This window comes from Marmota flaviventris, chromosome 16, assembly GCF_047511675.1.
Source record: "Marmota flaviventris isolate mMarFla1 chromosome 16, mMarFla1.hap1, whole genome shotgun sequence".
In the NCBI taxonomy this organism is placed as follows: domain Eukaryota; kingdom Metazoa; phylum Chordata; class Mammalia; order Rodentia; family Sciuridae; genus Marmota; species Marmota flaviventris.
The window spans coordinates 74720045-74791829 of NC_092513.1; the positions used below are offsets into that span (position 1 = coordinate 74720045).

The window sequence follows — 71785 nt, forward strand, 5'->3', positions numbered from 1 at the left end:
AGAAAAGGCACAGGAGGTGGCAAAAGTATTCCAAAAGGAAATTATCCACAGTTTGGCTTCCAAAGATCTCTAAAAAGTGACAATGGTCAAGATTTCAGGGCACAAATTATCCATCTAGTAGCAAAAGCACTGGGGGTATAGTATTATCTACATTCCATTAAGCACCATTTTCTTCCAGCAATATAAAAAGGGCCAACCATTCTCTTAAAGAGTTCTTCTGCTAAGTTGTCAGGCAACATCCAAAACTGAATAAATTTATAACCCATTGGCCTTAAGAGAGTTAGAAATACTCTGAAAGTTAATCTGATGTTACATCCATATGAGAAATCAGCAAATATAGTCCTAGACCCAGAAGTGAATCAGATTCTGCAGTACCTGATTGATCTGGGATGAGATCAGGCCACAGTCCAAGAATGAGGAAATGCCTGTTGGCCATGCCCAGTAAATCCCATAGAGATCCACAAGAAAGGAAAGCCAGGAGGCCAAGTTCTTGGTGAGACCTGGAAGGAGGTGGAGCCATCAAAACAGCTACAACCTAGATGGAAGGTACCTTACACCATCATTTTAGCTCCCTCTGTGGCCATAAAGGTACTTGGCATAACAAGTTGGATCAATCTCTCCTGGGAAAAACCCTCCCTCAGGATCCTAAAGATATTCCAGGCTCACACACAGCTTCACAGAATTCATCCTATGCCCTGTGAACTTCTTGAAGACCTCTGCTCACTACTCTGGCATTGTAACTCCTCAAAATCAGATATGTAGTTCATAATTATTAAGTGAAGGGGCTGGGGATGTGGCTCAAGCGGTAGCACGCTCGCCTGGCATGCGTGCGGCCCGGGTTCGAGCCTCAGCACCACATACAAACCAAGATGAGTCTGCCGAGAATTAAAAAATAAATATTTAAAAAAAAATTATTAAGTGAAGTTTGCTTGTTCTCTCTGCTACTTCAGTTCTGCCTTAGGACAACTTCTCCAAGTATGAGCAGTGACTAAAGCCTTTAATCTCTCCTCTTCTTGGCTGTGCCCTTCTGAAACCAGACCAAAAATAGTTTTTACTGTCTCTGGAAACAATGAGTTGAGAAACAAACTCTTCAACCTCCTCCCAAGTTACTAAAATTTCCCAAATGAAACTACAAAAAAAAATTTTTTCTAACAACATTCTTTGCTCTTATGGAACAATATTCCATATCCCATCACTAACTTTAGCACCCCAGATCTGGTGTGTTCTATTTCTCACAGCCAGCTTCCCAGCTCCTTCTTTGCCTAGGGCCTCCCATTCTCCTGGATGAGCCCACTGGCCCTTTCTAAGGCAGTGTACTCTCACTTCAGTAACTCCCCATGCTCCGTCTACGGGGTGTCTCCTCCAATTCTCTGTTCTTAACTACAAACCATTTTGTTGCATCCATCTGGCAAGAACACCTTTTCATGACTAGAAGTCCAAAACAACTATAAATAGAAGGAAGAAAAATAGCTGGATGTGCTGGAGCATACCGGTAATCTCAAGCTATTCAACAACTGAGGCAGAAAAATTACAAGTTCTAGTCCACCCTGGATCCCTTAACCAGACCCTGTCTCAAAATAAAATTTACAAAAGGGCCAGGATATAGTTCTGTGGTTGGTATAATTATGTCTAGCATGTGGAAGGCCATGGGAGCAATCCTTCATACTGAAAAAGAAAAAAAAAGAATAAAAACAACAAAATAAAGACCACAAATTAGAAAACACACAGCTACTGTATTGAATCATCAGAGATTAAAATCCCCCCCCCAAAAAAAAAAACAGATAAGGGTACATGTTTTCACTAGTTCTTTTTAACATACTGGAAGTCCTAGCCAGATCAATCAGCAATAAGTAGAGACAAAGGGCATACTAAAAGGAAAAGAAGAAGTATAATTACCTTTGTCTATAGCTGATATAAATTCATATCTCAAGAACCTTAAGATCCCAAGAAAATAATCAGCAGAATGAATAAATGCAGTAAAGTTGCCAATACATAACACACCCACACATAAGCTGTGTTTGTATATACTAAATTAAAAATATGGAAAGAAAATCAAGAAAACAACTCAATCTACCACATCAAATAAAATATAATACTAGACCCTATGTAACCAAGGAGACAAAGGATTTATAAGCTGAAAACTACATAAAAATGAAGAAGACATAGAATGACACCAAAAGTGAATGACATCAAATATCATGGGCCATCACACTTAAATTTGTTAAAGCAAATTTGTTAAATTTGTTTTTGTAGTGTCTGCACCACCCAAAGCAATATATAGTTTCAGTGCCATCCCTAACAAAATCCTAACTTCTTTTTTATGAATACCATATTCATATTATAGTTTCATATTATGGTTTCATATTATATTTATTTATTCTAAAGTTCTACATGACAGTAAAGTATATTTTGACATATTTATACCACCACAGACTACATCTTATTCTAATTAGGATCCCAGTTTTGTGGTTATACATGAAGTGGAGATTCTTGGCTGCAAAAATTTTAAAATCCATCCTAAAATTAATGTGAAATACAAAAACTATCAACTACCAAAACAATTCTGAACAAGAACAACATTGGAGGTCTGACACATCATAATTTCAATATTCCCTGCTGAAAAGCTACAGTCATAAAAAATGATGTAAAAATGGTGAAAGACAGAAATGTAGGTTAATAAAACAGAGTAGGAAATCCAGAAAAAAAAGACCCCTCTGGGCTAGGGCTGTAGCTCAGTGGCAAAGCACTTGCCTAGCATGTGTGAAGCACTGGGTTTAATCCTTAGCACCACATAAAAATAAATAAAATAAAGGCATGTTGTCCATTACAACTACAAAAAAATGTTTTTTAAAAAACATCATAAGTTCTCAAGTGATTTCTCACAACACCATTGCATGGAAATGGACAGTCTTCTCAACAAATGCTCTTAAGAAAACTGGTTAGACAGCCACACACTAAACAAGAAGTTGAACCCTTATCTGGCACCATAGAAAAAAAATTAACTCAACATGGATAGAAGACCTAAATGTAAGACTTGCAACTATAAAACTCATAACACATAACAGAGACAATATATTACAATGGATTTGACAGTGATTTTTTGAACAGAACACCAAAAGCAAAGGCACCAAAAGAAAGAATGAATAACATCAAGCTTAAAAACTTGATTCATATCAAGGGACACAAACATTAGTGAAAAGGCAACGCCCTGAATGCAAGAAAACACTTGAAAATCACATTTCTGATAAGAAGTTAAGATCTATGATATAAAGAACCTTTATACCTCAACAATAAGAAAACAACAACCCAGTATTAAAACAGGCAAAGGACTTCCACAGATGTTTCTCCAAAGAAGATATGCAAATGAATCAGAAGCACATGGGAAAATGTTCAACATCAATAATCAGTGGAGAAATCAAAATCACAATGAGATCCAGCTTCACACACATCATGAGGTCTACCATCAAAGAAACAGAAAACACCAGTGCTCCTGAGAACGGGAAGGAACCGGAACTCTCATGCACTATGGTTTAGAATGCAAGTGGCGCAGGCTCTATGGAAAACTGATTGGCGGTTCCTCAAATTATCAAAAGTAGATTTACATGATCCGTCAATTCTACTTCTCAGCAAACACCAGTAAAACATTACAAGAAATGGCTTGAAGAGATACACATACAATCACTCCAGGATTGTTTATTATATTCAAGGGTTCATTGAGGAAAAATATTTTAGCTATGCATTATAGTTATACATATGCATGGAATATAGTTTGTTCCAGTTCAGTCTCCAGAACTTACCCATTCCCTCCCATCCTACCTGGCTCTGTTTCCTTTCTTCCTGGTCTTCCTTCCATGCATGTATAGTTTTCTTAACTAGTGCTTTACAGGCATACATAAAGAAGAAAGAAAACACTTTCTACGGTCTCTTCATATATGTGCAAAGGATAGTTTGGTCAAATTCATTCCACTATTTCAGCCTTTTTTAACCCAAGGAAGAATATTTTACATGTAGCATGTGATGGAATATTATTTGGTCTGAAAACTGAAGGAAATTCTGGTCTATGCTAGAACAGGGATGGACCTTGAGAATGCTAACTGAAGGGATATATACTGTATGATACTACTTATATGAGGTACAGCACATAGAAAGATTGAAACAATACAGAGAGGAGAACAGTGGTTTCATAGGGCATAAGAAAAATTGACAATTATTGTCTAATAAATAAGCTTCAGTTTGGCAAGATGAAAAAAGTTCTGTGGCTTCATGCTGGTATCAGAAGAATGGCAAAATAAGTGAAATGAATTCCACTGACGTGCCTTCTCAAGTAGTTAACTTGGTAAAATTTTGCTGTATTTGATCACATATTAAAAATTAAAATCCTTTTATTTATTTCCACATAAATAAAAACCAAAGAAGTTATCCACTAGTAGAACTGATCAGTAAGAAATGTGAAAGGATCATTCAGGGTGAAAGGATAGATTACGCACTCAGTCCTGCCAAAAAATGAACAATAACAATGAGGATAGCTCCTCAGAAAAAGCCAGTATCGTTGTAAATTTAGCTTTAAACTCCTCTCCTAAGGTGACTGAGGTACAACTGTGTAATAATTATAGAGCTCATAGGTTGGCCAGTGCATGTACCCCAAGAGCTCAGGCATGTGCACACATGGGCCACCAGTAGACCCAGGCTGGGAGGGGCCTGTGGGGACTTATACTTAGGGTCTTGGCCTTTGTCTTGGCAGAAGGAAAAACCCAAGGGAGGAAACAACAGGTGCACACACATAAACAACTCTCCCAGCAATAGTCCCTGGATCTATGCATCTCCAAGAAACTTTTGGAGCTCCAGATCAACAGGAACAAGGGTCAGTGCACATGGAAAAGGCTTGCCATCACCAATGTGCTCCTGCCACCCTTATAGCCACAGACACACACATGCCACCCAGCCACAGAGATCACCCAGGTACTGACAGACATGCAGCTATAATCTACACTTTTCCAAATGTAGGCTTATACATTCCTGTATACTCTATACTCCCTAAGACATGTGCACATGACATCACCAAACACTGAGTATGCACACACAGACAGACACACACACACACACACAAAACCGACTTGTTACCAAAAGTCACACAAAAAAAATACTAAATCCTCTGGAAAAATCATACAGACTTGATTCTCTCAACAGAAATACACACTCCACAAACATAATAATGCTTCATCCCCAACATACACAAAACACTCAAAATCTTCCCACGGTTGAATGCAACTAGATACACCCTGATTATAAAAATGTAACATCCATAACCCTAAAGGACACAACACAGGCACAACTACCAACATACACACATAAAAATGACTCTATATCCTCAAAATCATTTGATCTGCAAACACCAACTCCCAAACACACACAAAGTCTCCCAACCTTCTCCAAGTACACACATCAATGATGTCAACGATAATCTAGCTATCACCATTTCCCAAATAAACACATAACACATGGGTGGCCCAAATACTTATATTTTACCACTGCATTCTCTAATCTCACATCTTCCCAAACAAACAAACAAATACACACATTCACAAAAACACTCCATTCAAACACTCCTCTTAATAACTAACCACAAGTCCCACCATGCAATAATTACCATATATACTGTCAGTACCCAAGCCTCCTCACTTGTATTCTCATATAAACATAACTCCTATATTCCCACGCACACAACACTGTGGAACTCTGAAAATCCTCAATTGCTTAAACTTCCTATCTGCCAGAATGTTTGACTGTACACCCAGAGTACCTCATGCCCAAATCTAAAACAAATACACACCAAAACCCAATTAATTCACAATCAATGACCTTTCTTACAAAGTCTCATATTCCAGTCACCACCAAGAAACTCTTAAAATAGATATGAAGTAGGACAGAAGAGGATGGACACCAGAGGAATTTTCAGGAAGTAGGTTTATTGGCTGCAGTCGACCAATCCAGAGTATGGTTCATGCCTAAAACACTCTCTGGAAAGATATTTTGGAAGTTTTGAACTTTACATCCCACGGTGGGTGGGGGCTTGCAGGTTCACTTGACAAGTGCTTTTCATTCCGTCCTCTAGGCCAGACACAGGTTTCACAAGTTTTTACCAAGAAAACAGAGACAATATCTTTTGTACAACAAGTTTACAGATTTTAACAAAAGGTGTGGACCTTTTGTGTATAAACTTGGCATTTACAAGAAAGAGGGCACTACCAACCACAATAACCTCTGCAGATATGCTGCTGATCTGACAAGAGGAGAAGCTTAATTAGGCAAGCATCTTTTGGATGAGGGTATTTGGTGTGCTTCAGATACACATATCCTCACACCCCAGAAAAACACACACCAGTCACTATCACCCAATTGTAATCACACAAACCCTCCCTCAATAATTGAATAGACTCGAGCCAAACAAATATAATTATTGACATATGACAGCAATTTCTATTCTCAGTGAAAACATATACAATCACCTGTAGGTTGAAAACATGCACATACACAGAATGCCTCAGAATATGAAGTTCAACAACAAATCTCAGATACACACTGCTAACTCCTCCTATATACTCACAAAGGATATCCCTCCATTCCCAAGAACAACAGAATCACCTCAAAGCCCTAAATAGGGCATTCACAGCAGTCCCTCTTAAGACATTATCAATAGAATCTGTACACATCCATGGACCACATATACATAACTCCTAACACCCCAACACCCTTGATCCCATTGTCTCCAAATCTCTGTACACCAAAGACTGTGTCCCTAAATTCTCAACTAGACACCATGAACATACATATACATTCTAAGATCTGAAAATGCACAGATCCAACCCTGAGTGGTAAGGCAACATCCTAGCTCCTCTCAAATGCATGCACACATGTTCACAATAGTCCATAATGCCAACAACACCTACAGAACCAGCAACAACACCCCAAACACACATTCTGCCAGAAAGGCACTGACCCAAGAAATCACTTAGACACAATCTTTACACATGACAATCAACATTCATACATAAGATAATTCATGGTGTCTGTTTCATGTCCTTTCCATACCTCTGCACATGAAATGAAACACATGAGAACACAAAGTCCTGGTGCTACAGGCACAAGTTCACACACACACACACACACACACACACACACACAAACATGCAGGATACCACATACACAGTCTGAACACTGACACATCCAATTAGCAATTTGTTCAATGCTATTGATGTTCTAGGCACTGCGGATAGAAGTGGAGGGATGAAAATGCAGATTCCAGGCACACACCTTGGTGTTGAAAATATAAGAGAATACAAAAGTGCAAAACAGAAAGCACATTCCCTCCTATAAAACAAAAAGTACTTGCCACTCACTCAACGAGTGTTCAATATGAAGAAAACATTTCAAGTAGAAAGAGAGCCTCCTCAGGTAAATCTTCTGGAGATGAAGCTACTCTGGGACACTGAAGGGATACCTAAAGGAAAGGATCATCCCAAATAGACCCTTTTGAGTATCCACTGTCAGCCCAAATGGATGTCTCCTAGCTGGGAGGCCACACCATTGTGCAATGTGTGTTCCCAAGCCAGGGCCAGGCTTGTTCACCTGGGGTCTCTTCAGCCACATCTGCTCTATTTCTGAATGGGGTCTAGAGTGCTCTCACACAAGAGGTCATGGGCATCCTTACATGCCCCAATTCTAAGCAGGGGACATTACTGTCATGTTTGTTCCTCAAAAGTACCAGCTGTTCTCTGCTACTTAGAGACAGAGGAGGTAGGATTGGTTAGAAGATTTGGACAGAAGCTGTCCTAATCACTTTCCAACACTGTGACAATATATCTGAGATCAACACCTTCAAAGAAGCAGAGATTTATTTTGGCTCATGATTTCAGAGGTTACATTCTATGATTGCTTGGGTCTCTTCCCTCTGGACCTGTGGCAAGGCAGAACATCTGGCAGAGACTATGTTCTGCTCACCTCATGAGAGCTGGGAAACAAAGAGAAACAGAATAGAGACAGAAATGCACAGAGGTACCAGTACCCCGTTAGGCGCACATCTTCAATGAACTAATTTCATCAACTGAGCCCCACTTTCTAAAAGCTTCCCACACCTCCCAATAGTGCCATCAGGAGAGAAAAACAGGTATAATAGGTGAGTCTTTGGGGAAAACTAAAGATAAATACCAGAATATCTACCTCTTGTCCCCAAAAGCTCATGTCTGTCTCACAGCAAAAAAAAAAAAAAAAAAAAAAAAGCATTCAGTCCATCTAAAAGAGTCCACCAATATCAACAGGGCCTGCCTTTCTCAAAAGTCCTCATCCCAATCTCCTCTGAGACTCAAGGGAACACAGTGATGCTGAACCCTAAATTAAAAGTTTTTTCGCTCCACTCTCTTCTTTTTGATTAGCTTTTTGATTAGCTTTCTTTTTCCCCACACCCTCACCTTATATTATTGAGTAACCATAGAGTTAGTTTAAAGTACTAAGCCTTGCACTGGGCACTTCTCCTTGATAGGTCACAGGAAAGGTTCAAATGAAAAGATATGGGCAGAAGTGTATAGCAGAGACTGACTAGAAAGGAAACCAGATGCTCACACCTTCAGAATGCAAGAATCTACACAATCACATTACCTTAGATTCACAGATCCAGATGGCTCAATGTCCCCTGGACCCAGATAAGACCCACACAACCCCAGCTCCTCTAAAGGACATCTGTCAACACTAGTGAACTGCCCTTGTGCCCACCTGCCCAAGGCTGAGAGAACAATCCCACGTAACACATTGTATACACTTTCACTCAGAAGCAAGATGAAACCAGGAGCTAGCCATTCATCTCTGACAAGCTGGATTGTTGCAAAATGAAGCCTTTCTTCTCTCACCTCTCTGCCTCTTCATTATTGGCTGTCTAAAGCAGAAACAAAGCAGCACAAACATTTTATAGTTGTAATAGCTGCAATCCTCTCTAATCATCAAAAAGAAACTTAACATATTTCCAAGATACAACGGCACAAGGGGGAATGCAACTGGCCCACAAGAACAGGAAACCAGCAAGCAAGAAACCAAAAAAGCACAGCAGTGCAAACGTTAAGTCTAGTGCTCCAGGTGTGGAATTAGGACACATGATGGTGTGACATGGGCTCCTGAGAGCTTGGGCATCCTCACCCCTGTGGGGCCACTTCCTGGAGCTAGGTGTGCTCACTGTCTGTGACTTTCCTTGGCAGGCATTTCATAGGCCTGTCATCGATGAGTTCCTGAGGTCTCCAGCACAACACTCACTCTACTCTCACAGTCTGACAAATCACTGTTTCTGGGCCTACTGGCTTGGACTCTGACTGGGTCATGCACTTCCTGGCCTGAAGCCTTTACTCCAAAGTATCAGTGCAAACCTTCACAAACCCATGACTCTTGCATTCTGAATCCTGATAATCAGCATCACACAGACAATGTCAGCTGTAACAAGAACATTAGCCAGACCAGCCTGGGCCATGGCCTCTATGGGTCCATATGGTGTTAGTTACACAACAAAATAAATCTTGAGGTAAGGAATCCCATGACACTCTCCTCTCCAACAAGTCCTTGAGCCTACTACAAGTGGGGGTCCTTCCCATTCCTGAGATGCCTCAAGGTGCCTTCTCTAATGTTCTGGTGCCAACTACTCAGCTTTTTTGTAATACAACTAATCCCTTTACCAGCCACAGCAGCCTTGGCCCCAACATTATGAAGCTTTCCTTTCTGGAAAACCTTCAATAATTTTAAACCTTTCTATTCTGTATTTTTATAGTGAGCCCCACTGTAAATCAGGCTAACAGCAGCTAGAAATACCCAGGCCATATCTCAAATGCTATACTGCCTTGAAATATTCTCTACTGGATTCATTAATCTGTGTTTTACTTGCCTTTCATCACTGTGACCAAAAGACCTAACAACAACAATTAGAGGAGACAAGTTTATGTAGCTCATGGTTTCAGAGGTCTCACTCCACTGACCCCCAACTCCATAGCTCTGGGGCCAAGGTGAGGCAGAACACAGTGGGGGAAGTGTACGGTGTGGGAAAGCAGCTCAGGATATGGCAATGAGGATGCAGAGAGAGACCTCTGCGCACCAGGGACAAACTGTGTACCCCAAAGACATGCCCCCTTTGATTGACTACAGTTACCATCCGGTTAATCCACACCAGTGGGTTAATGCACTCATTAGGAAGAGGATTAAGCTCTCAACACCCAATCATTTCCCCTCTAAACTTTCATGCATGATGGTGTGACATGGGTATAACACATGAGCTTTCCAGGGACGCCTCACATCTAAAGTATAACCTTCTCTTACCTTTAAATAAGCCTCCCATGAATTCTAAGGACATGCAGAATGTAGGCCAATTCTTGCCAGAGGTAACATGAGTGGCCTCTACTCCAATTCCCACTAAGGTGCTTACTTCAGTCTCAAAACCTCATGGACACAGCCTCTACTGTCTGCATCTCTCCACACATTCTGGTCTGACCTCACATCAGCATAACCCACAAAGCTCTCTTCTAGCACTCTAGGCTTTCTCTAGCCTGTTTCTCCAAGCTTTTTCAACGTCTCCTGAAAACCAGTTCCAAAATCCTCTAAATTATATGACCAGGTATACTCAAAAACACGGGCACATTCCCAGCACTATTTTTCTGGGTTAATCACTTTTCTGGGTTAATCAGTCATGTGCCACAGTACTAAAATATCTGAGATCAATACCATGAAAGGAGAAAAGATTAATTTGGGCTCATGGTATGGAGGTTACAACCCATGATTGCTTGGCCCTGTTGCCTTTGGACCTGAGGCTGGGCAGTATAGTATGCTGGAGGAAAACTGCTCACTTCAATGTGGCCAGGAAGCAAAGAGAAAAAGAAAGGGGGTAGTGATAGGGAAAGACCTATGTCCCAATATCCCATCTGTAAAACAACCCCAATGACATGATTAACTTCCACTGCATCCCACCTCCTAAAACCTCCCCCTACCTCCCAATAGCACCATTTACTGCAGACCAAGCTTTTGACTCATGAGCCTTTCCCAGACAATGATTTCCCAACCCTTGGTGGGGACTGGATCCCCTCACTTATTCCTTCCACCACTTCACATACAAAGGGTAACCCTGCTCAGAAACTATCCCTGGGTCACAGCCAGAAGGAGAGTCAGCCTAAGGAGGCAGGAACATGAAACCTCGGGTGAGTCCCAGGAAGGAAGGGCCTGTTGTGGGGTGCCCTGGTGGCCACCTCGAGCACGCAGCTCACTGATATGTCAACCACTCAATGCGCAGAGGTTCTGCAGGCTTTCAGCAGCCTCACATTGTGGAACACAGTATTTTCATCCACCAACTTAGCCTCAGAGCAGCCACCAGAAAGAATCTATTACTGCCCAGATGAAGTTCAGGGTGTTGACATGGATAAGGACTTTCCCATCTTTCCAGAAAACCCCATGATTTTATGCCTGCTTCCCATCACAAACATTATGCCTATTTTAAAGTTTCTGTTCTCCACTGCCATCTTATAACTGAGACACCTGGACCACACGCATGCTGAAGAGGAACCTGCCTGCCTAAAGAGCATACACTGCGGAACCCACCTGCATGAGGAAGAGCCAGAAATCAACAGTCATGTGGGCTCTTTGGCCCCAAAGAATGCACTAACCCTGTTTGGAGCAATGTGGTGGATCAGAATGACCAGGGTCAATGCCTTGCCCAAAGAGTCCCTGATGCCCCATTCACAATGCATGCACAATCTGTAAGATATGAACACATTGTTGCCTGAATATATTTACTTCACACAGATGCCTGTTCACAAAAATGGTGCATACACACGCACACGCACGCACACACACACACACATACACACACACAATAAACTATGCTAGTGTACAAAGTATATCTATCTCAAGACTAACTTCATCCTAACAACCCGATGCTGCTGAACTGAAAGGAATGAGCAGCATCAGCTACCATATTGGTTCCTGGCAGCTCCAGCGCACAAAGAATATGTGCACAAAATTCACCTGCCCAGGGTACTAACTTGAATTCCAACCCCAAATACACAAACAAAACCGCATTTACACCTCCAGACAAAAATAAACCTCATGGCTTCTGACAAGATGAACACGTGATATCTCTACCCTAAACACACAGAAACACCACCTGTTACTACATGAATTTTTGAAGAAAAATACCCTATTCATCCTAAATGTTCAAGCATATTCCTATTAGTATTCATACAGGTACAACATCGGTTGGATACATACGTGTACAACAAATACACTGCTCCTGTATACCCAATGGATATCTTACAGGCATAGACTCTGGAAAACCAAAAAAGCATACAACCAGTCATATCTTGCACTACACAAAGCAGATCCACATAAAATCCCACAGTTCTAAAATAGACACATTCCATAACATCCAAAGACACAATCTATTTCCAAGCACAAATGAACCTCTCACATCTGCCAGAGTACACATCACAAGATCCCTATGAATTCAAAACACACTCAGCCACTAACAACTTATACTTCTCAAATGCATGAGACTAAACATAATTATACATTAGGACTACACATTCTACTAACATCACCAAAATCATCAAGAATTACATGCTACAATAAACACAAAACACAATTACTAAGCATCCTGTATACACAGATTCTAAATACACACATCCACAAATCCATGAACATACACCTAATCACTTGGGTGCCTACATACAAAACACAAAAATGCTAGTCTTGAATGCAATGAGTCAGAGAATTCAATACCAGCACACATGAAAAATCATGCACACATTAATCTCTATCTATGGATAAATATATACATAATTTCCAAACAGGAAAGGAGGGACAGACACATAAATATACCCAAATCATGAATATAGAGAGTCTTTAAAACACTACAAAAGTATTCCATATCTTCAGAACACAACCTGCCAACCTCACCAGTCGAACGTTCCTGTCCACACCTAGAAATGGTTCTCCAAAGAAATACACTTTGAATAATCCTAGCAACCTCATTCCCAGTGAAGAAATTTATAGAATTCAACCATCCATCTACAAATCCACAAACCAATTTGCATGCCCAAGACACAAAAAAATCTCAAGAATATTATCTAAAATACACATAAGCTCACTTACAAACCCCAAATTATCACAGGCGAATAGAACACATTTTATTTTTACTCAAATGCTAACAAATAACTGTATCATGTATCCCTAAAACATATAAACACAATTCCCACAGCACAATGTCACCTCTTCATCACATACATAGATCCTCACCTCCCAGTTACAAATAACTTTCTACTTCATATATATATATATATATATATATATATATATATATATATATAGCCCCAGAAAGCAGATATCAACTGTCATGTCCCTTAAATAAACATACTAATTGACACATAAATATTCTCCTTCTCACAACTATTATGAACACATGCAACACAAACACACGTACTCCTGAGGTGTGGTAGTTAATACAAACTCAATACACAAGTAACTCTCCATAGGCATCTCATTTCTACACAGTCACCCATTACATAAAATATGCAAATATACCCAATTATACACAAAACATTATACTATCTTCATATACAAGCTCACACACTCCCAACTATGAATAACTCCTTGTCTTCAAAAATGCAGAACCCTATCAACTCCACACCACACTTGAACATATTCATCCTACTACTCCACAAAATTAGCCTTCAAGCACACAAATACATATACGTGAATAAAGAAAAGAAATTTTTTATAAAACCCCACATAACCAAGTACCAAATATACAAGTACCCCTCTTCCATTTCCCAACTACATCAATCACATGGCAAACCCAGAGATTTAGACCCAAACACATTCATTAACATAGCCCATACGCAAACACACACATTACACCCAAACATCCCAAGGTGCATTCATGAGCCTAAACAAATAAGTAACAGCCCTCCGAATACACCAAACACTGCACAGTCTCACAAAACACATCATGACTTTCCCTTGGTCTCAAATAGCCACCCAGACACCACCACCCACACCGGTGAACACATATCAGATTCTCATGGGTAAGTTGAAAACAAAACAAACCCTAAACTTTGAATGCATATCAACACATTAGGGACACCAGCATCTCACCAAAAAAAAAAAAAAAAAAGAGTAAAAAACACTCAAGCCCTCTGAATTCTTACCATCCCTCCAGGAAAAGTGCAGCATCTCATTTTCTCATACAAATAACCACTCCATGATCTTCATGCCCATCAAAATGAAAGGAAAACTTTCTGGCATCCAGAAATACATACAAGGACCCCCTAACAGCCCACCAACACCACGTGAGAGCATATCATCAGTTTCACTGCTCAACACATGAGTACCACAAAATTAATAATAAAATAGGGATCTTTTTATTACAAAATGTCTTTTGGTCAAATGGCCCTCTTATAATAAATATAATCAAAGAAACATCATGAAAGAACAAAAAAGCCCTTCACCCAATCAAAATCCAATTCTCTTAGCTTATACCTGCCCTGTCTCTCACAGATTAGCTGCACACTATAAACCCAGCTAGAAATGCACAAGACCCTCCGTTCTTGGAAACTCCCCAGTCCGAAGTTATGGGAGAAGGTCACACCTGAAAACATGCTTGCCAGAAATGTTGATCATGCCAGGCACGGTGGTGCACACCTGTAATCCCAGCACCTTGGGAGGCTGAGGCAGGAGGATCGAGAGTTCAAAGCCAGCCTCAGCAACAGTGAAGTGCTAAGCAACTCAGTGAGACCCTGTCTCTAAATAAAATACAAACTAGAGCTGGGGATGTGGCTTAGTGGTCAAGTGCCCCTGAGTTCAATCCCCAGTAACCACTACCCCCTCGAATAACAGAAAGAGAAATGTTGACTAAACAAAACCCACAAACCACTCTAATCAAGAATTTTAACACAGAAACTTTGATCACTTAAGTCTTGATTAGATCTACTGGACTGAAACTCTTGGTGACATATACATGAATAAGACATACACAGCCCACACTCCAGAAGAGGCTACTTTCCTGAAACACTAGACAACTGAGGCACCCACCTAGGACCATCATATATGTTCCTTGGAGCCTACAATCTCCCATTCCAGCAGGACAGCTTGTTGCTAATAAAGCTCATTCTCACTACTTCTCAAGTCATTGACTCTACTAGGTTACAGTGAAAAAACATACACACACGATGTAAAATGCTCAACAGAACACTAACAAATTTTCTCCTGAAATTCTTCCATATCAAAAATGTATGTTAGAGGCTGGGCTTGAGTTCTCACAGCCCCAAAATTCACACATGAAAACCTAAACATATAAACATAAATTACTCTGAACATATGCAAACAACTCCCACAATCCTGAACACAAACACACATTTGGTTTTTTCCTTCCTCAGAATGGAAATGAAAGTAATGAATTTGAGCTCATCAGAAGTAGACTATGTTGGACACGGACATCTGCAACCTGGATCTATTCTCAATGAAGGGACTCTTTTACCAGTTTCTGAGAATGCTGCTGGAAACAGCCTTGGCTGTCAGCTCCTTTGACCTCTGCATCAGCTATAGAGAGCACCCTCAAGAGCTCTTACAACTTTCTAGGGAGGTTTCATGGATAAATGCGTAATAAAAAGCTGAGCACAGCCCTAATGACAATATTAATTCTTCCCTGACACATGAGGCTAGCTGAGACTGTCTGGGGGCCTGGGTCGTATTTCAGCTTCTCCTCAGCCTGATTATGGTCTTTTTGAACTTTTCTTCAAAAAAAAAAAAATACAATGCTGGCAAAACGGTCTCAGGACTGAACTGCAAGGAACTCAACATAAGACAGCATTCTTTGATTCCTTCAATGATTACTCATTAAGCACCAAGAGACACTGAAAGACTATCTCTCTTATGGATATTTCACCCCACAGAAGGAAATAGACAATAAACAAATATATGTATTATGGATTCACACATGGAGTTTTTGGAGAGAATCAGTCAGCAATTAAATTAAAGGACAGGGTCTCTACAGAAAGAAGGGAAGGGCTACAAATACAGGCTTGAGGAAGAGTGCAAATGGAAGAATACATTACCTTGTACTGAACAGTTTCAACTTCTGTGGTTTTCTCTTCACTGGATACAATCTTATCTTAAGGTGTACATTCATTTTCGGGTGCACTAGATACCTAGTGAACCCATATTGTAGACTAACAAACACTGGAAAACTCAGCCATTCAAAATGACAGATATTTATCCTCTCAGGCATGAGGGTCAGGATTAGGGATGGCTCTGCCAGACAGCTCTCCTCCCCCAGTCTGGCCTCACTCAAGTGACAGGGACATGCACCTCTCCCAGGGCCATATCCTCCAGCAGTCAGCCTCATGATGTCCTCCTGTCTATGACAGAAAAGAAAGAGGAGGACTCCAAGCAAGGCAGAAAGCTCAGAGCCAGGACACAAGGGAGGCTGTGTTGAGTCACATGGCTCAGGGCAGAGATGCACTGAGGTAAGGAACCAGGTCATTTCTGCTACTCCCTCAACTAGGTGTAGACTCTGAGGAACAAATATTACCCAAGAGAAAGTTATCATACTTGACTTTTGGAAAGTCAAAAACACACCCTCCTATATCTTTTTCATTTTTCATTGCTTAATTAATGCAGCCGCTGAAGGATGCTCTGGAGGATTTCAAGTCAAAGGGTCTGCTTGCTGTCCCTGAGGTATCAATCCTACATGAGACAGATGCTAAACTCAATGTTCTTATGAGGGAGAGGTGGAAGTTAGGGCTTAGGAGCAAGAGTAGGGAGCCCATGTTCCCCATGGGCCACGGAATACACGCTGATGCACTGATATGGATGGAAACAGGGGATATATTAAGGAGATGGACAGTTATATTCTGGAAGGACCAATAAACAGGATACCAAACATTTTTGGCAGCTACTAAAAACACACCATTCACTGCTCCAAGCACTTTACACCTTAACTCTAGTCTTCACAATCTTGTAGAGTTAGCTTTATTATTCCAGTTTTATAGAGAAGTAAGCTGAGGCTCAGAGAGGTTAAGACCCTTGAGCAAAGTCACTTGCCCAAGGATCAGTGCATCACTGAACACTGTGATACACTGTGTTTAGTGGCTCCAGTTTGGTAGTGGGATTTAACCATGGTGGGACACTTACACCCCTGTAAACTAGAAGTCAAGGCTCTTCTGCCTACCCCTAAAGGACATCTTACTAGAACACCTCTAGTGTGTGTGTGTGTGTGTGTGTATGAGGTTTGAGGAGGCACATGGTAGCTGAGGCACAGATTTTGGCTTTCAACAGCTCAAACCATGAAACAAGGTGTCTCTGCCCACCAGCTATGGCCCAGAGAAGCCAACAGCCCCTGTAGCTGCCCAGCTGGTTATCAGAGCATTCTGCATAGAGAGAACAACTACCATCTCACCTCATGCCCAAGAAGTCATACAACTTTATGACTTCTGCACATCATGCAGCCAATGCTCTGAACAACAGAAGCCACCAACCATCTGACAGGGAGGCTACTTGGCCTCTAAGTATGGCCACTTTTGCTTTGCAATCAAGCTCTTTCTCTTTCCCTAAAATCTGGGCCTTAAATTCTTCTCTGCCAAGAAACCTGAAGGTTTGAGTAGAGGAGCCTACATTTCTGAAGACCTTTTCAAACCCTTCACTGGTGACACCTGCACCATCAACACATAGACAAATTACCAATTTTTACCTAAAATAGAAATCCATAATACCCTGAATGTTCACGCCATTCCTATAACTATGCGCACACATACACATGCGCTAGATACAAACATACAACAGACACACTGTCCATATGCACACTGTGAAAATTCTATGGGCACAGACTCCAGAAAACCACCTAGCATACACAAGTTGTCTCAGACACCACCCCCCAGCCAAGACTGAAGCAAAAGCCTAAAACTCTCAAATTCCTGTAATCTGCTATTCCCAAATGCACAGCCTGTCTACATGGCTTCTCTATTTCTAAACAAACACAACGAACCTCCCAAACCCCAGAATACTCATCAAAACAACCAGGAGTTAAAATACTCACATGACCACCATAACCTACAGGTTTCAACTGCATAAGACAAAACACAAAGTCAGGACCACTCCCTCAAGCAACATCACCAATCTCTCTAAACATTACATTCCAGAATAAACAGAAACAGGACCCTTGAGCCCAAACACTCATATGCTGCATACAAAAACACTCATTACACAAGTATGAGGCCCTGGGTTCATATCACAGTACCAAACAATACACAAAGAAGAGCAAACACATGTACAAAGGTACAGTGACTAAATCACACACAACTCCCACACACTAACACATATACGCAAACATTCCCAATACTGAATATACAACCCCTCTCAAACACTGCCACATTCCACATCTTCAGAACACAACATAAACCTAATCCCCAAACATTTTCACACACTTGTAGACACCCCAGCATTCTTCAAACAAATAAACTTTGATATAACAACCACATTTATGAAAATAAACTTACATGATTCATCCACCCACAGCTCAATATACACAAAGTAGTACACATGCCAAACACACACAATATTCTCTAGCACACCACTTAAAAATACTCATCAACCCACTCATAAATTTTATAAATTTTTAATTTTTTTAAATGGAAACCAGATCCAACATCCCCCAAATACTAAGAAATAATTGTAGCATATTACACACCTATAATACATACAAATATAATTCATACTTTTTGGCATAAATGCACAAGCCCAGCATTCCATCAGATACAGACAGCCTTACTTCCCAGTTACATACTAGTAAATCCCCACTTAAAACACGTTGCCAACGAAGATATTCATCAAAACTGCCATACCCCTGCAATACCTGTCCCCTTAACATTCTTTCTTCACACAACTCTGATTATAAAACACCCCATACAAACCCAAAGAATGCTAGTAACTACAGTCAATACACATGTAACTCTCCACAAGCATCAAATAGCTACATATAAATATGCAAAGTCCTATTATCTCACATTACCTGCATATACAAAGTCACACACTTCCAAATATTCACAAAGAAATAAATCATCCATTTCCCCAAATGGAGAATAATATACACTTCACATCACAATCACACATATTCATTCTGCCACGCCTCAAGATTAGCCATAGACGTGACTTCACACAAGGAAATACAAAAATCCATAAAACAACAACAAACAAACCCACAAATACACATAATATCCTAAATACACAAACATTCCCACTACATTTCCCAAAACAGATTGTATACCCATCAAAAAATACACCCAAAGGTGTTACTTAACATTGCTCATATACACATGCACATATCTCTTCCAAATAACCCATGATATAAACAAAAATTGCAGCATTTGGGGTGGGGGGTGGTGCGGAGAACCACAGGTGAAATATTCCAAAGCCAAAATACAAACACCTACACCAAACTCCCTGAGTTGATATGTATTATTTCTCACACCCTCCAAATGCAACTTTCCTACTCTCCCATTAGAGATACAACTTTCTCTCAATAATCCATCCAGACACATACAAATCTCAGATTCTCACCAGCCAACTGAAAACATAACAAACCCAAAACTATGAATGCAAATACACACTTTGGAACACCATCTTCAAAATGGACATGCAACCAAAAATTCATGGCCTCTGAATTTACATAATTCCCAAGAAGGAAAAAAGCTTGCAACATAGTCAGATGCAACCATGCACCGCAGGCAAAAGCAGAATCAAAACGTATTAGCATCCCCAAAACCAAGCTCTGACACCGCAGTGGCCAATGAACATTTACAAAGAGAGAACACATAACTTTCCTAATGTAAAAGATGAGCACCACAAAATGTAATAATACAACACGAGTCTCTTTATTGCACACGACTTGGGGCCACATGGTTCTCCCATCACATTTAGGTGCTCTGTCCAGCCGGGCCCACCAACAGCCCACCTAGGAGGGCTCGTCAACCACGGTGTGACCACAGCGGACTCAGCACACTCGGCTCAGTGTGTTCCCTTCTGCAAAGTCGCTAACGTCACGAGAAATGCGCTTCCTTCGGCCTAACAACCCAGATGCCGGCTGACAGTTGTCCCCAACATTCACAGCTTTCACCAGGAACAAGGAGATGACCGTCACCACTTCGTCTGACACCGACAGGAGCCGCGGACCTGCTGACCTGGACCCCACTTCTCAATCACTGCACAGGTGCCCTGGAGCCACACAGGCTGTAAGGGACACGGATGGACAATGGCCATCGCACAGGCCGACGCGCCCCTCACTTCCGGGCCTCGTGCGGGCGGCCCACGTCCCACCGGAGCCAAGGCCAGCGCCCGGGCTGCCCGGCGAGGCGCAGGGGCCAGAGGACCAGGCAGGGACACACTGGGGACCAGAGAGGTTCGCGGGTCCAGTACCTCGGAGCCTATGGGACTGAGTCTGGATGCCGCCATGGGAACCTGGCCGGCCGTTGGGAACCCGTCGTCCGTGCTCGCGCCTGTGCCTTGCCCCGCTGCAGCCCCAACGGACGCCCGAGCCCCAACCGACTCTGGAGCCCTTGGATGGTGGCCCGCGAGCGCCAGAGCGCCTCCAGCCAAGGGCGTGCGCATGCGCGAGGGGTGCGGAGCAGACTGGAAGCCAGGAGCGCCCCGCTGCAAGAGGACCAAGTGGGGCTGAAGGCTTCTGGGTGTCTCAGGAAAGGCGGCTCCTCGTCCCACAGCCTCTGGGCTGGCCCTGCGTTCAGCGAGTCCATCTACAAACCTGCCATCCCTGCATTAGAGACCACCCTGCTGCACTGCTTGGCTTCTCTCGACCCTGAAACACAGACTCATCTTGGGCCGGGTGATTTTACCCCTTTTGCACTCAGTCCTTTTGATTCCTGTTCACTCATCCAAACATCAGTGTGTGCTTTCCTCCCAGTCCATCTGTAGGTTCCAGTAAGAAACAGTTCTGCAGAGAATTATAGGTCTGGGCAACCTCTGAAAACCCCATTCCTTGATTTTACCTACTGCTGCATTTACTGTCCTCGGCATCTTACTACATACGGAGAGCTCTCCCAATAGATACGGATGCTCAAATGTTCTCTCTAAAAGTTTTTCTTCTACGTTTAATGAAGACTTGGCAATGTTGACCAATTTCAGCAGACAGCAAATTGATCCTCTTCTTTGTCTCCTACAAGGCATACTTTCAGCTGGAAGTTTTTCGAATGTGTACCATGGATTCGCATGACCTTAGAACACACTGAAAAAGAAAATCCACTCCCTTGATGCTCTCTCTGGGGATTTGGGTAATTAGTATCACTCTAAAGGATAATGGAGAAGATATGTCACAGGTGACACTGCCAAGGGCCTCCCCCTGCACAGAACTAAAGGCTCTACAGGAGGCAGACAGGACCTTTAGCCATTCCGCCAATGTTCCTGATTAAGTGGACATCCATGTGCAGAAACCTTTTTGTTTCACGGTAGGGCAGAAGGACAATTCACGGCTAGTTCCCATGGCCTCTTTGCACGAATTGGTTTTGAGCTACTTGGCTTATATGCATCTGAAACAGTGCAAAACTGATTGCATGGGGTACAGGGTGAAGCTAAGTAGCAAAGCACTGATTAGAGAGTTTCCAAGGGCCCTGAAATCTATCTCAGTCTAGCAAATAAACCTTGCTTCAAAAATATACTCTCCATCATTAGTTACACTAAACCATTATTTTAAAAAAATACTGATTGTGGAATGAGGAGAAGACACTTTTTCCATACTGCCCCTATTGTTTCACTTATTTCACTGACTCAGAAAAAAAAAAAAAAAATCAACCTGCCAGATATAATATCAATGACATGAATGTGGGAAGTTATTAGAAGACTTGACAAGTGAAGAATGAAAGAAGCATGTTTTCAGTTCCTGAGTGTCAAGGATTGCCTCTGGGTTCCTTTGAAAAGGCTTGTTTATGAATATTTCATAAACACCAAAGTGTGCATTTTACAGACATGATGAGATGAAAAACCATTATATCCTATAGAATGCAAGCCACACCCTACAGCTTAGAGTATTGGCTGTTTATACCCATGCTCTTATGGCTGATGAGAGCCCTGTTGACTGGCCCTGCCCAATAGGGGAAGAAAACAAAAATGACAGGGGAGGCATTGGAATAGAGGGGCACCTGTCATGCCACTCTCCTGTGCATTTGAGAAACTATTGCAAAATGGCCTGGAGGCACACACCTCTTGTGTCACTACTAAACTACTTGATGTGAACTTGAGGTTCTTCCATACCTGCCAGAGCTCTTCATGGAATGTCTGCCCAGCCCCCACCCAGGTCTGCTGCCCTCAGCCCCTCCCCCCCTGCAGAATGTCTGGATCCAACATTCCACTGGGGTTTACATTCAAACTTTGCCCAGCTTTGCTCAGTTGGACCCTGAGCATCTGCTATAGCCAGGTCACTCTCTGGGTCCTGTGTTGACGTTTCCCACTCTGGAGACTCGAGACTCTGTGTCCAGTGTCCTAGCCTTTAGGAGGAGGTGAGCCTGGAGGGTTTGGTTTTTGACTGCTGGTCACTCCTTAAATCCTTGGGAATTTGAATGGAGCACTTTCTCCATGTGAGAAGAAATAGAGGAAGGAAAGTCCACTAGAGGACACACTTGACGTGGCTGGGAAAGCCCAGGGAAGACTGATACTGCTCATGGGGAGGAGAGCTCCTAAGACATAGATCCAGACAACTCACGGGAAGTACATGGGGCCAACGGAAAGGAGAAAGGCCAAGGGATTGCATCGTTGTAGAATGGACACAGGTCACTTCGTGGCTTTTTAGGCAGTCAGAGACGGTATCACAGTGTTGGGCAGTTTGGGCTCCCTGAAGGGCGAGGGGAGAGGATGAGTGAGACCTGGGTCCATTCTTCAGACACATGGAAGCTGCCTGGGATATCATTGTGAGGGGTTCAACTGAAGGGTCTCAGATCATAAGTGGGCAGTGGTGAGAAGTGTTCTTAGCTAGAAAACTGCCCAGTGGGGCTCACAAATGACCACAGACGCAGTGTGATATACTCTCTGTGGGTGAGGCTGCAGGGCACTCCAACTGCCACAGCCCAGGGCACCTCGCCAACTTCCTGCCCAGGAAAACTTCTCCTTCCATTCAGACAGTTGGTTGTTCTCTATTCCTAAAGGTCAGGGAACCCAGGAAAACTTAACCGACATACATCTGGGCTCCTGTGAGGTCGTCTGAATCGTTATCACTTTCATGGAAAGAGGAGTTCTTTCAGAGCTTCTTGGTGTTGGCCCCTCTCTGTGGGGTAGCCCAATCCTTTCATTTCATGTGGGCAGGAAGACTTCTCTCATCTTCCTTGTTTGGTACTCCATGAACACTTGTGGGTTGTCCTTCTTTTTTCGAGGATCAGGTTTGAAGATGACTGGGTTCTTTACAAGAGAGGAAGGAGAATAGCACCCAGTTAGGAAGGGGCCCAACTCATGTTGTCACTTGAAGTTAGGCAGGGGTCCTGATCAACATGTGCAAGCGTGGAAGTGGGGAGGACCTCGCATTCCCTGATTACACTCTGCATGACGTCCTGGTGAACAGGGATGTGCTCTAGACAACCTGGCCACGCCTGGCAGCTGGTGCAGACCTGGTTCTCTGTGACATTTTCCTTCCTTTGTTTGGGAGCTCAAAGGAAAAGGACTGCATAATGGCTCCAATTCCCAGGCCCAGTACCAACATGACCAGTGGCTGTGAAAATCTCTGAAATGCCCCAATCCTCACGATGCCATCACCTTCCATGATCCTCAGAAGCCATTGCTGGTCAGGGCAGGAGAGGGTTTCAGCGAAATCAGTGTCTATCACACAGACCTCTTCCCTGGGAACAGAGCTTGTGTATCATGGCAGGGACCAATGAACACTGGGGACATGGCAGGCCAGAATCTGTCCCCCATTTAGTGTTTACTGTGGGAAATTCTGGGAGAAGCACCCACATTCTGAGCAGGAAGTGCTTCTGGCTGACCTTCAGGGTTCCTCAGCCCCTAGCTAGGGACAGATTTTATTCAGGGGATTTTTGTTTGTTTGTGCAAGTCTAGGAAAGAAGGGGAGGGGTAGACACGGAGTATAAGCAATAAGAAGGCTGAGCAGGTGATGGGGCAATAATCTTGAGAACCTGTCACCTTCACAAATGACCTTGGAGTGCCTAGAACTGCCCAGGGGAAGGTCCCTTACCCTGTTGGCGAGCATGGGGAGGGGCACGGTGCCACTGAGCAGAGTCACATTGATCCATTTCTAGGGAGTCACCTAGGAGGCCAAGGGATTGTCTGCCAAGGATGCACAAGGGACCTCTCAGAGGCAGGGAAAGCTGAGGTGCCACAGTCCACTGACAGCTTTCAGGGAGTCCTGGTGTCCTGGGAACTAGTTTTCTCTGGGTAGAACTATGACAAAGGGAACACACCATGAAATTCACTCAGGGAAGTTTGCAAACTGCACAATTTGCCTGCCCACAGGGCCCTGAGCTGTGAGCATTTGTCCTCAGATTCCCACAGACTAAGGAACTGGGGGGCCTCAATCCTGCTGCCATTTCCCCTCCTCCATTCTCCCGTTTGCTTTGCCTCCACAGCATCTGCATCCCAGAGACCAGGCATGAACGTCAATCCTGGTGCCCACATGTCTGCGTTCCAGGGCCTGCCCTTTCTTCCAGCTGCCCCTGTGCCAACACACCAGCCATTCTGGGAGCTTCCCTTGGTACCACGGGTGACTGCACCCATCTCCCAGGGTAACCCTCTGGTGCTGTCCACTTACCCTGGACAACCATATGTGCCTGGGCTGTCCACCTTTGGACAACATGGGCCACAACTGAGGCCAGCAGGGCCTCCTCATATTCAGAACATTGCCCACACTCAGGCACCCCTCAACTTCAGGGCCCCAGGGGCTTTCTGTGGGGGTGTGGAGCATCCTGCTCCATTCCTCACGGCACCTTCTGCCCCGAGGACCACTGTGCCTGCCTCAGCCAGTGGGGGGATCCAGAACTATGGGATCCACTGGCACCTGGGCCTTCGCCCTCCAGCACCACGGCCATTTGCCCAGCTGGCCCCCATCATGTTCCCAATGGATGCGTGCCAGTGGCCAGGTACAGTGTATGGGGCAGGTGCACCACCCATCTTCCCATCTGCGGTGCCACCAGATGACTCCGGCGGACCTCCCAGCGTCTATGAGAACTTCAGACGCTGGCAGCGCTTCAAGACCCTGGTCCGCAGGCACCTTCCTCAGACTCCTGATGTGGAAGCACTTTCCTGCTTCCTCATGTGAGTGTTCTCCTCAGGCTCCTCCTTGAGCTCTGTGAGGACGAAAAGCATGGGTTGGAAAGAGGGGGCTGGGATGTAGGGGAACTGGAAGAAAGGTCCTGAGGGTGAGGGGACAAGCTGAGAGCCTTACATTCCCAGATGTATCCCCTCACACCAGGGAATGAAACGTGCCTTGTGTCCGGTGCCCATCACAGCCCTGTGAGTGCAGGCAATCTTTGTTTCCAATGATCATCTCCATCACATGGAGGACTCAAGGTCAGAGGAGGTTCCTGGGGGTAATGTGGGCCAGGAACTGGAGTGGGCTGTCTGACTCCACATAATGGTCCCTCCCCCAGTCATTTCACCTTCCACCATAGAGCTGATTGTTCCTGGCACAGAGGACATCACAACCACAAGTGGGGTCAGGGGTGCTGGCCCCAAGACAGAACTCTAAGGATACCCACACACATTGTCATGAACTCCTGATTGGGACCCTCTGGTGATGTCACACTCATGGGGAAGCTGTCTTTGGATACTGCATGGGCATGTTCATCTTTGCCCCAGTTTGTAACTGTGCTCCCAGGCCATTCTGTGCACTGTCTTAGTCAGCCTGGGCCACCATACAGGACACTATGGAACACGTGGACACAAACACAGGCAGGTATTCCTTTCTCACAGTTCTGGAATCAGGATTCCCAGGTAAAGGGTACCTGACCTAAAGTCCCATGAACGCTCTCTTCTCCTTGCTGGGAAGACAGCTGGCTCACCTGCGTCCTCACATGACTGACATCTCTTCAGTGTCTCCTCCTTCTCCAGGAAGACCACTAATGCCCCCATGAAGCACCACCCTCAGGGTCTCATCTAACCCTCTAAGCACTAAAGCCAGTCTCCAGATACCATCACACTGGGGGTTAGGGCTTCAACAGGTGAATGCGGGAGGATAAAAACATTCAGCACCTAGTACACCACATCATTGAGGAATCCAAGCACAATCATGCTGCTCAATGCAGCCCTTGGTGTTCAGGTTTGGTATAAGTGTCCTGGAGTCCCAATGTCAATACTTTGAGGTGAAAATGATGGGTCAAATGTAACAAAGTTAGGAAGGTATGTTGGTCTGCTGATGAAGGAGGGTGACCTTGTGGACACTGATCCTGATGAATTCCAGCCCAGTGCTTCGGTCTCTGTCCCGACGGGAGCCCACCATGACCATGGAAGAGGGCCTGCGGAAGGGTTTGCAGGAATGGCAGCGCACCAGCAACTTTGACCGGATGGTCTTCTATGAGACCTCACAAAAGTGAGCTAGATTCCAGGGCCCAGAACCTAGTGGTGGGAATTCAGGGTTTGCACAGCAGGGTCGGGTAGGGCATGTCACCTACCTATGTGTTGGCTCTGAGGCGTCTAGCTCTCCAAGTTGCAGTTCCTTCTAGCTGAAGCGCTGGACATTCTCTCTGCAACAATCCCAGAATCTCCAGCCTCAGTGTTCGTGATTCCAACTGTGCCTTGAGGTTCAGGGTCACAATGAGTACAAGAAACCAGTCCAGCCACACTGACTCCTTCTCCTTTGTTGTCTGGGCAGAAGTAAAGAGTTCCACTAGCCTCACACACACCACCTGCCCGGGAACTGGCACCTCTTTACAGAGTGGGGACTACTGGATCTCATGAAAGTGGTCACCCCTTTAACCCAATGTACCAGAAGAGGGTGGCAGTGAAGAGTGCAGGGTCAGGGGCATCCAGAACCTCAGATGCCCTAGGACAGGTCTGCCATCTTTACTGCCTTTGCTCTATGAAATCCCTGGCATTCCAACAAGAGAAAGGAAGAAAAAGAACCAGCCCTCTGGGGAAGCAACCCAATGTTCTCAGTTTAGCTTCCACCTCCACATGACCCCTCCTATGCCTTTCATTCCCAGGTGATCCTCAAGGTCCCAGCCTCAGCATCCCTTAATTGGGCCAGGACCCTCATATACATCACTTCCCTGACCAGTTTCTGGAACTTGCCTGATCCATGTGGTTCCTGGCAGGGACAGGGGAAACAAGGGTCACCTAGGGCTATGCCGCGTCACTCAGCTGATTCCCTTTAGGTGCTGGCTGATGTGGTGTTCCCTCAGAACTGCCACTCTTCCTATGTAGCAGCTCCCTCCTGGAATGGCCTGAACCACTCCAGGACACAGCTCCATATCTCTGCCCCCAGCTCCTCCCTGGTATGGGGCTAGCACCTGCCTGGTATGGCTGACCTGCTTCTCAGCTCAGCCTGTGCCTCCCTTACCCACCAAGGTTCATGGAGTTTGAGGCTGCCGAGGAGATGGAGGATCCAAGGATGCAGCTGTCAGGGGTCTTCCAGTGCCGACCTCCTCCTGTACCTCCAATGCTGCAACTTTCAAAGCCGCCAGTCCTTGAGGCTTTCCAACGGCCAGGTAGGGTTCCCTCTTTCCCACAGGAGCCCACGATAGTCTCTGAATGGTGACAAGGGCTAAGGCAAGTTGTTGTCTCAAATAAGACCTTTTCCTTCAGTGTGGGGGATTTGGTCTTGTAAGCAGAACAGCCCCTAGCCCCTGAGGTCCCTGCCACCCAGCCTTGAACTGCGTATTCACCAGCACAAGTACACAGCTCTTTTCTCTTTTTGCCTGTCCAAAGAACACACATATCATCTGCCCAGGACTTGGGTCTTGGAGGGTAGAGCACATGGAATATCAGTCACTCTAAATGTGCTCCCACTAGACTCTCCTAGATGGTGCATCTGGTGCACTGTTTTATCCCTCAGGTCCTGGGTCAGGTTGCCTCATGCATGGCATGCCAGGTTAGGTCCGCTGAACCCTGCCTACTACCCAGTGTTTGGGATGAACATGGATCCCTCATTCATGCACCACTCTGGTCTTCCCTGTCCTAGGGTGCACCTCCAGAAAGACCAGCCCCAAAGTACAGCCTGCCTGCTCATTAGCAGCCAAACCAAAGGCACCAGAGACCAAGGTGCCTGAGACCAAGGCACGCAAGACCAAGGCACGCAAGAACAAGGTGGCCAAGACCAACGGGCCTGAGACCAAGGCGCCCGAGGAGATCCCACCTGAAGCCATCCAAGAGTACATGGACATCATGGATGAGCTATGTGGACCTACCAGCTTTGCCACATGGGAGCCCTCCCACTTGTCCACAGAAGAGCTTGCTGAGATCTTGGGAGAGGAAGGACTGGAGCATCAGCCAATAGAGGATTTATACCCAGATCCAAGTCTCCTGAGCTACGTTGATGAGGACTTTGTCAACAAGGTGGGCCACGCCTACCATCTTGGTGTAGTCAAGGTTGCAAAACTCATGGAACTGAGCTTCTAGCACAGATGCTCAGCAGAATATGTGTGTGTGTGTGTGTGTGTGCATGCACACACACACACACGCACGCACTCTTGTAAATGTTTGTAGCAGGTTGTTGGGCTATAATATCCCCATGGTGTAACGAGAATGGGATCATCATTGCTTCCGGTTTCTACTAGAAGTCTCCCTGACTTGGGGCTATTTACTCCCAAGGTCACTCACCCTCTCTTCCTTCTCATCCCAGGCAGAGAACATAATTCACCCCCGCTTCCTGGAAGAAATACTTTCCTCTGAACCATCCATAAATATCTTGGCCCTAACAAAAGAGCTGGACCAGGAGGAAGGACTCACGCCTGACCAGGTAGACAGGGAAGGAGGGTCCCCCAGTAAACCAGGTAGAAGGTACACTGGTTATACTTCTCACAAACAATGGCAGGAACATCAGGGGTTGGGGAGAAAGAAAAGATAAAGAGAAAGGGGCACCACATAGAACTATGGAGGTAGACAAACCAGGGTTATGGGACTTGGAGAAAGACACCAAGTGGATAAGGCAGAGAGCAATACTGGCCAGCTAGGAGACAAAGGGACACAAATAGACAAGAAAGGGAGTGGCCACAGGTGGACAGAGGATCAAGGGATAGCACGTAGATGAGGAAGGCACAGGACCCTAGTCATGTGGCTAACAGGATGTCATCTGTCTCTATCCTGCCTATGATACATGTTTCCTTGAGTGACTTAACAGGACATAGGATGTAGAAGGGAAAGAAGGAGACAGGAGAGTCATGGATGGGTTCAGGGCATCAAGAATAAAGGAAGCCCAGGAGGGTGGCCAGCAGAGACTCAGTCTGTCTCTCCACTTCCCACCTCCCATAGAAATGATTGTCCCAGTCCCTGTGGCCCATTTCATGCATGTAGAAGAGTTGGCCAGTGCCCATATTCTCCTTCAGCTTGTGAAGAAGCAGCTCTTCAGGGGCCTCAAGGTCATGGTATGTCCCAACAGGACTCAAGAGCTTCCCAGGCACCTGCCAACCAAGGTGCAGAGAAACGGAAACATCACACTGATCAAGGGGCCGGCATGGAGGACTCGTCCACAGAGGTGGCTTCCCAGGTCATGAAGAGGCGCAGGGCCATGGAGCCAGAGTTGCTGGGTTCAAAGGACACTGCTGTCTTCCAAGGCTCTCATGGGTCTTCCTCTTTGGGGGCCATCGGCTCCAACCATCCTCCCCAGAACTGCAGATCCTCCTCCTTAAACCTGGGGAACAAAGGCGTAGTGGGTCCCAGAAAAGCCACTTCTTCTGGGCGGCCACATAAGACAGCCAATGGCTGCAGTGTGGACGATGACCTCCAAAGCCTGGATTTCCTCCTTAACTCCCAGAACGGCCTGCTGCCCTGGGGACTGTCCCAGAGCCAGGCCCCTCAAATAGAAACCCTGTGCTCAGGAGACCAACCACTCCAGGCCGCACCTCCCCAGAGGGGGCGCCTCAGCTCCCACCCTCCTCCAGGTGCCATGACCATGAAGAGCGATCTCACTGGACGCTCATGCAATGCGGAAAAGATGCCCTGCACAGGGCCTCCCCTCCAGGTCATCGGAGGGCAAGGTGTGGACCTGGAGCTAGGTGGAACCTCACAGCCTCAGAAGAGAAAGTGTGTATCATCTGGCAACCAGAAGAAGAAGAGGCCCTGAGGACAGAAGTGTTGGCCGGTGGCCTCTGGGGTGGCTGCCCCTCAGGCAAGAATCACCTTTGCTTCATTCTACACCAGAAGGGTCAAAGGTCTTCAGCTTGTGAAGACCTCTTCCCCACACAGGGCAGTTCCTGAGGGTTCTCAGGAAAGTGAAGGGGGTGGGAGGGTACAGGGAATGCAGAAAGAGGGCAGGTGTGGGGCAGAAGGGAGGGTACTGAGAAGGGAGGGTCACGATGTTCAAGCCTTGGTGGGAAGCTGTACCCTGTTGGACTGTCAGTTATAATAAAGGCAGTTTGGTAGGAAACATCTTCTGTGGCTGCTGACTCTGCCATATTTTCTGTGCATGTCCATGCAGTGAGAACTGAGAGGAGACAACTGGGGTTGCCAGGACGAAGGAAGCACAAGCATCCATCTATTGGGTCTTGTTTGCAGATTTAGACTGTTTCTTCCTCTGATCCTAGGAGAAAACCCTAATCATCGCACCATTGAAAAGGCCTCTCTTGGTTTAGGGAATCTTCTCTGGGCATCCCTTCATGATCTGTGCCCCTTAAACATCTCTCTTACCAATTATCTGAGGGCCAGACATGAAGAGGAATCACAAAGAGGCAAAGCACATCTTCCTTGATGTTGGAGCTCTGGGATCTGAGGACTGACATGGGGCTCTCAGACCCTAGTGTTAGTACCTGGCATTGAATGTCAGCAACCCCCAGCTCCTAGTGGCAGCAGTTCTCCTGTTGCTCTCCTGGGGGCAGTAGCCAGCCACTTCCAATAGTGTCCTGGAACTCATCTGACAGACCTAGCAGCTCCTGTAGCTCACCACTGCTCTGGGTCACTCTCTGTGCTGGCCAACCTAAGGTTGACCTACCCAGTTTGCCAGTTTTCAGTGCAACCAACTTGACCTGCTCCAGTTGAGATTAGAGTCTGAATATACAAACTCTACCCATCCCTAAGAGCCTTCATTAGGACTCCTGCTGCACCAGAATGGGAAGAGGTACAGATCATGAAGGGATGCACAGCCACTGTTGGCAAAAGGAGATGGGGAAACAAATTTATTTGAATTAAAAAGATGGGCTCAAGCATGCAGTGTCCTTGAAGATATCCCCAGTATTTCTGCCTAAGCATGGTTAGGGGAGGGACTCCTTGCACTCCAGGCAAGGAGTGGAGTCATCTGGGGAGGACCTGCTATGGAAGCAAAAGGCTCCGAGTGACTATGAGGCATTTGTGGCAGCCATGGCCATCACAGACAGAGGCATGATTTTTTTATAACATGCCTCTTGAGATCTTTGGGCCCTCCTGTCTCCTTTGGAAGGAGAGTTACTTTTCAGCCTTCAGTCCCCTGTGCCATTAACCAGGTTTCTAGCAATAAGCCTGGAAACATTTGTTTTGTCTTTTTTCTTAGCTTCTTTCTCATCTCCTGAATGATGATGGACAGAGTGGTTGGACTGATCCCCAGCACGGCCATGGTCTTCCTGTGTAGGTGGCCTGATGAGAGATCATGGTATTCCTCCCACCCTCCCACCCCCTCTACAGTCCTGACCATGAACTCCCTGGGGACCCAGCAGCCTGGACGCTCTGACTGCATCCCAAGGCAGAACCACCACTGACATAGCTCTGACCCTCCCTAGTGTCATCCCTACCCTGACCACAGCCTGACCTGTGTTCCTCGTGGCTGTCCCAAATGTAATCAAGTTCTCCTACAAACCAATGAGAAAAAGAAACCGAGGCTACACAACATGGTTTGCCTGGAAAGTTTGCAAAGGAGAATGGTTTAATTACAAGGAGGCTAAAGTTTAGTGCTCCTGATAAGAGCTGGGGTGAGTTCTGACATACACAAAAGGGATCAGACGTGATGTAGTTTGTGGTCTGTCATGTGTAATCAAACACCATGGTTCTTCATAGGACACAGGTTCCATGGCTTTCACAGACAGGGACACAATGTTTTCTCAAGTATTTCTTGACAACTTTGAGCCCTCCTGTCTCATTTGGATGCAGAACTGCTTTGGAGTCTTCAGGCCCCTGTGCCATTAATCAGGCTTCTAGAAGTAATTCTGGAAACATTATGTGTTTAGACAGCTTCTTTCTCCTCCCCTGAATGATGCTGGACAGTGAGGATGGACAAAACCCCAGCATGGCCACGGTCTTCCTCAATAGATGGCTTGATGAGAGGACTGGCCCTGACTTCTAGGGGAAGAAGTCACAGCACACGAGGGAGTCATCAACTGACACCACCAAGACCCACTCCCTCCATTAATGAAAAGCTGTGCTTTCTGACAGTGACCATTGGGTCTGGGCTCTTGTATGTCCCCTTTTTTTAGATGCACTCTTATAGAAACTCAGTTTATAAACTTCCTCCTGATCTCTATGCATTGGCCAGGACAGTTTCCTGGGATCTTGGCCAGGCTGTGGCACCCTGGCCAACCATCTGAGGCATTGTCTGCTAACATCTCACTATTTTTGCTGCAGGTCATTACAAAATCACTTTAGGAAGACATTCACATAACTCACATCACCCATCAAATATTAGAAATCTAGTTTTCATAGACTTTGCCACCATGTCGGCAATAAACATTTCTTTCATGACTACAACAAAATATAGAGTACTTCCATCAGCTCAAAAAGAAATCCCTTGTCTTTTAGCTATCAACCCCATTCCCCCTGTATGTTTTCCCAACACTTTTGAACTATCTCTGTGCCTATCAACTCTTCCCAAAATTTATTTGATATGTGTAAGTGTGGCCCTTGGGTGTTCAGTTTTAGCGCTGCATCTCCCGTGGTTCAAGATTTAAGAATGAATGACATTCTTTCTACTTTATGTTGAACATTCTTAACTAAAACTGTCATTTCTCATGCATCTGGGTGGGTGAGACAAATACAGTCTCTACTCGTACGATTTATGTCCCCTGCCTTGATTCATTTCAAGTTGAGAACAGTTCTGTGACCATGGCTTTTGCACCTCCTGCCAAAATATTCAAGTGCTAATCTAGTTGTGGCCATGTCAAGAATTCTCTTGGAAAAACCCTCTTTACAGATACACTGAGGTGCCAGAATACGTGTCCCCACTGGTGTTTGTGGTTAGAAGTGCTGGGAGAAGTACCCCCACTCTGGGCAGGATGTGCTCCTGGTGACCTTCAGGGTTCCTCAGGCTCTAGCTGGGGAGACATTTCACTCAGGTGCTTTTGCTTAGTTGTGCAAGGCCAGGAAAGAAACAGGGTTTTCCAAGGAGAATCAGCAAAAGGAAGGCTGAGGAGGTGATGGACCCATAAATTATGAACTTGTCACCTTCACATAGGCCTTGGAGTGCCTGGAACTTTCTTGGAGAAGGGAGGTCTCCTTCCTGTTGGTGAGAATGCTGAGAGGCATGGTGCCACTCGGCAGAGTCAGTTTCCAGCGAGATGCCTTGGACGCTGACCCATTGTCAGCAAAGGACGCCAAGGGGCCTCTAAGTCAGGGAAAGCTGAGGTGTCACTATAGACCATGTTCAGGGAATGTTTGAGTACTGGGATCAAGATTTCTCTGAGTGATACTTTTGATTGGAGGAAGGAAGCCTAAATTTCACTCAGAGAAAGTTGCAAACCACAAGATTTCCTGCCCACGAGACCCTGAGCTGTTGCCCTTCCTCCTCAGATGCCCAGTGACAAAGGCTGGGGGCCTCACTCCTACAGCCACTTGCCCTTACTTTGCTCCACAACATCTTGAATGCTGACACCAGGCAGAACCTGGCTCCCCTATGTCTCCCCTCAGAGACCTGCCCTGTCTTCCCTCTGCTCCTGTGCCAGCACACCAGCCAATCTGGGTGCTGCCCATGTTGCCTCCTGTGACTGCACCAATCTCCCAGGGTAACCCACTGGTGCAGTCTCCTTACCCTGGAATATCAATGGCAGCAGGAGCAGTGTCCCTGCTGTGTGTGTGTCTAGGCTATTCAACTTTGATCAACATGGGCCAGATGGAGGCTAGGAGAGCCACATTCAGAAGGTTGCCCTCACTCAGGTGCTCCTCAATTGGAGGGCCACAGGGGCCTTCTGAGGTAGTGTGGATCATCCTGCTCCATTCCTCATAGCAGCTTCTGCCTGGAGGACAACTGTGCCTGCCTCAGCCAGTGGGGGGACCCAGAACTATGGGAGCTGATGGACTTTGAGCCTTCACACTCCAGCAATACCACCATTTGCCCACCTGACCCCCATTGTCTTCCCAATGAATGCCCACCAATGGCCACAGGGAGTGTACGGGGAGGGGATACCAGCTGCGGTGCCACCAGATGACTCCAGTGGACCTCAGAGCACCTACAGAATCTTCGGGCACTGGCAGTGCTTCAAGATCCTAGTCCACCAGCACCTTCCTAAGACTCCACTCATGTGAGTGTTCTTCCCAGGGACCCACAACTTCTCCTTGAGCTCTGACAGGGAAAAGTGTGGGACAGAAAATGAGGCTGGGACGTAGGGGAACTGGAAGGAAGTTCCTGACATTGGAAACAAGCCGAGAGACCTACATTCCCAGCATCATTGATCTCACACCAGGGGAGGAAATATGCCTTAACTCAGTGCCCATCACAGCCCTGTGGGTGATGGAAATCTTTGTTTCCAATGGTCTTCATCATTATATGGCAGACTCAAGCTATAGTAGGTTTCTGGGGTAATGTGAGCCAGAATTTGGAGTTGGCTGTCTTGCTCCATATGATGGTCCCTCCCCCAGTCATTTCACATTCTACCCTACACCTGATTGTTCTTGGCATGAGGAAATCACAACCAGAAGTGGGGTTAGGGTTGCTGGCTCCAAGACAGAACTCTACAGATATCCACAATGTTGTCCTGAACTCTTGATAAGGACACTGTGGTCAAGTGGCACTCATGAGGAAGTTACTCTCTTTGAATTCTGAATGTGGATGTTCATCAATGCCCCAATTTGTGACTGTGCTCCCAGGCCGTTCTGTGCACTGTCTCAGTTAGCTTGGGCTGCCATACCGAATGCTGTAGACTAGGTAAATAAGACTCCAGACCTTCACTTCTCAGAGTTCTGGAGTTGGGAGATGCAGATGAAGGGTGCCTGATCCAGATTCCCATGTGGGCTCTCTTTTTGCCAAAGAAGATGACAGACTCGACTGTCCTCCACATTACATCAGTGTCTCTTCCTTCTCCTGGGTGACCACTAATGCCTTCATGAAGCCCTATCCTCAGTATCTCATCAAACCTCCTAAACACTAAAGTTCATCTCCAGATACCATCACATTGGGGGTTAGGATTTCAACAGGTGAATTTTGGAGGATAAAACATTCAGTACAGGCTGGGATTGTTGCTCAGTTGTAGAGTGCTTGCTTAGCACCAGTAAGGCACTGGGTTCGATGCTTGGCATCACATAAAAAAAATAATAAAAATTAAATTCTTAAAAATCAAATTCAGCACATAACACATCATACCATCAAGGAATCCAAGTGAAATCCTACAGGCCAATGCATCCCTTGGTGTTAATGTTTTATATAGGGTATAGTGTCTCAGAGCCCCAGTACCATACTTGAATATGATGGAGCAGAATTAACAAAGGTAGGAGGACATGTTGGGCCAGTTAGGCTGATCCTAATGAATTCCAGCCCAGTGCTTTGGTCTCTGTCCCAATGGGAGTCCACCATGACCATGGAGGAGAGCCTGTGGAAGGGTTTGCAGGAATGGCAGTGCACCAGCAACTTTGATCAGATGGTCTTCTATGAGATAGCAGAAAAGTGAGTCAGGTTTCAGAGCCCAGACCCGAGTGGTGGGTATCTTGGTTGCATAGCAGTGTCTGACAGGGCCTGTCACCTACCTATGTGTTAGATCCAAGCCATCTATCTCTCCAAATAACAGCTCCCTCTAGCTGGAAGGCTGGGATTTCTCTCTGCAACAATGGAGGTTCAGGGTCAGGATGGGGAGGAGTAACTAGCCCAGTCACAAGGTCTCCTTCTGCTTTCTTGGCTCTGCAAAGGGGAAAAGTTGCACTGTATTGATCACTCAGGCCACCTGCCTGGGAACTGGCACCTCTTTACAGAGTGAGGACTACAAAAGATCATGAACATGGCCACTACTTCAACCTAATGTTCCAGAAGAAGATGGCAGTGGGGAGTGCATGGTCAGGGACATCCAGCACCTTAGATGCCCCGAGGACCTGTCTCTGGTCTTACTGCCTTTGTTCTATGAAATCCTTGCCATTGAAACAAGTGAAAAGAAGAAAAAGAACCAGCCCTCATTGGAAGCAATCCAATGTTCTCAGTTTAGCTTCCATTTTCTCATGACCTCTCCTGTCCCTTGGTCTCCCAGGTGATCCTTCCAGGGCTCATGTCCCAGAAACAGTATCCCTAAATTGGGCCAGGATCCCTGGTGTTCCCTGATATAAATTACATCCCTGATGAGTTTCTGGAACTCACTTGATCCGTGTGGTTCCTGGCAGAAACAGGAGAGACCTAGAATAAGGCCAGCTAGGGGCCCTGCCTGGGTCCCTCAGATCTGATTCCTTTCAGGTGGTAGCTGATGTAGTTGATGTGGTTCTTCCTTTGTAGAAGCTCCTTCCTGGGACTGGCCCAGCCCACTCCAGGACACAGCTCCACATCCCTGCCACCAGCTCCTGCCTGGTATGGGGCTCGCACCTGCCTGGTATGGCTGACCTGCTTTTCAGCTCAACCTGTGCCTCCTTTTCCCAAACTCCAACCAGGTACATGGAGTTTGAAGCTGCAGAGGAAATGGAGGATCCAAGGATGCAATTGTCAGGGGTCTTCCAGTGCCAACCTCCTGTACCTCCGTGGATGGATATTCCAAGGCCTCCAGCCCCCAAGGCTGTTCAACAGCCAGGTGGGGTTCCCACGTTCCCACAGAAACTCATGATAGTGTCCAAAGTCACCAAAGGGTGACTAGGTCCAAGGCAGTCTGTTGTCCCAAGTAAGAACTTTTCCTTCAGTATGGGGGATTTGGTCTTGCAAACAGAATAACCTCCTAGCACCTGAAGTCTCTGCCACCCCTCGTTTTGAACTGCATATTGACTGGGCCAAGTATGTAGCTCCTTTCTCTTCTTTCCTTTCCAAAGAACCAACACACCATCTTCCTGGGACTTGGTTGGGCCCAGACCATGGAATATTGTTGGCTCCAAATGTCCTCTCTCATGACTGTCCTATATGTTCCACCTGTGCGTTTTCATCTCCCTTGGGTCCTCAGGTCAGATTGTCCTGGTGCATGGCAGACCAGGTTAGGTTCCCTGCCTTCTACCAAGTGTTTGGGATGAGGTTGGATCGCCCATCCATGATCCAGCTGGTCCTCCCTCTCCTAGTGTGCATTCTCAGACCACTCGTAAGGCATAGCATGCCTGCTCATTAGCAGTAAAACACAAGGAACCAGAGAAAAAGGTGTTTAAGATCAAAGCATCTGAGGAGATCCCACCTGAAGCCATCCAAGAGTACATGGACATCACGGATGAGCTATTGGGCCTACCAGCTTTGCCACATGGGAGCCCTCCCACTTGTCCACACAAGAGCTTGCTGAGATCTTGGGAGAGGAAGGACTGGAGCATCAGCCAATAGAGGATTTATACCCAGATCCAAGTCTCCTGAGCTACGTTGATGAGGACTTTGTCAACAAGGTGGGCCACGCCTACCATCTTGGTGTCCACAAGGTTTTAGGACCTGTAGAATGGAGCTTCATAGCTTAGATTCTCAGCAGTGTTTTTTTATGGGATCATGTGTGTGTGTTTCCAAACATGTTTGCAGCTGGTGGTCGAGATTTAACAACCCCATATATGGATGGGGTTGTTATTGCCTCCTGTTCTCCTAGAAGTCTTCCTATATTGGGGCCATTGCCTTCCAAGGTCATTCATACTCTCTTCATTCTCCTCCCAGGTAGAGACCGTGGTTTACCCCACTTCCTGGAAGAATGGCTTTCCTCTGAACCATATATAAATTTCTTTGACCTAACAAAGAGCAGGAGCAGCAGGAAGGACTCCCCTCTGAACAGGTGAACAGGGACGGAGTGTCTCCCAGCAGACCAGGGGCAGGAGGTACGCCAGTTATCCAAGGGAGGCGGGGCACCTGATGACCAACTACAGGGACAGCAGGAGCACCAGGGTGTGGGAAGCCACAAAAGGTAGACAAGGAGAAAGGGAACCGGGTAGAACCATGGAGGTGGAGACGCCAGGTTTACTGGGGCTTTGGGATGGACATCAAGTGGATAAGGGAGAGAGGATTACCTGGGAGCCCAGGAGACAAGGAGACAGAAAAGGTCGTGGCTGCGGGTGAACAGGGGAGCAAGGGGTAGCACGTTGATGAAGAAGGTACAGGACCCTAGTCACGCGGCCCACAGGACTTTGTCTGTCCCTATCCTGCCTGTGATTCATGGCTCCTTGAGTGTGACTTCTCCAGGATAGTTGATGTGGGGTAGGGGATGAAGGAGACAGAAGAGTCATGGTCAGGCTCAGGGTATCAAGCTGAAAGGAAGCCAGCAGGGTGGCCACTAGAGCCTCAATTTGTCTCTCTGAGAGCAAGATGGGTGACAGCTCCACTTTCCATCTCCCATGGAAATATAATTGTCCCTGGTCCCTATGGCCCTTGTCATGCATAAATTTAGCCAGTGCCCATCCCCTCCTGCACTGGTGGAGAAGCACCTCTGCAGGTGCCCCAAGGTCATGTTACGTCCCAACTGGACTCAAGAGCTTCTGAGGCAGCTGCCAACCAATGTGCAGAGAAATGTAAACACTGCACTGACCAAGGGGTCAGCACGCAGAACTGGCCCCCAGAGGTGGCTTCCAAGGACATGAAGAGGTGCAGGAACACAGAGCCAGAACTGCTGGGTCCAAAGGACACTGCTATCCTCCTGAGCTGTCACAGGTCTTCCTGGTTGGGGGCAATTGGGTCTAACCATCCTCCCCAGAACCACAGATACCCTCACTAAACCTGGGGAACAAAGGCATAATGGGTTCCAGGAGAGACACTTCCTCTGGGTGGCCACATGGGACAGCCAATGGCTGCAGTGTGGACAATGACCTCCAATGCCTGGACTTCCTCCTAGTCTCCCAGCACTGTCTGCTGCCCTGGGCTCTGTGCCAGAGCCAGGGCCCTCGCAAGGAACCCCTCTGCTCAGGAGACCAAGCACCCCAGGCCCCACCTGCCCAGACAGGCAGCCTCCTCCCCCATCCTCCTCCAGCTGCCATGTCCAAGAAGAGCGCTCTCACTGGATGCTCCCGCAACATGGAAAAGATGCCTCTCCCCAGGCCTCCCCTGGAGGTCACTGGAGGGAAAGACCTGCATCTGAAGCAGGTTCGAACCTCACAGCCTCAGAAGAGGAAGTGCAAGGCACCAGGCAACTCGAAGAAGAAAAGGAGGCTCTATGGACAGTAGGGCTGGTGGGTGGCCTCTGGGGTGGCTGCCCCTCAGGCGAGGTCTCACCCTCGTTTCATTCTGCACACCAAGAGTTCCTCCTCACTCAGGATGGTTCCCTCCAGTCCTCGGGACAGGGAAGGGAAGGGGATTGGGAAGGGGAGGGCAGAGGGAGGCTACTGAGAGGGAGGGGCGGGATGTTCAAGCCTGGAGGGAAGATGGACCTTGTTGGCCTTGTGTCACTGGGAATAAAGGCAGATTTGTAGGAAAAATCTTCTCAGGCTGCTGCTTCTGCCATAGAGTCTGTGTAGCACCATGCAGTGAGAACTGAGAGGAGGAGGTAACTGGAGATGCCAGGCACCAGGGCGCACAAGTGTCTGTCCACTGGGTCTTGCCTCTGGATTGAGGCTGGTCCTTCCACTGGTCCTGGGAGAAAAGAGCCAACAAGCTCCCAGAACCCCACTCATCACCCCATTGAAAAGGGGTCACTTGGTTTAGGGGATCTTGTCTCTGTGCAAGGCTCATGGTCTGTGTCCCTTAAACATCTCTCTTACCAATCATCTGAGGGCCAGGCATGAAGAGGAATCACGAAGAGTCAAAGCGCATCTCCCTTGGTGTTGGCAGCTCTGAGGTCTGAGGACTGACTCTCAGATCTTAGTGTTAATAGCCCTGACGTTGAATGTCAGTGACCCTCAGCTCCTAGTGGTAGCGGCTCTCCTATTGCTTTCCTGGGAGCAGTAGCCAGTCGCTTCCAACACTTCCCTGGAGATCATCTGACGGCCAGACCTAGCAGCTCCTGTAACTCTCCACTGCTCTGGGTCACTTTTTGGGCTCGCCACTCTCAGTCTGACCTGCCCAGTTTGCCAGTTTCAGTGCAACCAACTTGACCTGCTCCAGTTGAGATGAAACTCATGAATATGCCAACTCTACCCATCCCTAAGTGCCTTCATTGGCACTCATGCTGCTGCAGAAGAGAAAGTGTTAAAGGGAAGGTTTGCTTAAGGAGGTGAAGAAGGAATCTTATTTGAATTATAAAGGTGGCCTCAAGCATGCACAGTGTCCTTCCAGATACCTGCAGCATTTCTCCATAAGCACAGGCAAGAGAGTTTGCACACCAAACTAAGGACCATTGAAGGTCCCCAAAGAGGTGGAGTCATCCAGAGCCACCCCACTGCAGGGTGGAGTCATCTGGGGAGGAGTTGTTATGGAAACAGAAGACTCCAAATAACTGTGAGGCATTTGTGGCAGCCATGGCCATCACAGGCAGGGCCACAATTTTTTACCCACAGTATTTCTGCTTAGGCATGTGCAGGGGAGGGGCTCCTCACACACCAGACTGGGACCACTGAAGGTCCCCAGAGGGGTGGAGTCATGTTGAGCCACTGCAGTGTGGAGTCATCTGGGAAGAACCTGCTATGGAAGCAAAAGTCTCCAAGTCCTGTGAGGTGTTTGTGGCAGCCATGAGCATCACAGACAGAAGCACAATTTTTTAATATAGTTCTTGAGAATTTTGGGCAATCATTTGGATGGAGGGATGCTTTTAAGCCTCAAGCCTCTTGTGCCTTTAATCAGATTTCTAGAAGTAAGCCTGGAAATAGTGTTATTTTTTAGACAGCTTCTTTCTCCTCCCATGAACGATGCTGGACAGTGAGTTTGGACTGATCCCCAGCATGGCCATGGTCTTCCTGAGTAGGTGGCCTGATGAGAGGACAAGGCCTGGCTTCTAGGGGAAGAAGTCACAGCGCCCTAGGGAAACGTCAACTGACACCACCAGCAAGAACCACTCCCTCAATTACTGATGTGCTGTGCTTTCTGACGGTGACCACAGGGACTGGCCCCTTGTGGATGGATGCCCTTTGTTAGCTGCACCTTCATTGAAACTCAGTTGAAGAAGCTCCTCCTGGTCTCTCTGCACTGGGTAGGGTTGGTCAGAGTCTCCTGTTTCCCGGGACCTTGGGCAGCCTGTGCCATGCTAGTCAACAGCTGAGCCGTGGTCTGCTAACATGTTAAAATTTTGTTTTAGCTCATTATAAAAAAAACTTTAGGAGGACCTTCTCATGACACACATCACTCATCAAATATTAGAATTCTAAGGTTTTCAGTAGGCTTTCGTAGACTTTGCCTCCATATCAGCAATAAATTCATAGACATAGGCAAAGAGGGCTGAACTGAGGGAAGGGGTCTAGAGAGATGCTCTAATATAGGGGGCAGTTATGAGGGGCTGTAGGGACTGCTATCCAAGAGGAATTAGGTCTGTGGAGTGGGTAGGAGCCCTCCTGGTTAGAGAGCTGTGTGAACAAAGCCATAAAGTCTCTCAATTCTCTTCAGAGCAAAAGAAAGCTACAATATTTTTGCATGAGAAATTCATTGTGGGCTGGGGCTGGGGCTGAGCAGTAGAGTGCTCGCCTAGCAGGTGCAAGGCCCTGGGTTCCATCCTCAGCACCACATAAAAATAAATAAGTAAAATAAAGGTATTGTGTCCAACTATAACTAAAAATAAAAATATTTTTTAAAAAGAAATTCATTGTGAGCACTTACCACCAAGTGGAATAGAAACCCTTAGGGAGTGGGCAGTAGTAGGGTGGTTTAGGCCTGGGGATGGGTGAGAAGGAGACATTGGAAGAGACAATTGATAGATGAGTTAGCTTTTGGTCACTGTGACAAAATACCTGAGAAAATCAAGTTGAAAAGAGGAAATTTAACTTTGGGTCATGGTTTCACGGTTTGTATCTTTGTTACATGGTAATTTGGACACATTGCTTCAGTCCAGTGGGAGAGCACTACACTATGGCAGGAGCCGTAGTGAGAATTCCTCCTCACCTCATGGCTACAAGGAAACAAATTGGAGGACATGGTCCTCTGCACATCAAGAGCACCCCACCCTCATGACCTAACTTCTTTCCATTAGGCTCTGATACTTACAGTTTCTGTCATTTCCCGTTAGTGGAGATAACACCTCTGAAGTGGGGGTTTAGGATGATCATGTTTTCCTAGGTTAATTTTTAGGGCTATCACACCTGCTTCTGTTGAAACCACTGACTTCCCTCGGGCCTATACTGGTGTCTGATGGGTGACCTTTTGATGTCTTGGGGCTGACAACCCCACAACTGGATCACACCAATGCCACCACTTTTGGAACCCATGTCCTCTGAAGAACAATGAAGTTTGATTACTAATGACAGATATGACCTATTTCACCTCCAGTCACTTTCGTGTGTGCCTGAACTCTCCCCAGTTCTTTGTCCCATAAATAGCACTAAACCTCAGCCACCTTGTGATAAAATCATTGTTCTTTGCAAACCTCCCCATTGCAATGATTGGCATGCCATGTGGTGCGTAGCTTCCTTTTCAAATTTTTTTCCTCATTGATTTGCAGGAGAACTTGATTGGATTTGTGCCAGCCATGCTCAATATAGGTCAGGCTGAGGTCAGGGTTGTGTCACACACTGTGTCAGTGGGGGGTCTGTCTTGGGATGGAGTTAGAACCTCCAGGCTGTTTGGTCTCCAGTGAATGCACCCATCAGGGCTTAGAGGGGACAGAAGGGGTGTGACTTGGGTTATATTAGGGACTGTCTGTAGTTGGGTCAGGCCCAGGTCAGGGACAGGTCACACGCTCCACTCTGTACTCTGGATGATCAGGGGCTGTGGGGACCTGAGCTGAGCCAGACCCTGCCTCTGGCTGCTGCTGCTACTTCTGTCGCCCCTGAACCCTGAAGTTTCTATCCCCACACCCCCAAACCTTCACACATTCTGTGAGGGACCAATGGGAATACCCAGGTGCAGGAAGGCCTGCAGCCAGTGAGCAGAGTTTTCAAGGAAGGTGTCATTTTGCATTTATTTCTTATGCTTTTTCTTCATGTCTGACCATAAACTTCAGACTATAGGAAACTTATTTTATTTGCCACTGTCAGGAAAAAATATCAAATGGAGCAGAATTGGTTCTGGGCACTTGAAATGGAGCAGGAAGCAATTGTTAATCAGATATCACTGGGAACCACAGCTCAACCTTATCTGGGCTTCACCCCACCCCACCATGCTGACCCAAGTGGGACAAACTACCTGTTCCTGAAACAATGTTAAATTCTTGATCTTCTCTACAAACCACTCCTTCCACCAAACTATATAGAGACTTAAATTGTACTCACGCCCCTTCCTACAAAATGGCTTAATTTTTCCAGCACAGCAGTCTTAATTCCTAACTCAGTGTTGTCATCCCCAAAGCCCTTGCTGTTAAGGCTCTCCATGCAGCCAGCATGCACTTGGGCAGTGCCCAAGTTGTGGGTGTTGTCAGGTCTCCAAGGTGATTTGCACTGGCAACCCAACTCCACATTAAGTGCCTTCACCATTATCATACCATTTTTATTTTTTCCCTCGACACAGTGTTATTGAAATATAATTTATATACTATAAATCTCACTCACTACAAGTAGACAATTCAATGATTTTTGGTAAATTCATGGATTTGTGAAATAATCACCTAACTTGCTATCTTCACTCTTGCCTCCACTCCTAGAAAACTGCCAATAATTTTTAAGTTTTTTTCCTATGAGCATTTCCTAGGCATTCCAGATAAATAAAACCACAGAATTTGTTGTCTTCTGCATCCAGCTTCCTTCACTCAACATAACCTATTTGAAGTTCTAGGCAGGTGCCTGTATTTTGTTTCTTTTTATTCCACCGCATGGTTGTATCACTCTGATATTTGTTTACCAGTTGACAAGCATTTGGTTGTTTGCAGTTTGGAGATATTATATACAATGTTGCTATGAATATTCCTGTGAAAGTATTTGTGGAGACACGTGTGTTTTGATTTAACTATTTTATTTTAATTCTTTAGTTTACTTTCTTTTCGGACATGCAGTTTTGTTTTTCTTGGGTAGATTCTGAGAATTGAAACTGCCGGGTCATGTGGTAAGTTTTTGTTGAATATTTTATAAATTTCCAAACTGATTTCTAAAAGGTCTCTAATTTTACATTCCTGCTGAAATGTGAATGGGTTTCACTTTTTCTACATCCTTGCCAAGTTTTGATATTATCTCTTTTATCAGCCATTCAACTCAAATTAAGTGGTCTCCCATTTTAGTTTTAATTTGCATTTCCCTAATGCCTGATGATGTGGAACATATTTTCATGTGCTTCATTACCATTCACAAATCTTTTATTTTTCCAAATATAAAAAAATTAATTGAAAGCTCATCCAGTTTGTATATTATTATACTTATTAGTGTATATTAATTGTACTTAGATACATTCTCATTGTCAAACCCAGAAGCCTCTTAATCTTAAGCATCTCTTACTCTAATAAGGGGATACTTAAAATTAACCATTGCACCAGTTTATTGATTAAATATTTAAAGGTATTATTTATGTTACAATATCTTTTGATTTCTAGAATTTCCTTTTGACTCTTTCTTGGAGTGTCCATCTGCCTGTTGACATCGCCCAGAATGTATTCATAATTATTTCAGATTCTTGATCTGAATTTTTCAAAATGCCCACTAAATCTAAGCCTGGTTTTGATGTTTGCTTTTCCTTGAAGAAATGTTGTCTGATTCTGTTTCTTCTTCTCCTTCTCCTTCCTCATCCTCTTCTTTTTTCTTCTTCATGTATACCTTGAAATTTTCTGTACAAAGTCAGATATGATGTGCTGGGTGAAAGGTTCACAAATGTGCAGTGTGATGTTTAGTGTTTATCTGGTGAGGAGTTAGGCTGTGTTTGCTGTTTGACATTGCCATGGGTGTGACAGACTGTATTTCCTCTGGTGTCTTTATTTTTGTCTCCCCTCTTGCCTGTTAGTTTCCCAGTGGATCCTTACTGATTATGGACTGAGACGGTTCCTTCCTCTCTCATTATACAGAATCCCTACTGAGGTGGTGCTGAGGTGAGCATGTGGGATAGGAAGAATTCCCTAGTCTTAGAATTAGACCTCACAGTCTCACAGGGAGCCTGTGTCCTTTGGCTAAAACCTTCATGCACTCCCAACCATGACAGGGCAGGAATGAAAGAGGGAGCAGGAGGTTGATGTTTGCCACTCCAAGTCAGTTAGATGCAGATAAAATCATAAAGATCAGCTCTGGCATGACACTCTCTCTTGTAGCAGCTTTTGTAGAGTAGAACTAATGCTCTGGTAATAGTCCAAAATGGTTATTTTCCCCATGCCATTGCCACAAACAGGGGTAGTGTTTGATTCTCTGGTCTAAAGCCTGAGAACCTGACAAGGCTCCTGGAGCTAGCACTCAAGGGAGTGAGGGGTCCCAGTGCTCCCACGGCCTCTCTGGAGTTCAACTCTCAAGTCTCCAGCAACTGCTCCACTGCAGTTTAGGTTTGCTCACCCAGCACTGGTGCCGGTGCCTGGCGTGTACGCCCCGGCTTCCCTTCAGGTAAACGTTGAGTCTCCAGATAAGAATGTCTCTGCAAATGTGAGGGTCACAGTTTGCCTGGGGACCTCAGTTCTCCGAGGGATCTAAGAAGAGCTGTGGATGTTCCGTTTGTCCAGCCTTCCTGTTTTGAGAGTGGGAGTGAGGACTTCCAAGCTCCTTCTGTTCCAGGCTGAAGCAGCATCTCCAACTGACCTTGGCTCACTTCTTGCCCTCCACAGCTCTTCTACAGTTGGTCTTCCAATGAGCAGTAGCCTGTGTCCTTGCACCACCTGTGAGGGTAGGGAGGCCCTGATCAAAGAATTTCAAGTCCTTCCTCCTGATAATGCTCTCCCAATAGGGCTGCTTGAAAGCCTGCTCCAGGCCCACCCAGTCACTCCCTCTCTTGAAGGCAGTATCTGGAGCTCACATTTGGGACGGGTCATAAAAAGTCTCTCCTGCGTGACTGAGGCTGGGTTAGGGCAGCCTATGGGAGAGGGGGAAAAAGGCCTTCAAACTCTTTCAAAGTGGTATTGGGCTTACATTACTCTGCCACTACTTGCTTCTTATAACATCTCAGGTAGTTTCTGAACCTTATATGCTTCAGCTCACCATTCAAAATAAATGACACTGAGTACTTAAGTTGCTTCACCTAAAGAAAAACCACTTGGGCTGAATCCTGCTGCCATTTCCCCTCCTCCATTCTTCCCTTTGCTTTGCCTCCACAGCATCTGCATCCCAGAGACCAGGCATGAACTTCAATCCTGGTGTCCACATGTCTGCGTTCCGGGGCCTGCCCTTTCTTCCAGCTGCCCCTGTGCCAACACACCAGCTGTTCTGGGAGCTGCCCCTGGCACCACGGGTGACTGCACCCATCTCCCAGGGTAACCCTCTGGTGCTGTCCGCTTACCCTGGACAACCATATGTGCCTGGGCTGTCCACCTTTGGACAACATGGGCCACAACTGAGGCCAGCAGGGCCTCCTCATATTCAGAACATTGCCCACACTCAGGCACCCCTCAACTGGAGGGCCCCAGGGGCCTTCTGTGGGGGTGTGGAGCATCCTGCTCCATTCCTCGTGGCACCTTCTGCCCTGAGGACCACTGTGCCTGCCTCAGCCAGTGGGGGGATCCAGAACTATGGGATCCACTGGCACCTGGGCCTTCACCCTCCAGCACCACCACCATTTGCCCCCCTGGCCCCCATCGTCTTCCCAGTGAATGCCCAACAATCACCAGATGGAGTGTATGGGGAGGGCGCACTGCCCACCTTCCAGTCTGTGGTGCCAGCAGATGACTCCAGTGGACCTCAGAGCAACTATGAAGATTTCAGGTGCTGGCAGCATTTCAAGACCCTGGTCCACAGGCACCTTCCTCAGACTCCAGATGTGGAAGCACTTTCTTGCTTCCTTGTGTGAGTGTTCTTCCCAGGGACCCAGAACTCCTCCTGGAGCTCTGACAGAGGGAAAAGCATGGGATGGACAAAGGAGGCTGGGATGTTAGAAAACTGGAAGGGAGGTCCTGAGGGTGGGGGACGAGCTGAGAGACCAACATTCCCAGGAACATTGATCTTGCACCAGTAGATGAAATGTGCCTCCTCCCAGGTGCCCATCAGAGCCCTGTGAGTGCAGCAATCTTTGTTTCCAATGATCTTCTCCATCACACGGAGACTCAAGGTCAGAGGAGGTCCCGGAGCTAACGTGAGCCAGGATTTGGAGTTGCCCGTCTCACTCCATAAGATGGTCCCTCCCCTAGCAATTTCACCTTCCACCATGGACCTGATTGTTCCTGGCACAAAGGACATCACACGGAGAAGTGGGTTTAGGGGTACTGTTCACCCAAGGCTGAACACTGCACACACCCACACACATTGTCCTGAAACCCCGATCAGGATCCTGCGGTGATGTGGCACTCATGGGGAAGCTTCCCTTTGGATTCTGGATGCGGATGTTCATCTTTGCCCCAGTTTGTAACCCTGCTCCCAGGCCACTCTTTGCATGGTCTTGGTGAGCTTGGGCTGCCATACTGAACGCCATAGGCTGGGTAGATGAAACCCCACACGTTCATTTCCCACAGTTATGGAGTCTGGAGTCCCACAGGAAGGGTGTCTGACCCAGAGTCCCATGAGAGCACTCTCTTCTCCTTGCTAGAGAAGATGGCTGGCTCACCTGCGTCCTCACATGACTGACATCACTTCAGTGTCTCTGCCTTCTCCAGGAAGACCACTAGTGCCCTCATGAAGCCCCACTCTCTGGACCTCATCAAACCCTCCTAAACACCAAAGACAATCTCCAGATACCACCACTTTGGGGGTTAGGACTTGAACAGGTGGATTTGGAGGATAAAAAGACATTCAGCACCTAGTACACCACACCACTGAAGAACCCAAGTAAAATCCCAAGGCCAATGCAGACCTTGGTGTTAATGTTTGACATAAGGAACAGTGTCCTGGAGTCTAAATGCTAATGCTTTGAGATGAACATGATGGGGCAGATGTAACACAGGTAGGAGGGAACGTTGGGAAGATGAGAACGGAGGGTGACCTTGTGGACCCTGACTGATCCCAATGAATTCCAGCCCAGTGCTTCGGACTCTCTCTGAACTGGAGCCCACCATAAGCATGGAGGAGACCCTGTGGAAGGGTGTGCAGGAATGGCAACGCACAAGCGACTTTGACCGGATGGCCTTCCATGAGACTGCAGAAAAGTGAGTCAGGTTTCAGGGCCCGGACCTGAGTGCTGGAGGATATGGTTTGCACAGCTGGGTCTGGTAGGGCCTGTCACCTACCTATGTGTTGGTTCGGAGGCATCTGGCTCTCCAGATAGCGGCTCCTCTAGCTGGAGGCCTGGACACTCCCTCTGCAACAATCCCAGAAACTGCAGCCTCCATACTCCTGATCCCAACCCTGCCTTGAGGTGCAGGGTCAGGATGGGGAGGAGTAACCAGCTCAGCCAGAGGGTCTCCTTGTGCTTTGTTGGCTCTGCAGAGGTGAAAAGTTGCACTAGGCTCACACCGGCCACTGCCTGGGAACTGGCACCTCTTTACACAGTGGGATCGATTATAACTCATGAAAGTGGCCTCTACTTCAACCTGATGTTCCAGAAGAGGGTGGCAGTGGGGATCGCATGGTGATCAGATGCCCTGAGGACATATCCCTGAACTTTACTGCCCTTTCTCTATATAATCCTTGCCATTCTAACAAGGGAAGAGAAGGAAATGAACCAGCCCTCATTGGAAGCAACCAATGTTCTCAGTTCAGCTTCCATTTTCACATGACCTCTCCTGTCCTTTGGTCTCCCAGGTGATCCTTCCAGGGCCCATGGTCCCAGCGTCAGTATGCCTGAATTGGATAAGGATCCCCGGTGTTCCCTGACATAAATCGCATCCCTACCAGCTTCTGGCACTTACCTGGTCTGTGTGGTTCCTGGCAGAATCAGGAGAGAGCCAGAACAAGGGTCACCTAGGGACCCTACCTGGGTCCCTCAGATCTGATTCCCTTCAGGTTCTGACTGATGTAGTGTTTCCGCAGAACTGTGGTTCTTCCTTAGTAGCACCTCCCTCCTGGGACTGGCCGGCACACTGTAGGCAGGACACAGCTCCACATCTCTGCCACCAGCTCCTGCCTGGTATGGGGCTTGCACCTGCCTGGTATGTCTCACCTGATTCTCAGCTCAGCCTGTGCCTCCCTTACCCAAACCCCACCTAGGTACGTGGAGTTTGAGGCCGCAGAGGAGATGGAGGATCCAAGCATGCAGTTGTCAGGGGTCTTCCAGTGCCGACCTCCTCCTGTACCTCCAAGGGGGGATCTACCAAGGCCCCCAGCCCCTAAGAATGTGCAACAGCCAGGTAGGGTCCCCACTTTCCCACAAGAACCCATGATAGTGTCCAAAGGGTGCCAAGGGCCAGAGGAGGCTGTTGTCCCAAATAAGAACATTTCCTTCAGTATGGGGGATTTGGTCTTGCAAGCAGAACAGCCCCCTTATCACCTGAGGTCCCTGCCACCCATTTTGTTGAACTGCATATTGACTGGGCCAAGTACGTAGCTCCTCTCCTCCCCTGACTGTCTAAAGAACCAACACACCATCTGCTGGGGGCTTGGGTCTGGCTAGGCAGAGTGTGTGGAATATCAGTGGCTCAGAATTTCCTCCCACGTGGCTCTCCTAGATGTTGCAACTGGTGCACTGGTACCTTCCTTGGGTCCTCGTATGGTTGTCCCAGTGCATGTCCCAGGTTAGGTCCCCTGAACCCTGCCTACTACCAAGTGTTTGGGAGACATTGGATCCCCCAGCCATGCACCGTCCCGGTCCTCCCTGTCCTAGGGTGCGCCTCCAGAAAGACCACCCCTAAAGCACAGCCTGCCTGCTCATTGGCAGCCAAATGCAAGGCACCAGAGACTAAGGCATGCGAGACCAAGGCGCCCGAGGAGATCCCACCTGAAGCCATCCAAGAGCTCACGGACATCATGGATGAGCTGTTCGGGCCTACCAACTTTGCCATGTGGGAGCCCTTCTACTTGTCCACAGGAGACCTTGCTGCAAATCTGGGAGAGGAAGGACTGGAGCAACAGCCAACGGACGACGATTTATACCCAGATCCAAGTCTCCTGAGCTACATTGATGAGGACTTTGTTAACCAGGTGGGCTGGGATACAATCTTGGTGTCCACAAGGTTTCAGGACCCATAGAATGGAGCTTAGATTCCCAACGTTGTGTATGTGTGTGTGTGTGTGCTTCTGTACATGTGTGTAGCTGGTGGTTGGGATTTAACAACCCCGTGGTGGGGAACAGGATGGGATCATCATTGCTTCCTGTTCTCCAAGAAGCCTTCCTGACTTGGGGCCATTTCCTACCAGGGTCACTCACAATGTCTTCCTTCTCTTCCCAGGTGGAGACCATGATTCACCCCCAGTTCCTGGAAGAATTACTTTGCTCTGAGCCGTATATAAATATTTTGGGCCTAACACAAGAGCTGGAGCAAGAGGCAGGACTCACCCCTGACCAGGTAGAGGGGGGCAAGTGGGGTCGCCCAGCAGACCAGAGGCAGGAGGTACACCAGTTATCCAAGAGAGGCAGGGGCACCTGATGAACAGGTGCAGGGACACCAGGAGCACCAGGGATTGGGAAGAAACAAAAGGCAGGGCAGCAGAAAGGGGCGCCACGTAGAACTATGGAGGTAGAGACACTAGGTTTACCGGGACTTGAAGAAGGACACCAAGTGGATATGGCAGATATCTATCCTTATCCTGCCTGTGACACATGGCTCCTTCAGTGTGAATGCTCCAGGACAGAGGACTTAGGTGGGGGGGGAAAGGAAGGAGTCAGGAGAGTCATGACAGGCTCAGGGTATCAAGCTGAAAGGAAGCCCAGCAGGGTGGCCAGTAGAGGCTCAGTTTGTCTCTCTGAGACCAAGACGGGTGTCAGCTCCACTTCTCACCTCCCATGGAAATATGATGGTCCCTGGTCCCTCTGGCCCTCATCATGCATAAAGAAGACTTAGCCAGTGCCCATCTCCTGTAGATGGTAGAGAGGCACCTCTGCAGGTGCCCCAAGGTCATGTTATGTCCCAACAGGACTCAAGAGCTTCTGAGGCAGCTGCCAGCCAAGGAGCAGAGAGACGTAGACACTGCACTGACCACGGGGTCTGCACGCAGAACTGGCCCCCGGAGGTGGCTTCCCAGGACGTGAAGAGGCGCAGGGCCACAGAGCCAGAACTGCTGGGTCCAAAGGACACTGCTATCCTCCCGAGCTGTCAAGTGTCTCCCTCACTGGGGGCCATCCGGTCCAACCATCCACCCCAGGACCGCAGATCCTCCTCCCCAAACCTGAGGGGGAAAGGTGCTGGTGGTCACAGAGGAGCTACTTCTTCTGGAGGGCCACATGGACCAGTCAATGGCTTCAGTGTAGATGATGGCCTCCAATGCCTGGACTTCCTCCTAGTCTCCCAGCACCGTCTGCTGCCCTGGGCTCTGTGCCAGAGCCAGGGCCCTCGCAAGGAACCCCTCTGCTCAGGAGACCAAGCACCCCAGGCCCCACCTGCCCAGACAGGCAGCCTCCTCCCCCATCCTCCTCCAGCTGCCATGTCCAAGAAGAGCGCTCTCACTGGACGCTCCCGCAACGTGGAAAAGATGCCTCACCCCAGGCCTCCCCTGGAGGTCACTGGAGGGAAAGACCTGCATCTGAAGCAGGTTCGAACCTCACAGCCTCAGAAGAGGAAGTGCAAGGCACCAGGCAACTCGAAGAAGAAAAGGAGGCTCTATGGACAGTAGGGCTGGTGGGTGGCCTCTGGGGTGGCTGCCCCTCAGGCGAGGTCTCACCCTTGCTTCATTCTGCACACCAAGAGTTCCTCCTCACTCAGGATGGTTCCTTCCAGTCCTCGGACAGGGAAGGGAAGGGGATTGGGAAGGGGGAGGGCAGAGGGAGGCTACTGAGAGGGAGGGGGCGGGATGTTCAAGCCTGGAGGGAGGTTGGACCTTGTTGGCCTTGTGTCACTGGGAATAAAGGCAGATTTGTAAGAAAAATCTTCTCAGGCTGCTGCTTCTGCCATAGAGTCTGTGTAGCACCATGCAGTGAGAACTGAGAGGAGGAGGTAACTGGAGATGCCAGGCACCAGGGCGCACAAGTGTCTGTCCACTGGGTCTTGCCTCTGGATTGAGGCTGGTCCTTCCACTGGTCCTGGGAGAAAAGAGCCAACAAGCTCCCAGAACCCCACTCATCATCCCACTGAAAAGGGGTCACTTGGTTTAGGGGATCTTGTCTCTGTGCATCCCTTCATGATCTGTGTCCCTTAAATGTCTCTCTTACCAATCATCTGAGGGCCAGGCATGAAGAGGAATCACGAAGAGCCAAAGCGCATCTCCCTTGGTGTTGGCAGCTCTGAGGTCTGAGGACAGATTGGTGGCTCTCAGATCTTAGTGTTAATAGCCCTGAAGTTGAACGTCAGTGACCCTCAGCTTCTAGTGGTAGCGGCTCTCCTGTTGCTTTCCTGGGAGCAGTAGCCAGCCACTTCCAACACTTCCCTGGAGATCATCTGACGGCCAGACCTAGCAGCTCCTGTAGCTCTCCACTGCTCTGGGTCACTCTCTGTGCTCACCACCCTCAGGTTGACCTGCCCAGTTTGCCAGTTTTCAGTGCAACCAACTTGACCTGCTCCAGTTGAGATGAGAGTCATGAACATCAACTCTACCCATCCCTAAGAGACTTCATTAGGACTCATGCTGTGGCAGAAGGGGAAGTGGTAGAGGGACTGTCTGCATCAGGAGATGGGGAAGGGATCCTATTTGAACTAAAAAGGTGAACTCAGGCATGCACAGTGTCCTTCCAGATACCCACAGTCTTTCTCCATAGGCACAGGCAGGGGAGGGGCTCCTTGGGCACCAGACTGGGGACCACTGAAGGGCCCCAAAGGGATGGAGTCATCTAGAGCCACTCCACTACAGGGTGGAATCATCAGGGTGGACCTGTATGGAAACAAAAGGCTCGAGTACTGTGAGGCATTTGTGGCAGCCATGAGCATCACAGGCAGGGGCACAATTTTTTATCAAGTGCCTCTTGACAGCTTTGGGCCCTCTTGTCTCATTTGGATGGAGGGATGCTTTTGGCTCTTGGTCTCCCTGTGCCTTTAAACAGGTTTCTAGAAGTAAGCCTGGAAATAGTGTTATTTTTTAGACAGTTTCTTTCTCCTCCCATGAATGATGCTGGACAGTGAGTTTGGACTGGTCCCCAGCATGGCCATGGTCTTCCTGAGTAGGTGGCCTGATGAGAGGACAAGGCCTGGCTTCTAGGGGAAGAAGTCACAGCACCCTAGGGAAATGTCAACTGACACCACCAGCAAGAACCACTCCCCCAATTACTGATGTGCTCTGCTTTCTGACGGTGACCACAGGGACTGGGCCCTTGTGGATGCATGCCCTTTGTTAGCTGCACCTTCACTGAAACTCAGTTGAAGAAGCTCCTCCTGGTCTCTCTGCACTGGGTAGGGTTGGTCAGAGTCTCCTGTTTCCCGGGACCTTGGCCAGCCTGTGCCATGCTAGTCAACAGCTGAGCCGTGGTCTGCTAACATCTTAAATTTTTTCCCCTAGCTCATTACAAAAAAACTTTAGGAAGACCTTCTCATGACACACATCACTCAACAAATATTAGGATTCTAAGGTTTTCAGTAGACTTTCATAGACTTTGCCTCCATTTCAGCAATGAATTCATAGACATAGGCAAAGAGGGCTGAACTGAGGGAAGGGGTCGAGAGATGCTCTCACCTAGGGAGCAGTTATGAGGAGCTGTAGGGACTGCCACCAGACAGGAATAGGTCTGTGGAGTGGGTAGGAGCCCTCCTGGTTAGAGAGCAGTGTGAACAAAACCATGATGTTTCTTGTTCTCATCAGAACAAAAGAAAGCTGCAACTTTGTGCACTCTTTTTTTGCATAAGAAATTTGTTGTGAGCACTTACCACCAAGTAGAAAAGAAACCCTGAGGGAGTGGGTAGTAGAGTTGTTTATGCCTGGGGATGGGTCAGAGGCAGATACTTGAAGAGACGACTGATGTATGAGTTAGCTTTTTGTCACTGTGAAAAAATACCTGGGAAAACCAAGTTAAAAAGAGGAAATTTTACTTTCGGTCCTGGTTTCACAGGTTTGTACCTCTGTTACATGGTAATTTGGACACATTGCTTGTAGGAGGCCTGTGGGAGAACAGTACACCACAGCAGGCGCACATGGTGGAGGAGTCCTTTTCACCTCATGGCATACAGGAAGCAAATGGGGGGACATGGTCCCAACATCACGTCCAGAGCACACCCCCAATTCCTAGGCTCTGCTGCTTAAAGGTTCTGCCATCTCCTGATAGTGCCACAGGTCGGCACCGAAGCCTTTTGCCCATGAACTTTTGGGAGTCACTTAAGATCTGAACCATAACACTGTAATGATCCAGAGCTCCTCCTAGGAAAGTAAGAGGGTTTGATCTGAGGCACCCCTTAGTGCCCTTCCAGCACCAGGATTCTCAGCTCCTCCAGTTCTAGGAGGTGGTGGGAAGCCCTGCGTCCTGAGGTTGTGAGTTGAGTGTTCATCAACCTGGAGGGAGAAGGCTCCTGAGTGTTAGAAGGGAGGAGACAAAGCTGCCTGGAATCAGGGCAGGGAGGAGGGGTCCAGAGCAGGGTGGGCAGTGGGATGCGGATGCAGGAAGAGTGGGGGCCCCAGAATCAGAGACGATGCTGATAACAACAGGCCCTTCCTCCTCCAGCAAATCCCAGGCACCACAGGACTATGAGGTCCTCCTGGGGAACACCCAGCTGTACCAGCACACCCAGTGCACCCAGAAGATGCTCGTGAACCAGATTATCCAGGCTTTCAGAATTCTATGCCTTCGGGAGTGACATTGTCATGTTGCAGCTGCACCTGCCTGTGAACTTCATGCTCTGTGTCATTCCTCCTCCAACATCTCCTTCTTTTTATTTCTTAGTGGAAGTGATGGGCTATTATTTGAAGTTCTTGAATGTCTTCTCTGAAGATGCACCAACCTATTGTTATAACACAAAAGAGAATTATTAGCAAACACATAATTTCAAAAATTTACCATTTTGAATTTTTAACATATTGTCTATTAAAACCATTTCAATCATTAAGTATTTGTTCATCAAGCTATGCAATATCCATATCATTCCTGCTTTTCTGAATATCCTAAATTTGATGATGTAACTCCATAAGCTCTAGACTGTCATTATTTCTGTGCCAAACACCCATTAAATAATTTTTAGCCTTTCCCCAACCCCATTGGGAAGCATAATATTTGACTGCTATAACATAAACAAAATTTTAGCTAGCATGGCATCAGAGCCATTGTTTGAATTTGATCACTGCAAACTCATTTCCTATATGTACAATAGTAGCTTCCAAAGCATTTAATTTAGTCTCAATCTTTTCACCAATATTTACTTGTTGCTGGAGTGCCTTGGAAGTATTCCAAGTCAAATTATTAATCAAATGAGCATTTTAAATATTTTGGGACAAGTCTATGGCAGATGCCTTGGCAGAGACCAAAGCAGATACCAAAGTGACTACTCCAATATAAGAAGGCCAATAGCATGCTGAGTTCTATACAGGTGGGCATGCATGTGTTGTAGGACTTGAACCCAAGCATTAGAATACCAGGGCTCTGAAATGTTAGTTGGGAGCAAAACAAAGGATGGTTGGACTAATATAAGTAATCCCTGTCCTTTATTATACCTGGTAGTGCAATTATTCAGGTTACATCTTAGACAAGTTATGGTATTTTTTCCATTTCTTTTTACTTGTACTTTTCCAGAAATTAAAACACAAGGAGATGGGTCACAGGCTCTCACTCCATAGCAGGAAGCCACTTCATAGCTTCTACTATAAATTCAGGTAGGGGCCATCTGTATAATTAACAATTATTCCACTAAAGAACAGTCCTGACAAAGAATCTTAGGATTGGATAACACTGTAAATATCCTATTTTTTTAATTTTTCCTATTGCATTTATTGTACTAAGCATAATATTACATGCAGAGAGATCTCCCGATATATATGTATGCTCAACTCCTTTCTTTTAAAAATATTTTTTAGTTGTAGTTGGACACAATACCTTTGTTTTATTTATTTATTTTTATGTGGTGCTGAGGATCAAACCCAGGATCGTATACATGCAAGGCAAGCGCTCTACCACTGAGCCACAACCCCAGCCCTCAACTCTTTTCTTTGAATGTTTTTCTTTTATGTCCAAGCATTCAAAGGTGCTTTGTGAAGGTGACAAGTGACAGGTTCCAAAGATTATGGCTCCATAAACTCCTCAACCTCCCTTTTACTGATACTACTTGTAAACCTCTATCTCTTTCCTAGGCTTGCACAAACAAACAAAAGCACCTGAATAAAAGCTCTCCCTAGCTAGAGCCTGTGGAATTCTTAAGGTGCACATCCTGCCCAGCTTGTGGGTACTTCTCCCAGCACCTCCCACAGCACTAATGGGGTGACAGACTCTGGCCAGCCCTGTCCCCTGTGTTCAGGTTCCCTGCCATCACACAGGAAGCTCTGTTTGTAGGGAGGAGGTCTGTGTGATGGACTTCCAGAGCATTAGTTCTACTTCATAAAAGTCTGCTACAAGAGAAACTGTCATGTCAGAGCCTGACCTTTAGCATTTTATATGCATCTAACTGACTTGGGGACAGAAACACCAAAATCCAGCTCCCTCTTTCCTTCCTGCCCTACCATGGGTGGAAATGGGTGCAATGAGATGTATAGGCAAGAAGGTCCCAGCTCAGGGACACAGGTTCCCTATGAGACTGAGGTCTAATCCTAGGACTAGGGAGTGCTTCCTATCCCACGTCCTCACCTCACCTCAGCTTCTGTATAATGAGAGAGGAAGGAACTGTCTCAGCCCATAATCAGTAAGGATCCTCTGGGAAACTAACAGGCAAGAGGGGAGACAAAAATAAGAACACCTTATGTAGAAATTTAGCCTTTCACACACAGAAACACCAGAGTAAACACTAACTACTCACCAGATAAACATGAAACATCACCCTGCACACCTGTGGACCTCTGCTCCTGTCACTCAACTGATGATATTTGATTATATTTGATCAAATTTCAATGTGTATATAAAGAAGACGATGGAAACAGACTAAATTTCTGCAAGGACAAGCAATCATCAAAACCAGGCTTAGATTTAGTGGGCCATTTGAAATATTCAAATCAGGAACCCAGTATAACTGATTCATACACTCTAAGGGTTCTGTTGGAAGAAATAACTTACAAAAACAAATGTGCAATATCAGCAGGTAGATGGACACTTCAAGAAAGAGTCAAAGGAAATGCTAGAAATCAAAAGACACTGTAACGGAAATAAAGAAAGTCTTTAAAGAGCTCATCAAGAAACTGGAAAGAGCCAAGGAAGAATCAGTGAGGTTGAAGTTAGTCATAGAAACTTCTCAATCCTAGGGCTGGGGTTGTGGCTCAGTGGTAGAGTCCAGCACATGTGAAGCACTGAGTTTGATTCTCAGCACTGTATATAAGTAAAGTAAGGTCCTCAACAAATAAAAATAATTTTTTAATTAAAAAAAGAAACTTCTCAAACCCAAATGCTAAGAGAAATGAGTGACAATGACAAAACAGAATTCCTAAGAACGTTGGGTAATTACAAAAATTGAAATTCATAAATAATGAAAATACGAGAAGAAAGAAGAAATATTTGAAATAATAATGACTGAGGATTTGCCACAACAGCCACCAAACCACAACAATCATGGGGCAGGATAAATGCTGGAACATTCTACCTGGGCATGTTATCTTCATATTGCAGAAAAAAAGACAAGGAGAAAATCTTTCAAGAAGCTGTAGGGGGAAGGCATGCCTTATCCACAGAGAAGCAGGCTTTCCTTCAGAGACTATGCAAACAAGAAGAGGGGGCAATGACATTTAGTGTTGAGAGGAAAAATAATTTTTTACCCAAAGTTCTACAACAGTGAAATTCTCCTGCAAAAGAGAATAAAAAATGAAGACTTTCCAGTCAAATAAAATTGGAGAAGACTTGTCACCAGAAGACCTGCCTTGAAAGAAATTTTAAAAGAAGTTCTTCAGTTCTTTAGCCAGAAAATGAGATAGGTCAGAAACCTGGATCAACATAAGAGAGAGCAGGAATAAGTGAAGGTAAAATCAACACTCTGAGTTTGGGGTCTTAATTGAAGTAACAGATAGCAATTCATTCAAAATGATAATTCAGGAATGGATCCAATGACTAAATCTTATGAATAAATGAAAGAATATTACCAATGTTACAGGAGAGAAGAAGTGGGAACACTACCATGAATTTTGTGCACCAATCGGCGGGGGTTGTTGGTGATGGTGGCACTTGATGTTTCCCCAGGGTGCTGAGACTTCTTTCCCAAGAAGCCGGCCTTGTCCTCTCATTGAATCACCTACCCAGGAAGGCCATGGCCATGCTGAGGATCAGTCAAATCTCACTGTCCAGAATCTTTCACAGAAACTTTCTCTGTTGAGAAATAAATGCTGATGCACAGATAAATACAATTATTTTCCCCTTGAAAACACAACAGAAGCATTTTCCCAAACCACAAACAATCCTTTATTACATCCTCCTGTGCAAAAGTCTTTGCCTACAATCCTCTTCTTTCCATCTGAAACTGCAACAAGACTAGAGCTTTCTCCACTATTCAGTTCACCTGACATGAACATGCAGTGGACAAGAGAGGAGCTGGGTGAGGTCAGAGCATTAAACATTCCTAAGTTGTGACTATTCTGACTTCATTATGTAGGCTCTGGGGTCAGACCCCACGTGTGCCTTTCTAACACCGTTCCCAAGCACCTTCCCAAGGTCCCCAATGGCCTGTGTATTTAAGCCTTGGCCCCAACCTGTGGCACTATTGGAAGGTGCTGGAAACTTTAGGTAGCTGGCGTAGGTTAGATCACTGGAGGTGTGCCCTTAAAGGGGATGTCAGAAACCTGGCAACTCCTCTTGCTCTCTACTTCCTGATCAGCATTGCTCCACAATGTGTTCCTGCCACAGTGTGCTGCCATGTCACAGGCCCAAGGCAATGGGGCCAACTGACCATGGGATGCACTTCAGAAACCATGAGCCACAATAAGCCTTTTCTCTTTTTCACTTGATCATCTCAGGTGTTTTCTTACATTATCAGAAAGCTCACCAAAAACCTGGAATGAGAAAGACTCCAATCAAGGGTGAGAAACTACCCTGTAGCTCTTGCCTGGCTGCCCCTTTCATGCCCTGTACTCCTCTGCCCTTTCATCCATTCCTTCCTGTCTCCCCCCCCCACACACACACACACACACTGTCCTAGGTGAGCCTACCGCAGCCAGTTATGCATCAGGACGTTTGACTGGGCAACTGCATGTCTGCACATGGGAGGCAGACAGGAACCACGTAGGGTGTGAAGTTCACAGGCAGGTGCAGCTGCAACATGGCAATGTCACTCCCGAAGGCATAGAGCTTCTCAAAGTCTGGATGGGTGATAATCTGGTTCACGAGCATCTTCTGGGTGCACTGGGTGTGCTGGTACAGCTGGGTGTTCCCCAGGAGGACCTCATAGTCCTGTGGTGCCTGGGATTTGCTGGAGGAGGAAGGGCCTGTTGTTATCAGCATCGTCTCTGATTCTGGGGCCCCCACTCTTCCTGCATCCGCATCCCACTGCCCACCCTGCTCTGGACCCCTCCTCCCTGCCCTGATTCCAGGCAGCTTTGTCTCCTCCCTTCTAACACTCAGGAGCCTTCTCCCTCCAGGTTGATGAACACTCAACTCACAACCTCAGGACGCAGGGCTTCCCACCACCTCCTAGAACTGGAGGAGCTGAGAATCCTGGTGCTGGAAGGGCACTAAGGGGTGCCTCAGATCAAACCCTCTTACTTTCCTAGGAGGAGCTCTGGATCATTACAGTGTTATGGCTCGGATCTTAAGTGACTCCCAAAAGTTCATGGGCAAAAGGCTTCGGTGCCGACATGTGGCACTATCAGGAGATGGCAGAACCTTTAAGCAGCAGAGCCTAGGAATTGGGGGTGTGCTCTGGACGTGATGTTGGGACCATGTCCCCCCATTTGCTTCCTGTATGCCATGAGGTGAAAAGGACTCCTCCACCATGTGCGCCTGCTGTGGTGTACTGTTCTCCCACAGGCCTCCTACAAGCAATGTGTCCAAATTACCATGTAACAGAGGTACAAACCTGTGAAACCAGGACCGAAAGTAAAATTTCCTCTTTTTAACTTGGTTTTCCCAGGTATTTTTTCACAGTGACAAAAAGCTAACTCATACATCAGTCGTCTCTTCAAGTATCTGCCTCTGACCCATCCCCAGGCATAAACAACTCTACTACCCACTCCCTCAGGGTTTCTTTTCTACTTGGTGGTAAGTGCTCACAACAAATTTCTTATGCAAAAAAAGAGTGCACAAAGTTGCAGCTTTCTTTTGTTCTGATGAGAACAAGAAACATCATGGTTTTGTTCACACTGCTCTCTAACCAGGAGGGCTCCTACCCACTCCACAGACCTATTCCTGTCTGGTGGCAGTCCCTACAGCTCCTCATAACTGCTCCCTAGGTGAGAGCATCTCTCGACCCCTTCCCTCAGTTCAGCCCTCTTTGCCTATGTCTATGAATTCATTGCTGAAATGGAGGCAAAGTCTATGAAAGTCTACTGAAAACCTTAGAATCCTAATATTTGTTGAGTGATGTGTGTCATGAGAAGGTCTTCCTAAAGTTTTTTTGTAATGAGCTAGGGGAAAAAATTTAAGATGTTAGCAGACCACGGCTCAGCTGTTGACTAGCATGGCACAGGCTGGCCAAGGTCCCGGGAAACAGGAGACTCTGACCAACCCTACCCAGTGCAGAGAGACCAGGAGGAGCTTCTTCAACTGAGTTTCAGTGAAGGTGCAGCTAACAAAGGGCATGCATCCACAAGGGCCCAGTCCCTGTGGTCACCGTCAGAAAGCAGAGCACATCAGTAATTGGGGGAGTGGTTCTTGCTGGTGGTGTCAGTTGACATTTCCCTAGGGTGCTGTGACTTCTTCCCCTAGAAGCCAGGCCTTGTCCTCTCATCAGGCCACCTACTCAGGAAGACCATGGCCATGCTGGGGACCAGTCCAAACTCACTGTCCAGCATCATTCATGGGAGGAGAAAGAAACTGTCTAAAAAATAACACTATTTCCAGGCTTACTTCTAGAAACCTGTTTAAAGGCACAGGGAGACCAAGAGCCAAAAGCATCCCTCCATCCAAATGAGACAAGAGGGCCCAAAGCTGTCAAGAGGCACTTGATAAAAAATTGTGCCCCTGCCTGTGATGCTCATGGCTGCCACAAATGCCTCACAGTACTCGAGCCTTTTGTTTCCATACAGGTCCACCCTGATGATTCCACCCTGTAGTGGAGTGGCTCTAGATGACTCCATCCCTTTGGGGCCCTTCAGTGGTCCCCAGTCTGGTGCCCAAGGAGCCCCTCCCCTGCCTGTGCCTATGGAGAAAGACTGTGGGTATCTGGAAGGACACTGTGCATGCCTGAGTTCACCTTTTTAGTTCAAATAGGATCCCTTCCCCATCTCCTGATGCAGACAGTCCCTCTACCACTTCCCCTTCTGCCACAGCATGAGTCCTAATGAAGTCTCTTAGGGATGGGTAGAGTTGATGTTCATGACTCTCATCTCAACTGGAGCAGGTCAAGTTGGTTGCACTGAAAACTGGCAAACTGGGCAGGTCAACCTGAGGGTGGTGAGCACAGAGAGTGACCCAGAGCAGTGGAGAGCTACAGGAGCTGCTAGGTCTGGCCGTCAGATGATCTCCAGGGAAGTGTTGGAAGTGGCTGGCTACTGCTCCCAGGAAAGCAACAGGAGAGCCGCTACCACTAGAAGCTGAGGGTCACTGACGTTCAACTTCAGGGCTATTAACACTAAGATCTGAGAGCCACCAATCTGTCCTCAGACCTCAGAGCTGCCAACACCAAGGGAGATGCGCTTTGGCTCTTCGTGATTCCTCTTCATGCCTGGCCCTCAGATGATTGGTAAGAGAGACATTTAAGGGACACAGATCATGAAGGGATGCACAGAGACAAGATCCCCTAAACCAAGTGACCCCTTTTCAGTGGGATGATGAGTGGGGTTCTGGGAGCTTGTTGGCTCTTTTCTCCCAGGACCAGTGGAAGGACCAGCCTCAATCCAGAGGCAAGACCCAGTGGACAGACACTTGTGCGCCCTGGTGCCTGGCATCTCCAGTTACCTCCTCCTCTCAGTTCTCACTGCATGGTGCTACACAGACTCTATGGCAGAAGCAGCAGCCTGAGAAGATTTTTCTTACAAATCTGCCTTTATTCCCAGTGACACAAGGCCAACAAGGTCCAACCTCCCTCCAGGCTTGAACATCCCGCCCCCTCCCTCTCAGTAGCCTCCCTCTGCCCTCCCCCTTCCCAATCCCCTTCCCTTCCCTGTCCGAGGACTGGAAGGAACCATCCTGAGTGAGGAGGAACTCTTGGTGTGCAGAATGAAGCAAGGGTGAGACCTCGCCTGAGGGGCAGCCACCCCAGAGGCCACCCACCAGCCCTACTGTCCATAGAGCCTCCTTTTCTTCTTCGAGTTGCCTGGTGCCTTGCACTTCCTCTTCTGAGGCTGTGAGGTTCGAACCTGCTTCAGATGCAGGTCTTTCCCTCCAGTGACCTCCAGGGGAGGCCTGGGGTGAGGCATCTTTTCCACGTTGCGGGAGCGTCCAGTGAGAGCGCTCTTCTTGGACATGGCAGCTGGAGGAGGATGGGGGAGGAGGCTGCCTGTCTGGGCAGGTGGGGCCTGGGGTGCTTGGTCTCCTGAGCAGAGGGGTTCCTTGCGAGGGCCCTGGCTCTGGCACAGAGCCCAGGGCAGCAGACGGTGCTGGGAGACTAGGAGGAAGTCCAGGCATTGGAGGCCATCATCTACACTGAAGCCATTGACTGGTCCATGTGGCCCTCCAGAAGAAGTAGCTCCTCTGTGACCACCAGCACCTTTCCCCCTCAGGTTTGGGGAGGAGGATCTGCGGTCCTGGGGTGGATGGTTGGACCGGATGGCCCCCAGTGAGGGAGACACTTGACAGCTCGGGAGGATAGCAGTGTCCTTTGGACCCAGCAGTTCTGGCTCTGTGGCCCTGCGCCTCTTCACGTCCTGGGAAGCCACCTCCGGGGGCCAGTTCTGCGTGCAGACCCCGTGGTCAGTGCAGTGTCTACGTCTCTCTGCTCCTTGGCTGGCAGCTGCCTCAGAAGCTCTTGAGTCCTGTTGGGACATAACATGACCTTGGGGCACCTGCAGAGGTGCCTCTCTACCATCTACAGGAGATGGGCACTGGCTAAGTCTTCTTTATGCATGATGAGGGCCAGAGGGACCAGGGACCATCATATTTCCATGGGAGGTGAGAAGTGGAGCTGACACCCGTCTTGGTCTCAGAGAGACAAACTGAGCCTCTACTGGCCACCCTGCTGGGCTTCCTTTCAGCTTGATACCCTGAGCCTGTCATGACTCTCCTGACTCCTTCCTTTCCCCCCCCACCTAAGTCCTCTGTCCTGGAGCATTCACACTGAAGGAGCCATGTGTCACAGGCAGGATAAGGATAGATATCTGCCATATCCACTTGGTGTCCTTCTTCAAGTCCCGGTAAACCTAGTGTCTCTACCTCCATAGTTCTACGTGGCGCCCCTTTCTGCTGCCCTGCCTTTTGTTTCTTCCCAATCCCTGGTGCTCCTGGTGTCCCTGCACCTGTTCATCAGGTGCCCCTGCCTCTCTTGGATAACTGGTGTACCTCCTGCCTCTGGTCTGCTGGGCGACCCCACTTGCCCCCCTCTACCTGGTCAGGGGTGAGTCCTGCCTCTTGCTCCAGCTCTTGTGTTAGGCCCAAAATATTTATATACGGCTCAGAGCAAAGTAATTCTTCCAGGAACTGGGGGTGAATCATGGTCTCCACCTGGGAAGAGAAGGAAGACATTGTGAGTGACCCTGGTAGGAAATGGCCCCAAGTCAGGAAGGCTTCTTGGAGAACAGGAAGCAATGATGATCCCATCCTGTTCCCCACCACGGGGTTGTTAAATCCCAACCACCAGCTACACACATGTACAGAAGCACACACACACACACATACACAACGTTGGGAATCTAAGCTCCATTCTATGGGTCCTGAAACCTTGTGGACACCAAGATTGTATCCCAGCCCACCTGGTTAACAAAGTCCTCATCAATGTAGCTCAGGAGACTTGGATCTGGGTATAAATCGTCGTCCGTTGGCTGTTGCTCCAGTCCTTCCTCTCCCAGATTTGCAGCAAGGTCTCCTGTGGACAAGTAGAAGGGCTCCCACATGGCAAAGTTGGTAGGCCCGAACAGCTCATCCATGATGTCCGTGAGCTCTTGGATGGCTTCAGGTGGGATCTCCTCGGGCGCCTTGGTCTCGCATGCCTTAGTCTCTGGTGCCTTGCATTTGGCTGCCAATGAGCAGGCAGGCTGTGCTTTAGGGGTGGTCTTTCTGGAGGCGCACCCTAGGACAGGGAGGACCGGGACGGTGCATGGCTGGGGGATCCAATGTCTCCCAAACACTTGGTAGTAGGCAGGGTTCAGGGGACCTAACCTGGGACATGCACTGGGACAACCATACGAGGACCCAAGGAAGGTACCAGTGCACCAGTTGCAACATCTAGGAGAGCCACGTGGGAGGAAATTCTGAGCCACTGATATTCCACACACTCTGCCTAGCCAGACCCAAGCCCCCAGCAGATGGTGTGTTGGTTCTTTAGACAGTCAGGGGAGGAGAGGAGCTACGTACTTGGCCCAGTCAATATGCAGTTCAACAAAATGGGTGGCAGGGACCTCAGGTGATAAGGGGGCTGTTCTGCTTGCAAGACCAAATCCCCCATACTGAAGGAAATGTTCTTATTTGGGACAACAGCCTCCTCTGGCCCTTGGCACCCTTTGGACACTATCATGGGTTCTTGTGGGAAAGTGGGGACCCTACCTGGCTGTTGCACATTCTTAGGGGCTGGGGGCCTTGGTAGATCCCCCCTTGGAGGTACAGGAGGAGGTCGGCACTGGAAGACCCCTGACAACTGCATGCTTGGATCCTCCATCTCCTCTGCGGCCTCAAACTCCACGTACCTAGGTGGGGTTTGGGTAAGGGAGGCACAGGCTGAGCTGAGAATCAGGTGAGACATACCAGGCAGGTGCAAGCCCCATACCAGGCAGGAGCTGGTGGCAGAGATGTGGAGCTGTGTCCTGCCTACAGTGTGCCGGCCAGTCCCAGGAGGGAGGTGCTACTAAGGAAGAACCACAGTTCTGCGGAAACACTACATCAGTCAGAACCTGAAGGGAATCAGATCTGAGGGACCCAGGTAGGGTCCCTAGGTGACCCTTGTTCTGGCTCTCTCCTGATTCTGCCAGGAACCACACAGACCAGGTAAGTGCCAGAAGCTGGTAGGGATGCGATTTATGTCAGGGAACACCGGGGATCCTTATCCAATTCAGGCATACTGACGCTGGGACCATGGGCCCTGGAAGGATCACCTGGGAGACCAAAGGACAGGAGAGGTCATGTGAAAATGGAAGCTGAACTGAGAACATTGGTTGCTTCCAATGAGGGCTGGTTCATTTCCTTCTCTTCCCTTGTTAGAATGGCAAGGATTATATAGAGAAAGGGCAGTAAAGTTCAGGGATATGTCCTCAGGGCATCTGATCACCATGCGATCCCCACTGCCACCCTCTTCTGGAACATCAGGTTGAAGTAGAGGCCACTTTCATGAGTTATAATCGATCCCACTGTGTAAAGAGGTGCCAGTTCCCAGGCAGTGGCCGGTGTGAGCCTAGTGCAACTTTTCACCTCTGCAGAGCCAACAAAGCACAAGGAGACCCTCTGGCTGAGCTGGTTACTCCTCCCCATCCTGACCCTGCACCTCAAGGCAGGGTTGGGATCAGGAGTATGGAGGCTGCAGTTTCTGGGATTGTTGCAGAGGGAGTGTCCAGGCCTCCAGCTAGAGGAGCCGCTATCTGGAGAGCCAGATGCCTCCGAACCAACACATAGGTAGGTGACAGGCCCTACCAGACCCAGCTGTGCAAACCATATCCTCCAGCACTCAGGTCCGGGCCCTGAAACCTGACTCACTTTTCTGCAGTCTCATGGAAGGCCATCCGGTCAAAGTCGCTTGTGCGTTGCCATTCCTGCACACCCTTCCACAGGGTCTCCTCCATGCTTATGGTGGGCTCCAGTTCAGAGAGAGTCCGAAGCACTGGGCTGGAATTCATTGGGATCAGTCAGGGTCCACAAGGTCACCCTCCGTTCTCATCTTCCCAACGTTCCCTCCTACCTGTGTTACATCTGCCCCATCATGTTCATCTCAAAGCATTAGCATTTAGACTCCAGGACACTGTTCCTTATGTCAAACATTAACACCAAGGTCTGCATTGGCCTTGGGATTTTACTTGGGTTCTTCAGTGGTGTGGTGTACTAGGTGCTGAATGTCTTTTTATCCTCCAAATCCACCTGTTCAAGTCCTAACCCCCAAAGTGGTGGTATCTGGAGATTGTCTTTGGTGTTTAGGAGGGTTTGATGAGGTCCAGAGAGTGGGGCTTCATGAGGGCACTAGTGGTCTTCCTGGAGAAGGCAGAGACACTGAAGTGATGTCAGTCATGTGAGGACGCAGGTGAGCCAGCCATCTTCTCTAGCAAGGAGAAGAGAGTGCTCTCATGGGACTCTGGGTCAGACACCCTTCCTGTGGGACTCCAGACTCCATAACTGTGGGAAATGAACGTGTGGGGTTTCATCTACCCAGCCTATGGCGTTCAGTATGGCAGCCCAAGCTCACCAAGACCATGCAAAGAGTGGCCTGGGAGCAGGGTTACAAACTGGGGCAAAGATGAACATCCGCATCCAGAATCCAAAGGGAAGCTTCCCCATGAGTGCCACATCACCGCAGGATCCTGATCGGGGTTTCAGGACAATGTGTGTGGGTGTGTGCAGTGTTCAGCCTTGGGTGAACAGTACCCCTAAACCCACTTCTCCGTGTGATGTCCTTTGTGCCAGGAACAATCAGGTCCATGGTGGAAGGTGAAATTGCTAGGGGAGGGACCATCTTATGGAGTGAGACGGGCAACTCCAAATCCTGGCTCACGTTAGCTCCGGGACCTCCTCTGACCTTGAGTCTCCGTGTGATGGAGAAGATCATTGGAAACAAAGATTGCTGCACTCACAGGGCTCTGATGGGCACCTGGGAGGAGGCACATTTCATCTACTGGTGCAAGATCAATGTTCCTGGGAATGTTGGTCTCTCAGCTCGTCCCCCACCCTCAGGACCTCCCTTCCAGTTTTCTAACATCCCAGCCTCCTTTGTCCATCCCATGCTTTTCCCTCTGTCAGAGCTCCAGGAGGAGTTCTGGGTCCCTGGGAAGAACACTCACACAAGGAAGCAAGAAAGTGCTTCCACATCTGGAGTCTGAGGAAGGTGCCTGTGGACCAGGGTCTTGAAATGCTGCCAGCACCTGAAATCTTCATAGTTGCTCTGAGGTCCACTGGAGTCATCTGCTGGCACCACAGACTGGAAGGTGGGCAGTGCGCCCTCCCCATACACTCCATCTGGTGATTGTTGGGCATTCACTGGGAAGACGATGGGGGCCAGGGGGGCAAATGGTGGTGGTGCTGGAGGGTGAAGGCCCAGGTGCCAGTGGATCCCATAGTTCTGGATCCCCCCACTGGCTGAGGCAGGCACAGTGGTCCTCAGGGCAGAAGGTGCCACGAGGAATGGAGCAGGATGCTCCACACCCCCACAGAAGGCCCCTGGGGCCCTCCAGTTGAGGGGTGCCTGAGTGTGGGCAATGTTCTGAATATGAGGAGGCCCTGCTGGCCTCAGTTGTGGCCCATGTTGTCCAAAGGTGGACAGCCCAGGCACATATGGTTGTCCAGGGTAAGCGGACAGCACCAGAGGGTTACCCTGGGAGATGGGTGCAGTCACCCGTGGTGCCAGGGGCAGCTCCCAGAACAGCTGGTGTGTTGGCACAGGGGCAGCTGGAAGAAAGGGCAGGCCCCGGAACGCAGACATGTGGACACCAGGATTGAAGTTCATGCCTGGTCTCTGGGATGCAGATGCTGTGGAGGCAAAGCAAAGGGAAGAATGGAGGAGGGGAAATGGCAGCAGGATTCAGCCCAAGTGGTTTTTCTTTAGGTGAAGCAACTTAAGTACTCAGTGTCATTTATTTTGAATGGTGAGCTGAAGCATATAAGGTTCAGAAACTACCTGAGATGTTATAAGAAGCAAGTAGTGGCAGAGTAATGTAAGCCCAATACCACTTTGAAAGAGTTTGAAGGCCTTTTTCCCCCTCTCCCATAGGCTGCCCTAACCCAGCCTCAGTCACGCAGGAGAGACTTTTTATGACCCGTCCCAAATGTGAGCTCCAGATACTGCCTTCAAGAGAGGGAGTGACTGGGTGGGCCTGGAGCAGGCTTTCAAGCAGCCCTATTGGGAGAGCATTATCAGGAGGAAGGACTTGAAATTCTTTGATCAGGGCCTCCCTACCCTCACAGGTGGTGCAAGGACACAGGCTACTGCTCATTGGAAGACCAACTGTAGAAGAGCTGTGGAGGGCAAGAAGTGAGCCAAGGTCAGTTGGAGATGCTGCTTCAGCCTGGAACAGAAGGAGCTTGGAAGTCCTCACTCCCACTCTCAAAACAGGAAGGCTGGACAAACGGAACATCCACAGCTCTTCTTAGATCCCTCGGAGAACTGAGGTCCCCAGGCAAACTGTGACCCTCACATTTGCAGAGACATTCTTATCTGGAGACTCAACGTTTACCTGAAGGGAAGCCGGGGCGTACACGCCAGGCACCGGCACCAGTGCTGGGTGAGCAAACCTAAACTGCAGTGGAGCAGTTGCTGGAGACTTGAGAGTTGAACTCCAGAGAGGCCGTGGGAGCACTGGGACCCCTCACTCCCTTGAGTGCTAGCTCCAGGAGCCTTGTCAGGTTCTCAGGCTTTAGACCAGAGAATCAAACACTACCCCTGTTTGTGGCAATGGCATGGGGAAAATAACCATTTTGGACTATTACCAGAGCATTAGTTCTACTCTACAAAAGCTGCTACAAGAGAGAGTGTCATGCCAGAGCTGATCTTTATGATTTTATCTGCATCTAACTGACTTGGAGTGGCAAACATCAACCTCCTGCTCCCTCTTTCATTCCTGCCCTGTCATGGTTGGGAGTGCATGAAGGTTTTAGCCAAAGGACACAGGCTCCCTGTGAGACTGTGAGGTCTAATTCTAAGACTAGGGAATTCTTCCTATCCCACATGCTCACCTCAGCACCACCTCAGTAGGGATTCTGTATAATGAGAGAGGAAGGAACCGTCTCAGTCCATAATCAGTAAGGATCCACTGGGAAACTAACAGGCAAGAGGGGAGACAAAAATAAAGACACCAGAGGAAATACAGTCTGTCACACCCATGGCAATGTCAAACAGCAAACACAGCCTAACTCCTCACCAGATAAACACTAAACATCACACTGCACATTTGTGAACCTTTCACCCAGCACATCATATCTGACTTTGTACAGAAAATTTCAAGGTATACATGAAGAAGAAAAAAGAAGAGGATGAGGAAGGAGAAGGAGAAGAAGAAACAGAATCAGACAACATTTCTTCAAGGAAAAGCAAACATCAAAACCAGGCTTAGATTTAGTGGGCATTTTGAAAAATTCAGATCAAGAATCTGAAATAATTATGAATACATTCTGGGCGATGTCAACAGGCAGATGGACACTCCAAGAAAGAGTCAAAAGGAAATTCTAGAAATCAAAAGATATTGTAACATAAATAATACCTTTAAATATTTAATCAATAAACTGGTGCAATGGTTAATTTTAAGTATCCCCTTATTAGAGTAAGAGATGCTTAAGATTAAGAGGCTTCTGGGTTTGACAATGAGAATGTATCTAAGTACAATTAATATACACTAATAAGTATAATAATATACAAACTGGATGAGCTTTCAATTAATTTTTTTATATTTGGAAAAATAAAAGATTTGTGAATGGTAATGAAGCACATGAAAATATGTTCCACATCATCAGGCATTAGGGAAATGCAAATTAAAACTAAAATGGGAGACCACTTAATTTGAGTTGAATGGCTGATAAAAGAGATAATATCAAAACTTGGCAAGGATGTAGAAAAAGTGAAACCCATTCACATTTCAGCAGGAATGTAAAATTAGAGACCTTTTAGAAATCAGTTTGGAAATTTATAAAATATTCAACAAAAACTTACCACATGACCCGGCAGTTTCAATTCTCAGAATCTACCCAAGAAAAACAAAACTGCATGTCCGAAAAGAAAGTAAACTAAAGAATTAAAATAAAATAGTTAAATCAAAACACACGTGTCTCCACAAATACTTTCACAGGAATATTCATAGCAACATTGTATATAATATCTCCAAACTGCAAACAACCAAATGCTTGTCAACTGGTAAACAAATATCAGAGTGATACAACCATGCGGTGGAATAAAAAGAAACAAAATACAGGCACCTGCCTAGAACTTCAAATAGGTTATGTTGAGTGAAGGAAGCTGGATGCAGAAGACAACAAATTCTGTGGTTTTATTTATCTGGAATGCCTAGGAAATGCTCATAGGAAAAAAACTTAAAAATTATTGGCAGTTTTCTAGGAGTGGAGGCAAGAGTGAAGATAGCAAGTTAGGTGATTATTTCACAAATCCATGAATTTACCAAAAATCATTGAATTGTCTACTTGTAGTGAGTGAGATTTATAGTATATAAATTATATTTCAATAACACTGTGTCGAGGGAAAAAATAAAAATGGTATGATAATGGTGAAGGCACTTAATGTGGAGTTGGGTTGCCAGTGCAAATCACCTTGGAGACCTGACAACACCCACAACTTGGGCACTGCCCAAGTGCATGCTGGCTGCATGGAGAGCCTTAACAGCAAGGGCTTTGGGGATGACAACACTGAGTTAGGAATTAAGACTGCTGTGCTGGAAAAATTAAGCCATTTTGTAGGAAGGGGCGTGAGTACAATTTAAGTCTCTATATAGTTTGGTGGAAGGAGTGGTTTGTAGAGAAGATCAAGAATTTAACATTGTTTCAGGAACAGGTAGTTTGTCCCACTTGGGTCAGCATGGTGGGGTGGGGTGAAGCCCAGATAAGGTTGAGCTGTGGTTCCCAGTGATATCTGATTAACAATTGCTTCCTGCTCCATTTCAAGTGCCCAGAACCAATTCTGCTCCATTTGATATTTTTTCCTGACAGTGGCAAATAAAATAAGTTTCCTATAGTCTGAAGTTTATGGTCAGACATGAAGAA

At 47.3% G+C, this 71785-nt stretch overlaps 3 protein-coding genes across 3 annotated transcripts in view; 2 read left to right on the forward strand and 1 right to left on the reverse strand.

Moving 5' to 3' along the window:
• The first annotated feature begins 20307 nt into the window (after positions 1-20307).
• Positions 20308-30286, forward strand: LOC114080117 (NUT family member 2G-like). Its single transcript, XM_071602616.1, has 7 exons — positions 20308-20902; positions 24639-25323; positions 26468-26596; positions 27574-27713; positions 28187-28560; positions 28847-28963; positions 29603-30286. Exons 1-7 carry the CDS (start codon positions 20308-20310, stop codon positions 30284-30286), a joined length of 2724 nt encoding a protein of 907 aa, XP_071458717.1.
• Positions 30287-35903: 5617 nt separating this feature from the next.
• LOC139702175 (NUT family member 2G-like) lies at positions 35904-52224 on the forward strand. Its single transcript, XM_071602617.1, has 7 exons — positions 35904-35995; positions 36958-37094; positions 46689-47292; positions 48537-48665; positions 49666-49805; positions 50333-50595; positions 51529-52224. The coding sequence occupies exons 1-7, from the start codon at positions 35904-35906 to the stop codon at positions 52222-52224; spliced, it is 2061 nt and encodes a 686-aa protein (XP_071458718.1).
• Positions 52225-63015: 10791 nt separating this feature from the next.
• Positions 63016-71785, reverse strand: part of LOC139702176 (NUT family member 2G-like) — a 10982-nt gene continuing 2212 nt past the window's right edge. The window contains exons 2-6 of the mRNA XM_071602618.1: positions 67948-68551; positions 66575-66703; positions 65435-65574; positions 64645-64907; positions 63016-63711 (exon numbers count right to left, since the gene is read on the reverse strand). Of these exons, the coding sequence (XP_071458719.1) occupies positions 63016-63711; positions 64645-64907; positions 65435-65574; positions 66575-66703; positions 67948-68551 (1832 nt within the window). The remainder of the gene's footprint in view (positions 63712-64644; positions 64908-65434; positions 65575-66574; positions 66704-67947; positions 68552-71785) is intronic.

What these genes read in the sequence shown, in the direction of transcription:
- LOC114080117 (XM_071602616.1), top strand. Translation starts at nt 20,308, where the DNA reads ATGGACAATGGCCATCGCACAGGCCGACGCGCCCCTCACTTCCGGGCC. An exon ending in ACAGACTCATCTTGGGCCGG is followed by an intron (nt 20,903 to 24,638) that starts GTGATTTTACCC and finishes TTGCCTCCACAG; the next exon opens with CATCTGCATCCCAGAGACCA. An exon ending in AAGGACTCACGCCTGACCAG is followed by an intron (nt 28,964 to 29,602) that starts GTAGACAGGGAA and finishes ATGTCCCAACAG; the next exon opens with GACTCAAGAGCTTCCCAGGC.
- LOC139702175 (XM_071602617.1), top strand. Translation starts at nt 35,904, where the DNA reads ATGACCATGGAGGAGAGCCTGTGGAAGGGTTTGCAGGAATGGCAGTGC. An exon ending in TTCCATGAGACTGCAGAAAA is followed by an intron (nt 48,666 to 49,665) that starts GTGAGTCAGGTT and finishes AACCCCACCTAG; the next exon opens with GTACGTGGAGTTTGAGGCCG. An exon ending in TAAGAATGTGCAACAGCCAG is followed by an intron (nt 49,806 to 50,332) that starts GTAGGGTCCCCA and finishes GCTCATTGGCAG; the next exon opens with CCAAATGCAAGGCACCAGAG.